The following is a 60948-nucleotide window of genomic DNA, read 5'->3' as shown; positions in this document are numbered from 1 at the left end:
AAGTCCTAGTGCTGTCTCCAGTAGTTAAAGCTCTGTGACAGACTGCACCAACAGGACTACCACCAAACACATTCATACAAAGGCAAGATGGATGCCCAAGATCTTGCTCCATTGAGAGCCAGTACTCAAACAGCTGGCTCTCGCTGCGTCCCAAAATGCGATCCCAAATCAGCGCGTTTATGAAAGTTGTTACTGCGGATGTAGCTACCTGAAGTAAACATGAAAACACCAACATGTACCCCCTGCACCAAATCATGTGTGCATAAAAACAGGGCCCATACAGTTCTGGGATTCAGTGACACGGGTCAAAGTGTGTGTGTGTTGGGGGTCACCCAGTGATGAAGGGACGACAGAAGGCACGTTTCCACCTGGGCACATGGACACGGGTCAGTCAGTACGGAGCACTTCCACCTCACAATGCTCTATAGATATACACACTTGCTGATAGGTTGGGGCTCCACCTTTTTTATTATATGCAGTGCAGAACTAACATTTGTGGGTAATGGAAACCTTTGTCATTCGTAATGTTGTCAACATATATGATTGTGTAATCAGTGTAGAACAGGGATCTCCAACCAGTCGCTCTCCAGCCCTTTCCAAAAAGGCTTTAGTTGCATGTACGCTTGAGGAGTCATGTTTTGGCTACATTCTCTTTTTATTCTGAACATGCTGAACGCAACATTTATGGAATTACTGTAGAGTTTCAAAAGTTTTTCTTGAAATGTGTTCAAAAACACCAGGGTGAACTCCACCTTAGTCATATAGCTCTTTGTTTTGTTAAAAGTAGCTCACTAGCTCTACTACATAAAGATAAAGACATAGAGCGGAGCAAAGCGCTTCAACAGCTCGTAAAAACTTAAAAAACGGATAATGCTAACCAGGAAACTAACATTAGCTTCATGCTACATATGCTAACATTAGCAATGAGTGCCGTTTTCATCTTCTACTGAACAATTTGCTTTGAAAAATCATCCAAATGTATCCTATTTTGACCTGACTTTATTTGTGTGTGATGAATATGTTTATAGTCAACCAGAAAACGACTAAAAAGAGGGAACAATTGTGATTCCTTTGAGAGGTTTTTGTCCCCCTCGGCTAGGCCACACCCCCTTGTATGACGTGTTGCTATACTACTATACTATAAGTGAAATAAAGATAATTTCCAAATTTTAGATGCCACCTTATCAATGTGCCTAGTCTCCCTTTGAGAACCAAAACAAAGCATAATAATCCGGTTAACTAAATTATGACAAATATTATAAATAACTGAGATATTCCCCACTTGTGTGACGCTGTATGGCACCTGTCCTAGACACAAATATGTTTTGGGCCTACCTGTGCTAATCTGTACTGACCCAGTACGTGCAGCAGCGCCCAGAGGAAAGGCCCATAGTGCACTTACAGAGGCGAGGGAAAGACCACAGCACGTTTTGTTGTCATCGTTACAAAAATGTCTGCCAAAGCTACAGTAATCACAGATCTAACTCTGAGCCCGTGTCCGCTTTGTCACAGTGTTCCACAGTCAGCTCAGTCTGACAGAGTCCATATCTCCAAACAGAGTGAGGGGCTGAGGGCGCCCCCTGGGGGAGATCACACCTCCACTGAGGTGATCTGGTTCATCTGAGCTCTCATGGCCTGAATGCTGTTGAGGATCTTCTTCTGATGTCCCGCCAGCGTTACGCCCACTCGGAGGATGTCCCTGTGAGAGAGCACAAGAACATTACCTCCAACACATAACCACACTAACCTCAACAAACATATAATAATAAGGCTCAAACACTGTACTTACAATAGTCACTTTACAATGACATAACTGTGCTGTTTTGGCCGGGAAACTATCATATTTTTACTCGTCTTGGAGCTTTGTTGGGCTGGTGAGATGGCTCATAGCGGGAGCTTGAAAATGTCCCATATTTTCAAATCCAAACTTGACAGGTATGCAATTATTAGCATTACTTCTGAAACACTATATCGATCTGCCAGTCTGCGCCATCTGTCCCTTTGACTGCCTCCAACCACTCACTAACCCGGCTCAAGTAACTTCCGAGATCAGACGAGGTCAGGAATTTGTATGGCTTATTCTGTACCTTCACCACTGCCCTCAGTAACTCAAGAAGAATGACCCTAAAGTAGGGAGGAAGGAAGGGGGGGGCTCAATCTGTAGGGTTGCTGAAAGTGTAATTAAGTAAGTGTAAAAGGGACCTACTCCGCGGTCATTTGTGAAACTGTGTTGAAACAGTTGAAGCCCTCATTGGCGAAGCTCTCCTTGTACTGGCCCATCTTGATGGCGTCCAACCACTCGTCCACAGAGGTGAAGGAGGAGAAGTCTGGAGTGGAGCGGTCCAGCAGGGGGAGATGGACACTAGAGAAGGGGGCACAGAGTGTCAGATTTCAGATTTCAGAGAGATAGAAGGACCCTGACAGACAGAGACAGAGATGGATAGAATGACCCTGACAGACAGAGACAGAGAGGGATAGAAAGACCCTGACAGACAGAGAGGGATAGAAAGACATTGAGGAAGAGGGATAGAGAGACATCGAGAGAGAGAGAGAGAGAGAGAGAGAGAGAGAGAGAGAGAGAGAGAGAGAGACATCGAGTCAGACATAGAGAAATTGAGAGACATCGAGAGAGAGAGAGACATTGAGAAAGAGGCCTCAGCCCTCCCCCCACCCTGAGCAGCACCGTAGCCCCTGCATGCAGTGCTCCGATCCAAGCCGTGAAAGCTGCAGGAAAACCAAACGCTCATGGTCCAGAGAGAGAGAGAGAAAGACATTGAGAGAGAGAAAGACATCGAGAGAAAGAACGACATCGAGAGAAAGATATCGAGAGAAAGACATCGAGAGAGAGAACGACATCGAGAGAAAAATATCGAGAGAAAGAACGACATCGAGAGAAAGATATCGAGAGAAAGACATCGAGAGAGAGAGAACGACATCGAGAGAAAAATATCGAGAGAAAGACATCGATCGAGAGAGAGAGAGAGAAAGACATTGAGAGAAAGAGAGAGAGAGACCGAGAGATACATCAAGAGAGAGAGGGAGAGAGAGATAAACATCGAGAGTCGAGAGAGAGAGAGAGACATCGAGAGAGACATCGATAGAGAGAGAGAGAGAGAGAGGGGGGAGAGAGAGACTGGAAGACATCGAGAGATGGACACTAGAGAAGGGGGGACAGAACGTCAGATTTCAGAGAGAGAGAGAAACCACTGATAGACAGAAACAGAGAGGGATAGAAAGACATCAAGAGAGAGATAGAAAGATATCGAGAGAGAGCGATAGAAAGACATTGAGTGAGAGGGATAGAAAGACATTCAGAGAGAGAGAGAGAGAGAGAGAAAGACATCGAGAGGTGGACACTAGAGAAGATGGGACAGAATGTCAGATTTTAGTGAGAGGGAGAGACACTCAGGGACAGAAACAGACAGGGATTTAAAGACATTGACAAAGAGGGATAGAAAGACATCAAGAGATGGATAGAAAGACATCAAGAGATGGATAGAAAGACATCAAGAGATGGATAGAAAGACATCGAGAAAGAGGAATAGAAAGACATTGAGAGAGAGTGATACAGACACAATAGAGAGGAATGAAAGACATCAAGAGAGAGGGATGAAAGACAGAGAGAGAGAGACAAAAAAGAGAGAGCGATAAAGACACTGTCAGAGAGAAATAATGTAGATTGATAAACAGATAGATGGATAGATATAGATAGATCAAAGGAGTACTAAGTAAATAGAGGCCATAAGCGCCACTGCAGGTGTCGTAGCATGTTGCAGTTTTTTACTCATTAATTGTCCGTAAGAGTGAATGCTACGCTGACAGAAAAGACAAAGGGACAGAGGGATATTGTACATCCAATTACACAATGAAGATAACATTTTTTCACTCAAACTTGGCTGTAAATACTATTTAAGTGGCGCTAGCCCGCAGTTAGCTTTACCCGTTAGCCTGTTAGCTTCTTCGTGATTCCATTAATGTGGATTGGTGGCTCCTACCCGGAGGCTGCGAAGTTGCAATTGTGGTTTTCTGGCCAGAGACACCAGGGGAGATGAAAGACCCCACAATCATCCCATTAACACTTATATTACCCCCAGAGGGACTACGGGAAGGACTGATTAAGGTAAACAAGTTACTTAGTTCTGCTTTAAAACAGATGGATTATAGTGTTGCTAAATGTAGACATGACCGACTGCAGAAACCCCAGATCAGAACAGTTAAAACAAAATCCTGTCCAAATCTTGCTCTGCACTGGGAGGTGGTGGTTATGTGGCATGTACCTGGAGGACAGTGGCGTCATGGCCTTCAGGGTGCCGGGGTTACGGATCATCTTATCCAGTGTGTTGACGATCTGGCTGAACTTGGGCCGGTTGTTGCGGTCTTTCTGCCAACAGTCCAGCATCAGCTGGTGTAATGCACTGGGACAGTCCATAGGAGGCGGTAACCTGTAGTCCTGCTCTATGGCATTGATCACCTACAGAGGCACAGGGGGAAATTACTGTCTTTCTACAAAGGAATGGTCTAACAGGGAAAGGACAGGGAAAGCTCTAAACACTGTAATAACATGAAAGAAGTTATGCCAGGGACGTGCACAGATAGATGGTGTTCAAGCACCTGCCCCTTTGCCCTGTGAACTTCTCATGACCAGTTTTTTTTCTCCCAAAAAATAACTATTATTTTGTTTATTGTTCTTAGATATTTGCCCTACTAAGCCAACATGTGCTGAAAATACAGTTTAGATGCTCAACAACTTCAAATCGCGCCTCTGCTCGAGGCACGGCAGCGCTGATGTGCTCCTGTCCCCGTGTTTCCCTGTTTGACAAGATGGAACAGCCCATCTCTGTAAATCAAGGGAGTAAAGTAAACTAAGTAAATTAGTTAACTTTATGAGCGAACCAGCGCAACATGATTGGATTATTAAGGGGAATAGAAACGAAAGTGCCCGCCTTGTTTTTTGCAGTGTTGGTTGTTAAAAATCTTTCTGAAAATAAATAAATAAAACTAGAAAGTTTGGAGTCTGTAGGAGCTCCTAAAGTGGAGATGCAAGAGTGAAATGAAAACATCCTCGCCTTATATGCTATGTGTGAATACCAAATGTATATTTTTGCAAGAATAAGCGTGGGGAAGACAAGGGAGCGCTGACATATTGTTGTGATTTTTTGGAAATCTCTGTCTCACTAGCGACAAGGTGACATAAAATAAGCATAGGATAGGCTGAGATTGCTCTACTTTAACCCTGACATGAAAACTAAGATGTTAAGGGAATACGTGTCTTGCCTTAAGAGCACCACTCCAGCTCTTCTATGAAATACTCACATCCTGATTGCTCATGTCCCAGTAGGGCCTCTCTCCGTAGGACATGACCTCCCACATGACGATGCCGTAGCTCCAGCAGTCACTGGACGAAGTGAACTTCCTGTACTGGATGGCCTCTGGGGCTGTCCATCGGATCGGGATCTTCCCTCCCTGCAAAACAGCATCAAAACTACTTATAACAGGGAGAGTAATATTCCCCTAAAGCTCCACTCTCTCCTTCTACGCTCTTTTGAACACCCACCAGGGCGCTTGTGTAGGTGGGGTCAGAGGTATCGTCCTCCACAAAGCGGGACAGGCCGAAGTCGGACACCTTGCAGACCAGGTTGGAGTTGACCAGGATGTTGCGCGCGGCCAGGTCCCGGTGCACGTAGTTCATCTCACACAGGTACTTCATCCCTGCAGAGATGCCCCGCAGCATGCCCACCAGCTGGATCACCGTGAACTGCCCGTCGTTTTGCTGAAAGACGGAACAGGTCAGTGCAATCATTTTGCCTTTTGTTTTATTTAAAATAAAAATCGTATTTCTGAGCATTTAAACTCATTTTCAGTCTCAGAGTGAAAGTCAGTATGTTTGAACGTTTTACAAATGTAATAGATAATTGAACGCCTGGGCCTGATATTGTAACTTCAGATAAGTAATATTAAATTAGTATATTTTGTCTAAAGTCCCTCCCTTTGCTGATCTGAGCAACTAATCCGAAGCCCTGGGCCGTCCTGTGAACCGGTCTGTCAGGTCCAATGAGAGAGAAGAGAAGGGGGAGGAGCTTGATTGTTTACTTTTTTTTTGTTTTACTTTCTGGTCTTCTATCTTGACCTGTTTTGGAGCTATAGTGAGAGGAGGAGAGGCTAAATGCTAACGCCGTCTGCGCTGTGATTGAAGGCACGGGTGAAGACCAGACAGGTCCTAAAGAACTCGTCAAAGCTAAGGTAAGAACATATCTCAGTATGTAAAAACGGTGGCCTAATCCTTTAAGGATTCCTTTAAGTCACGCCCATGCCTATATAATAATTATTACTCCCACAATGGTGTACTGTAAAGATGGCCGCTCACCCTGAGGAAGGAGTCCAGCGAGCCGTTTTCCATGAACTCCGTGATGATCATGACAGGGCTGCTCTTGGTGACCACTCCCTCCAGGTGGATGATGTTGGGGTGGTCGAACTGTCCCATGATGGAGGCCTCGCTCAGGAAGTCCCTCCTCTGCCTCTCCGTGTAGCCGGCTTTCAGCGTCTTCAGAGCCACCAGGATCTCCCTCTTCCCAGGCTGCCGCAGGTTCCCACTGCACACCTCCCCGAACTCTCCTGACCACAGCACCAACAGAATGGATCAAACGCTCACTAGCTACAGTATCCAGTAAAGTATGAGTAACATTTGTATACAGTGCTTTAGTCATTTCTATATGTGATAGTTTTAGTCCAGTTCAGTTTTAGTCGATGAAAACTCAAAAGGTTTTAGCTTAGTTTCAGTAAAAAAAGAAAAAAAAAAGAAAAAAGAAATAGTATTTCAACAAATCTAATTTAGGTCTATTGGAAATTGACAGGTCGTATCAAGCTTTTGACAAACAGAAGCGCTTTTCCCAAAAGCGGCTGCTCTGATCATGAGGTTGTTTATTAACGGCACATTTGTTCATCAACAGCGTTCATACGCCACAATATCTAAGTGGGGCGGGCTGCTCTGTCAATTTAATGTAGTGGAAACACTGCCTCACTTATTCTTCCTCATGCAGCCCCCTGGGTGGCCCAGGAGAAATCGGGGTGGCCCGGCTGCCCTCTAGACACACCACTGGTCCAGATTGACTTCTGATTGTGAACGTCTGACGAACAACTTTCAGACATTATTATCTTGTCAACAAGAAATTGCAATGTGTCATGTTTTATTCACCCAAGAGCCATTTTTACCTGGTCACCGTTACATCATCATCCTGTCAAGCCAGAACACACACTCTTCCTCTTCTTTACAAAGATGTGTTTTGAATCCCAGATGGCCGTGATTGACAGACAAATTAACCAATCAGAGAAAAGCCGGATATGAAGCAGGCAGCGTATTTAGTAAACAAGGAAGTTAGTGGCTTTATGAGGCATTGGACTTGTTCACATGTGAATGATTTATGTTGTTTTAGGCAGAAAAGCTTAAGGATACAGAAGTCATTTGAAACTGTTCATATTTTATTCACGAATGCGCAACGTCTGTTTCAATCAATGTGCTACATAACAGGACGAAAATACTTTCAATGGATGGAAAGAAGAAAATCTTTTTCAGTACATTTAAGAGAATATTTGACTACTGGCTAATTTGGTTCCTGTTATGATGACCTGCTTTGTGATTGGATCGATATAACGTTTGGAGATTTGATTGATTTGATGTTTGATTGGAACGCGTTTAATAAATTTCACTAGTAGCTGATTTTGTGTGCCTTGGATATCATTTTCTTTCTCAAGTGAAGTTTGGTTTGATACGTTTTGGGGTAAAGCTTCTCATTTGAATTGTGTTTTATTGAGCTACCGCATAGATCCCAGCATTCTTTTAAAACTTAAATGATTTGTTTCCCGAGTCTATGGCGGGACATTGATTTCCAGAGCCCAGAGCAGGTCTAGATGAAAAGAGTTCTCACCTGCTCCGATGACCTGCTCAATCTTGACACAGGAGATGTCGATCTCCTTGGCGAACTCCCGCACCGCCTCGTTAGGGTCCTCATACGTGAAGGGGTCGATGTAGATCTTCATTCCAGGGGACGCTTCATTAAAAACAAAGCAGAAGGGACAAACAGCACTGGCTATACTTGACAAGCAGCAGACAGGTCTGCATCAGGGGCAGAAGTAGTGAATAAACGTACAGTGGAGAAAAGAAGTGAGCACACCGTTTGGAATTTCTCACATTTCTGCATAAATTGGTCACTAAATGTGGTCTGATCAGAATCAGAATCACAATTAAACGGAGTCTGCTTAAACTAATACCACCCAAACATTCACATTTGGTCATATTTTTATTGGGCATAACCAATGGCCGCTGGCTGCTCTGCTTTATGACCACGACACTGGGAGCTGCCATTGCTCCGCCATTGCTGTAGTACCTCCGTATCGCCACTAGGCCCCCATTGAAAAGCATTAGAGTTTAGACACCTTAAAAACAACGCCTGGTTTCAATTTTTTCAACACTAGACTAGGCTAGATATTCCTCCTGAGATAACGCTGGGTTAATCACAATATATGAAACCAGGCTGGTTTTCGCAAAAATATTTTTTTTAATCTCGTACTTAATGAGGCTCGGACTGTTAGCATTGGAGCAGCGGGAGCTACACGTTACGCAAGGGCGGAGTCTACGGTGAAAATCCCACCCGTATGCCCTTTTTAGGAACATGCTTCGTCAGAGCTGGGGAGGGGGGAGTCTGTAAATCCGCCATGAATTCCCCCACGACCGTGGTCATTATGGTAAACGGGGAGGAGTGAGCATAAGACGTCCATTATTTTTACAGTCTATGGGCATAACAGGTAAACATTCATAGGAGAGGGAGGAATAAGTAAGTACACCCCCTGAATCTCACTGAACTGCAGCAGTTTAGTAAAGAGGAATGATCCAAGATTCATCCTGATCGTCGTAAGCGTCTGATCTGCAACGACAGAAAAGCAGTTACTGCTGCAAAAGAAGAGTCAGCAGATATTTAATACAGGGGTTCACTTACTTATTCACATGCTGTTGTGAATGTCTCAGGTTTTTCTGCAAAATATCTTAATAAACTTATATATAAACTCCTGCTCCAGACTCCACAGTGAGCATAGAATAAAGATGTTGATGTGCTGTTGCATTTTTCCTCCACACATGACGTTATGTGTTCCTCCCAAATTGTTCAAGTATCATCAATGGAAAAATCAAGTTATTTTGCAGAAAAACCTGAGACATTCACAACAGCATGTGAATAAGTAAGTGAACCCCTGTATTAAATATCTGCTGACTCTTCTTTTGCAGCAATAACTGCTTTTCTGTAGTTGCAGATTAGACGCTCACAACGATCAGGATGAATCTCGGATCATTCCTCTTTACTAAACTGCTGCAGTTCAGTCAGATTCATGTGGTGCACTTACTTATTCCACGCTCTCCAGTGAATGTTTACATGTTATGGCCAATAAAAATATGATCAAATGTAAATGTTTGGGTGGCATTAGTTCAGTCAGACACTGTTTAATCATTCCTGTGATTTTGATGAAGGTCAGACATCATTTAGTGACCAGTTTAGACAGAAATGTGAGAAATTCCAAATGCTGTACTTACTTTTCTCTCCGCTGTATGTAGAGTGAGCACTTACTGTGTCCGCTGGTGTAGTGCTGCAGTTTGTCTGTGTACTCCGACTCGGGACGCTCTGAGCTCCTCCTGCACCACAAACACAGTATTGAAAACACAAGTTTCTAATCCACCTACACGCCATTTATGCAGCTCATTATCAGCTCATTATCAGTGATAGTCAAAGTACTTCATTCCATTACTTAAAGCTGAGGTACCTCATTTTTTCCATTCAAAGTCATTTCTATCGCTCACAATCCTTTCTGCACAACTGTTAGAGAAAATCAATTATACGCACGCTTCATGCCCGTGTACACCAAACCCAAACAAATTATACTAATCTAGATTCTACTTCTATCTTTCATTGTGTAATAAACCCTTAGGCAAGACAAGGCAAAAATAAAAATAAATGTACTCTACAACATAAAAAAGCCAGGTACCCCATCTTTAAGTGAAATTACAGATCACCCCAGTCTGATATTCAAGCAAAAGTTTCTGAGTCAAGTTAGTACTTAAAAAAAAGATCTAAGAAACTAAAATGATCAATCATTACCGAGTATTGTGAATTATAACTTTGCAGCTTCACAAACATGCCGATCGCACTTGGTTGGATTAATCACATGTACGGCAAATCTGCCTCTGATTGTGAGTCAGTAGCATTGGTCATTAGTCTGCACAGCGCCCCCCACTGTTCTGGAGTGTGCATGACAAGTTGTACTGGGTATCGATTCGATTCACTTCACAAGGGTCCAATTCAATTCATGATTCACGAGAACCAATTTGACTTGGATATGGAAGATATTCGCAGAGGAACTAATGCTGCAAATAGTAGAAATTACTCTACTTGGTAAATTAGTAAAAATTTGAATATTTACACAAAGAATTGAAGTCCCCCTTTGTTGCCATGTGCGTAATGACAGCCAATCAGGTCGGCCTTTGAAAGTAAACATGACCACCACTAACACTCAGACTGAAGCTGTCCATGGCAAGGTTTTTGGAAATAAACCACTAAGTCTTTGTTTGGAAGATATGCGGGGCAAGGAAACATGCGTTTTAAATCCAGGGGGAGATATTTTTTGTTGTTGTTTTTTTGCCACGCTGTAACTTTGCTCCGCGGAGGGTGCGATGCAAAAAGAATTACGTTTCTATCTCAATTATTTATATTTATTATTTATAGTTCATACGGTGAAACACGACCTTAGGATCGATTTAAGGTTTTTCTGACTCAATATCATGGGAGACCGTTTGGAAACAACAGGAAGCCTGGCGAATGTAGTGAGTGAGTGAGTGAGTGAGTGAGTGGTTGCTGGTGGTTGGAGGGGCTGATGGCGCAGACTGGTTGCCTCACTTCTGTCAGTCTACCCCAGGGCAGAAAAACTGTTCAAACACCTGCTGGCCTCTGGGTGAGCGTATGCATTATTGTAGTATGTGGGGCATTAGTAACCTGCGGCAGACGATGATGATGACAGTGATGGCGATGATGAAGACCAGCCCAGACGCTGACGAGCCCACGATCAGAGGCAGCTTGTCCTGGAGACTGGAGTTGTACTCCTCTGTAACACACAAGACGACGACAAAAAGTCACAATCAGCTCAATTGGGCTTCATGACCCTGGATAAAACAGTACAACCACTCAGAGACGGAAGCATGAGTAAAGTAAAGACTGCTAGTGAGATGGCTGCTGTGGAAAACTCTCACAATAACTGAAATCTGATCTTCTGAAAATGATTGCTTAAAAACCTTCAAATGTGACCTTGGTAAATATGCCATGTGAATGAGTGAACTGTATAAAACATGATTCAAAGTAATAAGAGAAGCACCTTCTGTCATGGTCTGGAAGTACATTTTCCCGCTGAATCGTCCAAACCCAGCCACGGTGCGCGCTCGCACCTGGAACACGTAGATGGTCCCGGACTTGAGGCCTCGGATCAGGGCTGTGTTGGTCTGACTGCGGCTCACGGAGGAGTTCCACTCTGCCAGGTTCTGTCGGGAAGACATGCGGACATTTAGTCGATACTGCTATGGTTTTAGTTTCTGCTTTTACACAATGAAAACAACGCGATCATGGTTTCCCATAAAGCTGTAGAGCCAATGTTAAACTGGAGTCTAGTAGCGTCTTTCTGCTGCCCACACTACATGATTCGAACGCGAGTCCAGTCGTGACCCCCCCACACTACGCGACCCGACTCCGTGGGACTCCCTTCGACTGGACGCGACTGGAGAAGACTCGCCGCAACTGAGAATTAGAGCAAAATCGGGCATAAAAGTCGTGTAGTGTGTGCTGACCTTAAGAATTGAACCCCCCTGGCTGGTGCAAGTTTTGCTAAACGGCCATGGAAAGCAGACACCGAGACACCAAACCTTTTCCTACATCGGTCAACTGTGTTTGGAACAAACTTTATAACTTTTCTCACCCAATGGATATGAACCATTCAGCCAATTTCCATGTGCTCACACAGTTTCACTTTCGTTTGTACCGTGACATAACAAACGCAGCTGAACATGGTTCTTTTGGGACTCTTCCTTCCAGTGTTCTGCAGTTATGAAAATGGATAGGATTATTGAACCTGATGTTGATTTATTTGGATTTAACACTTTCTTCAGCCTTTACCAGTGAGTGAACATAAACAACATGGGCTACGAGGCGGACCTTTAATAACCGTGGTGAATGTAAAATTGGTTGATCTTGACATTGCTTCTGTTTACACGTCTTTGTGTGGCATTGGGACGGGAAAAGGTTAAGAAGCACCCATCCCACCCATGCGTGAGGTTTTCCGTAGACAAGAGTGTGTTACCTTCTCGTAGTACTGCAGCTCGTAGTCCAGGATGACCCCGTTGGGCTGGTCGGGCTGGGACCAGGACAGGGTGATGCTGGTGGGGGTGCGGCTCACCTGGTGGATGATGGACACGGCCGAGGGAGCTGCCACGACAGCACACGCACTTACAACACAGTCATAGATACACATGTGGCTGCACACTAGGCCCTGACACATGTGGACTTCTGAGGCCTGATATGAACGATATGTTTAGAGATATATTTTCCACTCAAAAAGCCTCAAGTACAAATGAAGTAAAGGTTTCAATAATAGAAACAAAACTTCCTTAAAATAATGTGTTGTATAATGTCCTATTTAGGGATGCACCGATACCACTTTTTCTACTTGCCGATACGAGTACGAGTACTTTGATTTAAGTACTTGCCGATACCGAATACAGATACAAGTACAAGGCATTTTCTTCAATATACTGACTTTTTCACAGCAGATTGGTTTGTATAGAGTTCATTTACTCATTTACATTTCCTTAAGTAAAGTAGGCTACACAGAAGTTGCATCAAAGTTGTACAGATGCCATTTTATTTTTTTTATTTTTCATTTCAACAATAGTATTGAGATGTTACTTATTACTGCAGCTAAAGAGTCTAATTTTCTCCTTTACTTCAGCTCCATGCGGATTTTCTCGTGTGTTTATAGAAACTTATCCAGTAGCCTCAGCATTTTGATTGTTTTGCTGCAGCTCATTATAAACGTGCTGTATCTCTTTTTTACTGGCTGGGTTAGTTTTTCAGATGAATAAACCCCTGGGCATAAAACGAGATTCGCCAGAGCTGTTAGCGGCTAGTTAGCAACATTAGCCTGTATGTTGTAAACACTGCAGACTCCACACTCCAGCACTAACAACATTAGCTCTGGTTAAATCCAGCACAGACTCTGATTTAGGGAGTGTCGTCAGTAATAAAGTCAGCTCTATGTGGAATATTGGATTTACACTAAACTATTCTCCAGTTTGTTTATTATTTTCTCTCCTCAGTGGAGCTGCGTCCTGTAGGAGCGCCAGCCACACGTCGAGTGGTATCGTTTTCTGATATCGAGACCTCATGAATGAGTATGAGTATGAGCACAAGCATGTGGTATCGGCCCGATACCCGAAACTGATATCGGTGCATCCCTAGTCCTATTGCACTTCTTTAGCTTTAGCTTTACGCCAAGTTGCTATTAGCTCTACGCACTTATACATTTTAGGCTCAATGTCACACTCTGTGCAGCAGAATTCAAGAAGAGCTCAGGTTTTATTGGCAAACATTGTTTTCCATTGTTAGTTTGTTTAGTGGTTAAAAAGTATGCATAAAAATGCAAACACTCACACCTCATTTAAAACTAAAAACATGTACAATAGGCCAGGATGAACGAGAGTGTGTTTGAGAGTACAATCCGGTGTAGTGTGTTCATTAACATGCACTGTCCCGACCCAAAAAACAATACATAAATAAATGCCCACTAATATATGTGGGCATTTATTTCATTCTCATTATGTTGGTGAAAGTTTTGACACCCCATTAATTGGCCCACCACTGTGTAAGTGCAGAGCAAGATGGCAGCTGCCCCGTGCACACATGTTGGAGATAAAGAGTGAACATACCGGCCTGGTTGGTGGTGATGTTGACCGCAGTGTAGTGAGGTGAGTAGGGGCTCTGCTCAGACACCCCGTTGACCGCCTGGATCTCGAAGGTGTACTGGGTGTGTGCCAGCAGCTCACTGATGTGCACGCGGCTGTCCGTCAGGCCCAGCTGCCGGGGCACGAACTGCACGTTGTCCCCGCAGCGGGTGCAGCCCGAGCGGCCGCTGCCACAGCTCTTACAGATGAGGTTATACACCACGTCGTCCCTGCCCCCAGCGTCCACCGGGGGGCTCCACTCCAGGCGCAGGGACGTCTCGTTCACGATGGAGATGACGCTCTGGGGGGCCGTGGGGATCGCTGACACAGGGGGCACAGGATATACATACTCAGGTATTTTGTATTTCTTAAATCACCAAACGTCATTTGTAATTTAGAAATATTTCAATCTTTGAGGTCAGAAGTACGCACTGGCAAAGTGGAGGCAGTAGGAAGTGTCTGTCTCAAAAGGGGAAAAAACAAGCTTTCGTTTTTAGCTAATGACTTTCAGCTTCATGTCGCAAATGTTAATATTTTAGAGTATTTCATGGATCTGTCAGAAAAACAAGACACTCGTTTGTCCCTAAGCTCGATAAAGGTTCATCGGGCAGCCCTATTATGGTCTCTGTCGCCTCTCCCCCATGTGTGGCCCCCGCCCCTATCATAAACGTCCCCGTGTGTCCCTCCGTACTGGTGCATCGGGTCCCGGGCCCCTCGGTGTCCATGCGGTAGAACCCGGGGCGGCAGACGCAGGTGGTGGCGCCCTCGCTGCTCGTCCTGCTGTTGAGAGGGCAGGGCAGGCAGCTGTTGTCCCCCTGCGCCGCTTTGAAGGAGCCCGACGGACACGCTGCGGAGACAACACAAAGGTTAGGTCAGACCTCAGTGCGTGTGGTGAGCGGGCCTCATTCCAGTGCCTCCAGCTGGTACAAAACACTGCTGCCAGAATAAAGAGTCACTGTATTTAGACAGGCCTTCCAGAACACCTAGTGCTGCTCTAGTTTGTTTGTGTGCAGGTGTTTTTATATTTTGTGCCATTTTATACCGAATGTTTTTTTTCTGTGTTTTTATGTAAAGCACTTTGGTCTGCCGAGTGCTATGGAAATAAACTTTGATTGATTGATTGATTGATAAACATGTGGTTGGCTTTACAGCTCGAATGGTGGATGATAAAAACCTCATATGCTTTACACTGGCTCAGGGAAACGGTTTCTGCAATACAAATGGAAAATAAGGAGACAGGGTTCAACGATACGAGAGCGAAGTGGCCCGACTTGGAAAAAGAAAGCGCCTTACCTCTGCACACCGTCCCGTTAACCGCTGCCTCGTGCCCCGCCTTGCACATGCAGCGCCCGATGGGCACCATCCACTCCCCGTCCCCGTTACAGTACAGCTTGATGGGCACGTCCACTTCCTCTCCGTTGGGCACGCACACGCCGCGGGCCGCCACCAGGGAGGAGCTCTCGGCCCCGGACAGCGTCTCCGAGAACACCGCCCCGTTCATCACCACGCGGGGGCACTTCCGGTAGAAGACGCGCACGGCGATCAGGGACATGCACGAGCCGTAGTCCTGGAAGGCCAGGTAGAAGCCTCTCTTGGAGACGGGCCCGAAGCTGCGCACCTCGCTGTTGATATTCATTATGCGCCCGCCCAAGTCCACCTGCGGGAGAGACGGCGCGGTTAATCCATTCTACAGATTTGATTTCACGTTTATTTGGTTGATGACATCCTATAATGCTAGAGCGGTCACATATATTTCAGTTCAGTTGATTAATAGTGAGACGGCCCATTTAAGTGTAGTAGAAGTAGTGAAGAATTTGGGGCCTGAAGAGCATGTGACTGCTTCATGATGGTGGATGTATGCTGAATTCTACCCACATTATTTTTGGCTAAACTCACATTTTCGCATGTTATATTTGCACTATTATTTCCTATTTTATCAGTTGTGTCATTATGGTTATTCAATGTGAATAGTAGCTAATATTCTTTTTAATACTCCACACACATATACGGCTAAAATAAAATGAACCTAAAGATCCATCCAGCCTTTGCATTCTAGCTGATGTACACTCTGCGATCACACCACTGATCCAGACAAAAGGAGTTTAAGTTGTGAGCTCCAGTACTTCATGTCCTATAGAGCACAGTTACCATGGAGATCCGCCATCTTTGCAGCTGTTAGCATAGATTTCCATTGACTAACATTAGCTAAAAACAGTATAAAAAGTGGAGAAAAAAGCCGTGGAACAACTCTGTTAGCTGCTGAGTTACTGCTGGTAAATCCATCTAACTCCCTGTGGTGTCCAAGTGTTTTAATGTGAACAATAACTCCAGTATTTTAACTTTGAAAATCTCCATTAGTTTACAATTGCTGCTAATCCCATAATGCTTAGTGATATGACATCACATTCCCGAACTCTATTCATTTCCTTTGGGGTTGAGCTAATATAATATTTGTTTGAATAATCCTATTTCAGTTATACGGAAGTGAGGAAAAAAAGAAAGAAAACACGCCCAAAAGGAGTAGGCTGAAGAAAAATAAATAATCCCAATTGTGTCTCATTCATCTCATGATGGTGTAGTTTGAGAAGCAGACATGATCATTTATCATTCACTTATTCCTACTCAAGCAATACATCCCATATTCTTAAGCATCCAATATTCCTAATGACCAGCACTTCTTAAAGGTGCATTGTGGACCTTTTAGTGACCCCGCACCAGTATGAGTGGTTAGCTTTACTTTCCAAGAGGCAGGTATGAAAGGTCCCTTGTGTCTGATGAAGGGCTCAGAATATGAGTGAATACACATTTGATTTATTTGGGAGCTTTACAAGATGTGCAGACCTTTCATGTTTGCCTCACCCTAAACCTTTTTGGTTCCAGTATGCTTTTATCGACTTTGGGTGTGCGTGTCCACTCTGTTGTGTGCCTTCACTTTCATAAACAAAGCCCTCTATGATGCTCCAATAGGTTTTCACTGCTGATGGACAAAACAATCAATTAAACATCAATTTCACACAAAAATCAAGATTTTTTCATCACATAAAAGTTCCATAATGCAACTTTAATAAATGATTATTTGTTATTTGTGTGTGTCTTAGGCAACAACAAAGATAATACAGTAGTATTATCATAGTACATAAACAGGCCTGTAGTTTGTAAAGAGATGTTTATCTCCTGCCTTGAAGGAGAGGAATCACTTTCGCTACTTTCATACCTTCAGGAAATTGTCCGGTTTGCAACGATAAGTTACAGATGTATGTTAACGGCTTAGAGATACTTTCAATTACACTTTTTAAAGTCTTCATATTTTCCGTCACAGGACTGAGAAACAATGTCATAGGATTTGTGTCTATCAGCTCACAATTATATGTCTCAACGTTTGCAGTTTTTGCAGCAAGGTTCAGGTTCAGTTTTATCCTCATCAATGAAATATTGTGGATGGTTGATCATGCTTGGTTTATCTAATTACACTATTTAAGAGTACCATCATTATTACCACATGTACACAAGTACACACAAACATGTATACATGAATGCACATGTTGTTATTTCAGGAAGTACATTTGTACCTGTGAGAAGCTCTCGTCTGCTGCGATGGTGTCCACCTTCACCCAGGGGTTCTCCATCCAGGCAGGGGACGTCCTGGTGGCCGTGTCCGACTCGGCCTCGTAGTAGAACAGGTTGAAAGTCTCCTTGCAGGACCCCGGGACGTTGGGGATGGAGCTGCAGTCGCGGACAGAGAACTTGATCTGGACATGGATCCTCTGGGCCCCGCTGCGCTGGATGAACTTGGTGCGGATCCAGTTGTTCTGAGAGCTCTCAAAAACGTTACAGACCTGGTACGTGCGGATGGTGTTCATGTTCTCGTCATAGCCGCTCACCTCCTCCCACTGGAAACAAAGGGCACGGGCCATTCAAAGGGGAAACAAAGGGTTTATGGTTTTGGAGTGTTATTTGTAGTCACCACACTTGTTAAACCTTGTATCTGGACTGTGCTGAACTTGGCCAAATAATCTCAGAATAAATAATTTGACATTTGTCAAATCTGTCAAATCGATCTGTGTTTGTGGGAAAGATACAAGAGCAGCAGAGATGCTCTTTGTGATATTAGAAGTAAACGAGAAATAAATGAGGATACAAACATGAGCGTGCCGTCTCACAGGAGCACCTAATTCACTGAGTTTGATCTTAAAGCACAAAGCCTGTGGTAGCCTCTGCTCTCCACTACGCTGCCGTGTGCTGGGCCCCGGGCAGCACAGAGCAGGACAAGAACAGACTGAACAAGCTGGTCAGGAGGGCCAGCTCTGGACTCTGTGGAGGAGGTGAGGGACAGGAGGGTGTTAGCCAAGCTCACATCCATCATGGACAAAACCTCCCACCCACTGCACGGGACTGTAGAGGATCTGAGCAGCTCTTTCAGTGGCAGACTGAGACACCCTTAGGTCCTTCATCCCCACTGGTGTCAGACTGAACAACAGGACTGTAAAGCAACATGTGCAATAACCCCTTTGCAAAATACATGCAATAATCTCTGTATCTACGTCACCTTATCTGCGTCACTTTATCAACCACTTGTAAACCTGCACTGCTAACACTGACAGTTTTTACTGACAGTCTGTTTATTTTTTATTTGATTTACTGTTTATACTTTTTGCCCCCTTAAAGTTTTTTGGTAGTCAGTCAATTTACTATTTAATTGTTCACACATTTCCTGTCTATTTTGTACACCCTGAGTGTTTCTGAGAGCTGAATGTAACAAGTGAGTTTCTCCATTGTGAGGCCTATCTAATCTTATAAGAACAGCAGCTCCACACATGCCTGGTCAGCCCTCTGACCGCTCAGCTGTGAGGATGTCACTGAGCAGACTTTTGGCCTGGTTAAGCTGTGGTTTAGTCTTGCTCTCGCCCTTATATTGCCCGTGTTAGCATTTACTTAGGCTATATCCACACGAAGACAAAACACTTAAAATTTCAGAAACTTTCTTTGTAAGCACAAGCTTAGTAAATGTGTGCGTCCACATGGGTCGACTCAGGTCTGTGAAAATGGAATGTCGCGATGCCTCTGCCAGGTCTGTGTGAGGCGCTGTGACGCTTACACAGATACTAAGACAAGATGTAGAGGGCGAATGTGCAGTAAACCTTTGTGGAATATAAACAGTGAAAATGAAACTGATTGAAGGATCTACAGAAGAGACGAGGAGGAGAGTTTATTCTTCAGACGTAACGGGACTAAAGCAGAAAAATCTGTCAGTGACTTTTACTGTCCAAAAACACAGACTGACTCATGTTTTTCTACGTGTCACCTGTGGCTTGTGGACGGCAGTGGAGCAAAGAGGAGCAGAGTCAAACCATCATAGATCCATGAGTAAAACCTCATGGTCATCATGGATAACAGACCACTCTGGAGCTGTGATGTCATCGTTTTAGTAAAAGTTGCAGAGACGCTGAACCAACGGCGCCACGTAAACAGTGTTTTGAGATCTTTCCACTCTGGGACCTAGTTTGGAAAACGTTTGTTTACAGACCCTCAAAACGCCGGGCTCATATGGACGATACACTGGACTGATAAAAGTCCTCACTTTGACTTCATATGGACAGGACCTTTGTCCTGGTTTAGCTCTAAGCAGTCCTAGTTTTTTTTTGTGGTCAATGACCTCCAAAAATATGTTCAGCCCCGGGGCTTCTTTAAATCCGGCCCTGGGGATGGCAGAAAGAGCATTTGAAGCCTTTAGCTTGGCAAGACCTGAGTGATATCCCTCTGTATTGTCTTAAACAGAGGGATATCAGTCTGGGACCCACGCCATGGTGGCAGTCATGTGTTGTTTGCGAGCTGCGTCACACGGGACGTGGGAGCGAGAGAGCTTTTTTCCAATCAGTGATAAATGACCAAAAACACATTGACAGTAGTTTTGTTTGTAGTTTTTGTTTAGTTTAGTTTTAATCCTGTGCAAATATTAACACATAACCTATTAACACCCCATCAGCGGCAGACGCCCGTCCTTCACTGATTGGTTTACTCCACTTCCTGTTTGCTTGTGTATGCACCGCTGTGGAAATGAGTCACAAAGTTTGGAATGCGACGTGGGCCAGTTTAAATAATAAAACTCCTGGGCCGAAATGATGCTGTGGGGCTACGTTTGTGCTACAGCGAGGCCTCTTCTTGTTTGTTGGCAACGCTTTACATTAATTTCACCTATCTGCCCCACAGCAACATTTTAACAACTCATCATGCTGTAATGGATTTAACTAGAGTTAGATGCTTTCTAAATATTTCCTATCAAGAAATGTGTTTGTATTCTCAATGCCAGTGCCCAACTCAGCTCACGGAATGATCGCCAAAACATGTCAGAGTTTTGTTGAATAGATTTTACAGGTTCAACAAGCGAACCAACCTATGGAAAGACGCCTTATATTGAGCAGTCATCCATGTTGGAAAAAGGCTGAAGAAGGAGTTAAATATAGCTGCCATCGCGCAGCAGCTAACAGCTCCCTCTGAATCTCAGTCTTAAGGGCCTAACCCCCGGCTTTTAGGCACTCGTACATCTCCTCCTCTTCTCCCCACCGGCTCTCTGCACACTATACAACTGATATGAATATTTTACTGATCACTTGTACCCAGCTACACAGCCTGGAGTTCCTGTTAGCTTAAATCAAGACTGCAGAGGCAAGTTCAGTCACATATTCCGGGACATGTGTATGCATTCACAAAGCATGTTGATTACCAAGCATTATCAGTAAAGCGCTTTACATTTTAGTGGTGAATTTTCCAATCATAATTCCACAACAGATCACACAAACAAAGAGGTCTCTCATCTGACACATTTTTCGTTTTGCTGACAAAACCTAAAAGAACGTGTGGGGACTTTAAAAAGTGCATGAGCTCCATTTTAATCGTGACTTTTCACATTTAGTTCTAAATCTTTCACATGGCTTTTGTCCTTTTTGTCTTGTTTCACCCATTTAATAAAATTAACCTAAAAAAACGAGTGCTGTCCCATAGAGTAAATAGGATCAGGTGTCATTAAACGATAGTATGATACAGAAAAAAAGTTTAGGTACTACTGGTGTCGAAAAAATAAAAGTATCCAAAGCCGATAATGAAAAAATATTACATCTTTGTTGAGCAAGTTTTGATGCTGTTGGGTCCAGGGACAGGATTAAAGCAAGTGTTATTGTTCTGTTTCTGGTTCTAGACAACAAATATTTTGGCATACGTATAAAAAAAAAAAACTATGGTTCAGGTATCAGTATCAAATAACCAAGTGCCGGTTCCTAAGTAAAGGTTGTGTGTTCTTGTGTAGTGTGACAGACTCACCCCCTGACCAGGGTGGATGGTCCAGCCCAGCTCTGCGGTCGCTGTGGTGGAGTCCATCAGAACTTCTGCAGAAGACAGGAAGACTCAATGTCAAAGGTTTACAAGCACCACGGTTGAAGCTGCATTCATCTTTTGGGGATTTGTATTACACTTGAAAACCCTTTAAATCTTAACCAAGAGCTGCAGTAGACCACTATGACTCTAAGCTGCTTATGTTGCCACAGGTGCCTTGAAACGTGGCTGCCAATTTGTGCCAAAGGCCTCTCCAACCACAGACACTACACTCACACAACATGCAGAGCAACATGGCAGCCGGTATGAGAACGTTTACCTCAAAGTGATAGGACTGCAAAGTGAAGATAGTCTAAACTTACAGACTAACACTTGTACATGTATTTTAAGCCATTTCATTTGTTGCTGAACTTCACCTTAACAAGGGCTTAATAACTATGTAGGTGTTTGGACATGCAGTTTCAGACGATAAGAATCTAAACATCAAACAAACAAAACACCTTACCAAACAACTAAGCATACATCATCATTTTATTTACAGAATGATGATTTTATTATTTTTCATATTAATACAGAAATACACATTTCATACTGTATTGATTGTATCAGAAGGAAAATATAGGAGGATCTTGAGGCTTATTCCCTGGAAAACGTAAACAAATCATTTGCCACTGCCTCCAGCCTGCCATAGTATTAGGTTCTGATGTGGACTAATACTACGGCAGATTATCACTTACATAAATAGACTGTGTGTTTTACTTTTATTATTATTATTTTTTTTACATCAAATCTCAAAAGAACCACACAAGCTTTTCACCAAGCCTTGAATTTGATCTGAATGTGGCTTGTGGGAGAGGGATGGGTGGTGATCAGAGAGTTTGATGGCTTGGGTTTGCAGCATAGCTTCTGTCAGTCTACCCCATGGTTATGGTGGTTTGACGTGATCATTTGTGCCATTTCAGTGCAGCAACCAGGAAAAGTCACCTTAGACGTTTGAAATATGACCATTAGGGACACTTAATGAGCAACATGTACTATCCACATTAGTAGCTGTGCACCAGTGACCTCGCGATCATCTTGGTAAAATGGCTAAGGGAGATCCATGGCTGCTTTGTTCAAGGGTCATTGAGTGCCTGTCACCTCACATGTGCATGAAAGCCGACTGCTGTTTCATCTAAAATGCATGTGTCTGTCGCTGACTGAGCCGCTGCAGGCTACACCGGGAACAAGGACACTCGGCTAGGAGCGAGGAGTAAGAGCTGCGAGCCAACCGTGTCAGCCTTCTTTAGCGGCGACTGCTTTGGCATCGCGACTAAAGCCACCGCAGGCATCGGTGACTCACGTGACAGAGCAGCAACAGCCTACAAAAACATTTCCAAACCGTGAACCCACACACAACACGGCTAGCCATGGTTTGTTTTGAGCAAATTCATCAACATGCTCACTACATTGATCTTGGTTTAATGCAAACAGGAAATATTAGCAAGAAATCAGGTCAAAACATGTGTTGCTTTCAATCTTAGGCAACTCTTTCAACCATAGAATATCAATCGTAGCAGAGATTTGTACACTAGTCTAGTTAAAGAGGGGGTATTATGCTTTTTTCAGCCACATAGCACCAGTCTATAGCACACTACAATGATGACGAAACCTTCTGTTGGTCTGTCAATGCAGTAAATTAGAATAACTGCCTTGTATATAATTGCTCTTTCAAAATGGCGTTGGCAAATGACTTGAAATAGGCCTCTGTCTCTTTAAGAACCTCTGACCCTTTCCGACACGCCCCCTCCACACGCTGTCTGTGGCATCACAACAACATTCCGCTCGTTGTACGATCGGTGCATTTTATTTTTTATTGTTGGAAAGGAGCTACTGTTTATCACTTTGTGAACAATGGCCACACAGGATATTATTTGGAGACGAACCTTCCACACCGGACACTTGGAAGGGGCTCTTGCCTGAAAAATAACTGCTGTTTGGAGGCTATCTCTTTGCATCTGCCATGCCCTATGGATCTCTAACTATACCCCCATGGACGACACCAGGATCTGCAGGAGCCCATACGATTCAAAGACGGACATTATCTGTGCAGGTGGACAATGGTTTTTCGAGGTTACCCGTTAGCTTGTTATAATCGACTACAGCTCATTGTTGATGAAAAGTCTGCAATAAACCACAAATGTGTAAAGCCAGGCTCATTGTGCGATCATCGTAAAGGCTGCTTCGAGTAGTTGCCTGCTTTATTGACTTTATTTGTGCTTAATATGCTGCCTGTTTTCAATGAATGTTGTGAAGGTGAAGGTTGTTAGCTTGTCGCGGCTAATAGTGCCTTAGCTCCGGGAGAAAACCACTCGGCTACGACTCACTGTAGATGAAATGTGAGCAATAAACTACACAATCAACAAGCCAGGCTCTGTGTGTCATCATCATAAAGGCTGCTTCAAGCAGTTGCCTGTTTTAGTGACGTTTTCAATGCATAATATGCTGCTTGTATTCAGTGAATTTTCCCGTTAGCTTATCGCGGCTAGCTTGTTAGCTCCGGGAGAAAACCACTCGGCTACGACTCACAGTAGATGAAATGTGAGCAATAAACTACGAAATCAACAAGCCCGGCTCAGTGTGTGATCATCATGAAGGCTGCTTCAAGCAGTTGCCTGTTTTAGTGACGTTTTCAATGCATAATATGCTGCTTGTATTCAGTGAATTTTCCCGTTAGCTTATCGCGGCTAGCTTGTTAGCTCGGGGAGAAAACCACTCGGCTATGACCCATTGTAGATGAAATGTGAGCAATAAACTTCCAAATCAACAAGCCTGGCTCCGTGTGTGATCATTGTTAAACGGTTCTTTATGTGTGTGGTGGTTTTATTGACTTTATGTGTGCATATTTCTCGTTTTCACGTGATGACTCGAGGTTTAGCTTAGCATTAGCTTTCTCCGGAGGCTCTGTGCATCATCAAGGCCCAGCGCAGAACCAGCCGCTGAAATAAGTGTTCTTGTCACCGGTTTTAATCCTGGGTGTTTAGGTAACAGAAACACTGATGTGTGTCTTTGTAAAAGTCTGCTGTGGCTCCGGTTCACAACACACGAAGCTAATCCTCCATGATGACGCTGTTTACATCTTAGGGCTAGACACTGCGGGGAGGGGGTTCTGCTGAGGAGCAGTGGTTGGTTACTCGGCTGGTGACGAAAGGTCGGAGGCGTATCCTGGAGGTCGAGGGCGTTTCCTGAAGGAATCAGGCGTTTTATCCCTAAAATGGCCGCCATCAGAGTTTCTACAGATTACTCGAAAATACGTGAATGTGCCAAGGCAACACTTCAGGCATGGTTTTAATGAGGGAATGACTTAATAACATGATGTAAAGCTTGAAAAAGTCGATTTTGCATAATACCCCCCCTTTAAAACCGGTCTATTTACATGTATTAAATCAACATGTCAGCAGAATAGCATCAATGTTAATATGTCGGGAACAGCATAATGGGGCAGGTAAAGGAGGCAGGTATAAGAACAATAAACATTCAACGAGGCAACATACAATAAACAAAGAAGCCTCAAGAAAAGTCAAGAGGTTAAAGGGATATTTCAGGATGTTTGACATAGGGCCTCATTTCCTAGTTATCCAGAGTGTTGCTGATTTGTGGAGATATTTTTTTGGTAATTCATGCAGTTCTTATATTTGAAGAGTTTCGTGGTGCTAGGCTAGTGCAAGGCTAGCGCATCAGCTACCCTGCATTAAAAAGTCTGACCCGCTCCACAGTGCACCTGAGGCAAATCACTTATAACACCAGACTAACCATATAAATGTCTGTGTCGATAGAGTAATTTTAACCATTTTGCATTTAAAATCTTATATTTGAGCAGCATCAGCTTCATGGGTGTATAAGCCAAGCGGCTGAGTGGTCTGCTAGAAAATAGTCACTCAAAATGCGATCATTCATGTGATGCTAGGTCAGTTATATTCCAAACATTATTCTATCGACACAGACATTCATATGGTTAGTCTGGTGTTATAAGTGATTTGCCTCAGGTGCACTGTGGAGCGGGTCACACTGTTTTTAATGCAGTGTAGCTGATACCATAATGCGCTAGCCTTGCACTAGCCTAGCGCCACAAAATATATATCTCCAGATATCAGCAACACTCTGGATAACTAGGAAATGAGGCCCTATGTCAAAAATCCTGAAATATCCCTTTAATCTACAGATCCGGCCACTTGCATTTATTTCTTTGAATTGTCTTGGTATTAACTTGAATAGTAAAAACTGTAAACATGAAGTGCAGTCGGAAGGAAGGAATTGAGTTCGGGAAATTCCAGTTACCATGGAGATCGGCCATCTTTGCAGCTGTTAGCATACATTTCCTTTGACTAACATTAGCTAAAAACAGTATAAAAAGTGGAGAAAAGAATCTGTGGAACAACTCCGTTAGCTGCTGAGTTACTGCTGGTAAATACATCCACATACACACTGTGGTGTCCAAGTGTTTTAATGTGAACAATAACTACAGTATTTTAACTATTACAATCTCCATTAGTTTACAATTGCTGCTAATCCCATAATGCTATACAAACATAGAAGGCAATATTTCTATAGTACCTTTCACAGACATGGACACAGAGATTCTGTACATTGCTACGTAGCCATGAACACAAACCATGACAACCCCATGCCTGCCCAAATGTAGACAGTAAAGAGACCAGAAACCAGACCTGGCAAGAGCAACATTGATGATACAGAGTGATTATTAGCTCTGTAGGCTACCATCAATACGGAAAAGCTAGCTCCATTTAGTGGAGCAGTTGCTGTCACTAACGGCTAAAAACAACACAAAACTACTAAACTGATTTGTTTTTTTGTTTGAAGTGTCTCGTTCAAAATCTTTGTGCTATTTTAATTTTGCGTTAGCCGTTAGCTTCGAGATACAAACATCTATAGTGGTGAACAGTTTCCTCCAGAGAAGCCTTTGCTCCTGATGTGATGTTTTTAACATGATGCTCGTGACTGTCCATCACAAACTCACTGCCGGCCTTGTTATCTGAGATAGTTATTTATTTGGACAAGACTCTGCTGCCAACTCGTTTCTGCCGATTCAAATAGATCAGTAGGTGCCGCACAAGATGGATTCTCGTGTCCAGGGTTGCCAGAGCTAAGAAGCCAAACCCATAAAAAATATCTTGAAAATAACCCAAAATCAGAGGACATAGAAAACAGACAGTTTATTCACCCCCCGGAAAGGCTTAAAAAACCTCCCAATTTCAAGGTTTAATCGCGGACCTGGCAACCCTGCTCATGTCATTGTGAAGAAAGAGTCCAGAGAATTCAGCTTGCAAGAAAGGTTAGCAACTATCTACTGTGGTGTTTGCTAACCTTGGCCATTTACACAACACAACTGTGACTCAGACACTACTTTGTAACCACTTTTAATAAATTATTATTATGGTACTTTTTTGCAGCTAATGAATGAAATAATGTTTTCTTCTCCAGTGCCATAGAAATACCTTTTATCACTTGAAGGCCGTATTTGGAGCAGGGACAAAAGACCTTGTTATCCCTAAATCAAATCAATTAGCCTCTGTGAAGAACTATGTTACACTGTATGAACACAAGTCATTTTCTGCATTATATTCCGCTATATGCCTATATCCCTTAGTGAAATCTGTTGTCATATCTGGATCATACATATGTCGGAGGCCTGTCGTGTCCATAATCCCATCTGCCCGTCACCACTCCTCCTGGGCCTTCCTCTGTATGTTTGAGAGAAAGTAGGCCACAGAGGATGGTGGCCCTCCCCACACGCATAATCTGTGCACGCTGGATTAAACCCACTGGGACACACCAGCCACTAGATCACAATCTGCGAGCTCTATAGGAAGAAGCCTCACTAATATTTCATAAGAATGGGCCTTTATTTAGCTGGCTCACACCGCAACATCGACAAAAACGGCCACAACAGTGTTCAAACGTTCTCTCAGGGCAACGCAGCCCCGGCAAACCTCAACAAAGGAAGACGTAGCTAATATTATGGCTAACCTCCATTTTGCTAGCATCCATTTCAACAAGCATTTCAAAAGAGCACGGGATCGCTGTTATATAATGAAGGTTCATAGCTAAACATCCTACCACTGAAATATACAAAGAAATGCGGCTGCTCAAAGAAACCTTTCAGAATTGTATAGCATGTTTGATGTTTCATCAGTCGTAAATTGTAAGTGATTAAGATCTTCTCACTAACCACATATACCTGATGTCACAATCTGGTTAGAAATTATTGATGAGTGTACGGATAGTTTATGATTTTGTATTTTAGATAATGCGTGAAAGTGGCACAATACAACACTGCATAAATCAGGGGGTTTTATCCTTTTTTCAGGTTAAGGTCCCAGAGAGACTGGAGCACTGGACTAATATGGTCATATTTCCTGGTTCTTGTCAGGACTCGAGCAACAGCGTTCATAACCCTTTGTCTTTGTCCCATGTTCATCTGTAACAGTGACAGAGAGTATCTACAGACCTATGTTCACCTGTATCAGTGACAGAGAGTATCTACAGACCCATGTTCACCTGTATCAGTGACAGAGAGTATCTACAGACCCATGTTCACCTGTATCAGTGACAGAGAGTATCTACAGGCCCATGTTCACCTGTATCAGTGGCAGAGAGTATCTACAGACCCATGTTCACCTGTATCAGTGACAGAGAGTATCTACAGGCCCATGCTCACCTGTATCAATGACAGAGAGTATCTACAGGCCCATGTTCACCTGTATCAGTGACAGAGAGTATCTACAGGCCCATGTTCACCTGTATCAATGACAGAGAGTATTTACAGGCCCATGTTCACCAGCGGTCAGTGACATGTAGATCTGAGTATCATCTGCATAGTTCTGGTACGACACATTGTTGCTGTTTATTAGCATGTACAAGTTGAATAAGAGGGGTCCCAAAATTGACCCCTGGGGGACTGTACGTCCTGTCCTCGACATAGGATTTGAACCAGTTTAGAGCAGTACCAGAGATTCCCAAGCCTGGTTCACACAGCAGGATAATTAGGCCAATTCTCCCCTTCCGACAATCTTAAGGACGCCCCGAATATAATCTGATCAGATATCCCTGCCGCGTGGTGGCGTGCGTCTGCTTGGGATGACGTTGGGACCGCTCTGATCTCAAATTGGTTGCCGCAGCCTGTTGACTGTGACGTGTAGCCAAACAGAAAGCGAGGTGACGAGGTGGCGCCACACCCTCTTCATCGTCCACTGTGTTTGTTTACTCTGAAGTCACGTGTGATCTCCATAAGTTTTGTGACTACTAACACAGATAATGCTCTTTTTGTATTGGGCAATCAAAGAACGGATTTGGATGAGGATCTAAAATAAATCTCACATGTGACTGCCTTTAGTCGACATCTCCATGGAGACGAGCTGGAGACGTCCTGCTCTCAGTAAAGTTTACAGTCAGGTCTGAGGAGAGGCGAGCCGCTCACACAAAATGACTTAAGGACATCTGACCTTTGACATTTTTGAAGCATGACCTATCTCTCTCTCGCAGTGCCACATCATGTGACGTAGGTGACCATGGAATGCCAGTCTCAACATTTTAATGCTGTCCAGTCCTGTCCAGGCAGCGATACCCAGGAGGAAAGTTGTTCTCTGCCGCCCTCTGTCTCACTTCCCATTGATTTTACCTGTGAGGAAAACCCATTCCAACCCTTCCTTCCTTATAGGAACCAGGAAGTCTAGTTGTTGAAATTCTCTTCAGGATTTCTTTGTCACATTTTCCGAGTTGATGTGTCTTTGTGCGTGCCCTCAGTCATGCAAAATGACCAAAGATGGTGTCAGCATTTGGCCTCTCCCATTGTATTGGGGGTGACGTTGGAAGCTACCACGCACTTTCACACGAGACCAGTGCTTCACTGAGTCAAATGCCTTGGTATAATCACTAAAACATAAATATATATATTGTTTCATCTTTCTGATAACATTAGCCGCGTAAAAATTGCATTTCTTGTACCACTATCCTGTACAAAACCGCATTGCAATTTTGATCCATCTTTTGAGGATTTGGTCCTGCTCAACAATGACTTCACCTTCCTTTGACTTTATGCTTTCAGCTGAGGTACATGGCTTCTTCCTACATACTTCCTTTATATTTATGTGCATTTCCCTAGGACATAAATGCTTTTGTTTCTCTTTTTCCTCGCATCTTTTGTTGATGCCTCTTTCTTTCTTTTGCCTCTTCACACATTTTTTGATAACTTTGTCCACCTCCTTGTATCCATTGCCATTTTTGCCATCATATCTAAGATATCTTGTGTCATCCATTACTGTTTGTTTTGTTTCTTGTTTTGTGGAATTACTTCCTTGGCGCTTTCCACAATGGCTTATTGGAAAATGTTCTTGACTGAGTTTCTGGATCTTTTATTGATGATGATGAAATCAGATTGGTTCCTTGTTCTGTGTGCTGGGCTTTTTGAAGTGTACTTCCTTCTTGGTGGTTGTTTAAACCAAGTATTTGTAGTCATGAGATCTTTTCACCACTCCTCAGGTGCACTGTTGAGCGGGTCAGACTGTTTTTAATGCAGGCTAGCTGATACCATAGAAATGCACTAGCCTTGCACTAGCCTAGCGCCACGTAACTCTTCAAACATAAGAACTGCATGAATTACAACAAAAAAATGTCTCCAGAAATCAACAATACTCTGGATAACTAGGAAATGAGGCCCTATGTCAAAAATCCTGAAATATCCCTTTAAAGCTCTCCAAAGAACCATTTTTGAAACTTTTCTCTTGCTCGTTACAGGTTTTGTTAATATGTCAGCTGTCAAATCCTCTGATGGACTGTACACAATATTGATCTGTCCATCTTTTAAAGCTTCTCGAAGAAATACTACAATACTTTACATCAATATGCTTTGACCTCTGTCTGTTCACTGGATTTTTGGTCAGAGCAATTGCTCCTTGATTGTCTCCAGATATGGTGGTACAAGAGTACATTTTATTGTCCATCCCCTTTAACAGTTGGGTTAAGTACAAGCTTTCCTGTGTAGTGGCTGTGAGCCTTATGTACTCGGCTTCACAAGTCGATAAAGCCACAGTTGGTTGCTTCCTTGTTTTCCAAGATATCGCTGGACCTTGTTTTGTAAGAGCAAAACAATACGCTGTTGTACTACGTCTGTCTTCTACCGAAGATGCCCAGTCAGAGTCGCTCAATGCCACAAGATTTAGTTCTTCACTGCTTTTCTTAAAACTAACTCATAGTTATTTGTGCCTTTAAGATATCTGAGGACATGCTTTGCAGTCACTAAATCTTCCCTTTTTGGTTGTGCTAAAGTTTGTGAAAGTTTACTTACAACCCAGCTTATATCTGGTTGTGTGCAAGTTATGGCGTATATAAGACTGCCCACAATTTCCTGGTACTCTCTGGGATTTACAGTCTCATGTTTGTCATTTTCTTCACTATTGGTAGTGTCCGTTTTCAGGGGTAGACCTGGGTCTGCACTCAGACATGCCAAAACGTTCTAGCATTCTTTCAATATACTTTATCTGGTTCATTGTGATTTCATTCTCTCTTTGTTCAAACTGTATCCCGAGAAAGTAGGATATTCTCCCCAAGTCTTTCATGTTAAATTTCGATCTCATTGTTTCTTAAAATGCGTTAAGTAGTTCAAGGTTACTAGCAGCGATGATTAAATCATCAACCCAAATGGTTGATGATTAAAGTTTCATTCTCAACACATTTCCTGTACACACAATGGTCTGAGGGGTTTCTGTCATTTTGTTCGAGGTAATCTTTTAAGAGTTTGTACCAGTTACGACCAGATTGTTTCAAGCCATAAGGAGATTTCTTTAACTTGTACACCAATTTTTCTTGTGACCCTGTTTGTTCAAAACCTTCAGGTTGGTCCGTGAATATTTCTTCCTCTATGGGGGCATGTAAATATGCCGTCTTGACGTCCATTTGATGAACAACAAGATCGTTCTGAGCCGCTTTCTGCATAAGAGCATGTACAGATGTAATGTTAGCTGTTGGTGTAAATGTTTCATGGTAGTCTATTCCTTCTGTTTGGCTATATCCTTTGTTACAAATCTAGCTTTAGACATTTTTCCATGGTCGTTTCTTTAAGTGCGTACACTCATTTTCCACCTACATTGGTTCTACCTTCAGGTAGTGTAGTTAGTTCAAATGTCTCATTTTGTTTTAGGGAGGTCATCTCTTCTGCCATAGCTTGTTCCCACTTGGATGCCTCTGGTGACATCAAGGCTTCTCTATAGGTTTGGGGATCCCAAACCTATAATAATAATCAACACCCATAGAGGTTACATTTGGTTCATCCATACAGAGGTATTTTGGAGGTTTTGTTTCCCTTTTTGGATAACGTTCCTGTTGACCTTCTTGCTCAGTTTGTGTTGATTCTACTGTGTCATATTTTGTTTCATCTGTCTCTCCCTCAAAGTCCTGTATTTTCATCCTCAGTAGCTTTTTCATTTTGTTCACTGGGTAATTTGTAGTTGTACATTTGTATTTTTGAGTCACACTCTGCAGTCTGTGTTTGTTGTTCAGTCTGTTCAGCTGTGCTCTGTTTGATAAACTTTACCAGTCTATGCTTTGACACTTTTCCTGTGTGAGGGTTATAAACCAGGTATGCTGGGCTATTTTTACTATAACCCACAAATATCGCTTTTTCACACCTGGGGTCAAGCTTCTAGTGATCGTGAATGTAAACGTAACACTCAGATCCAAATATCCATAATTTTGATAGATCTGGTCTTTTACCTGTCAACATCTGATAGGGTGTACTTTTAGTTCTGTTGTTGAAGCACCTGTTGCGAATGTGAGCAGCATTTTGAATGGCATAAGGCCAGAGTGCTTTAGGTAGTCTCTTTTCCAACAACAGGCACCTACCCATTTCAAAAAGAGTTCTCCATTGTCTCTCAGCTGTGCCATTCTGATGAGGGGAATATGGCGCCGATGTTTCGTGTTTTATACCTTTTTCCTTTGAAAGTGTCTGAAAGGAGCTGCTTGTGAATTCAGTTCCATTATTATCTGATCTAATGCACTTAACATCACCGTAAGGTGCACTGTCTGTGAGAAACTTTTCTGTTGCCAATGTGGCTTCATTTTTGTGTTTGAGAAAATAGATTGACACCGCCCCTGAAAAATCATCTGTGAATGATATAGCATACCTATGGCCACTTTGGCTAGTTGGCTCAATGGGGCCTGTCAAATCTGTATGTACCAATTCAAGGGGCTTAGTGGCTTTTGGGTCACTTTTTCTGTTTCTGCGGTTTGTGAATTTCCCTTCACTACATACTTCACATTCTAGTTTTGTATTTCCTGAGATTTTCATCCACAACTTCAGGTAATTTTAGCACATCACTCACATTCACTCTTTGTGGATGATGTTCATTGTGTCCTTGAAGATCACCTGGGCTCCATTTGCTGTTGCTGCCTTCACTGAGAGTATGCTCTGGGTTCCATGAAGTGTTTTCTTGGGTCAAAGGTCTTGTCAAAGTGCGTAAACTTACTTTTCTCTGTTATAATGTGTGAGGTAGCTCCACAATCAACCATTCATCTTTCATCCATTATGTCAGTTGGTTAAAGTCTGTGGCTGACTCTAAACACAAAGGTTTGTTCTTCTTTTTTGTGTTTATTTTTCCTTCTGTATGTCCCGTCACTGTGCGTAGAACTTCTGTGATAAGTACGCCACTTTGTTCCCATATCCGTAACATGTGACTGTTTTAAGGTCAACTTTCATCACATTGTCTGCTTTCGGGTTATTTTTATCTTCGAATCTCTCAGTCTCTTCATAGCTTCGTAGGTTACTCTTAAACTGCGTGAATGTTATGTCTTCTTTGCTTTGAGTGTGAATGGCGAAAGGTTTGTACGTTTCTGGAAGTCCCTTTAAAATCATAACGATAATGAGGCCATCGCTAATGACTTCTTTTGCATTTTTCAAGGAAGTTACTGCTTTCTCTGCACGAATAATGTAGTCCGTCATTGGTTCAGCTGGTCTCTTTTGCAGGGATGTAGGTTACAACGCGATGATCCTGGGTTTACCTTGACTGGCGTAGTGATCTCGTAAAATCTTCAGGGCTTTTCTGCCATCATCAGCTGCATCCCGCATGATCAGGGATAGGCTTTTATCGTCGAGGAATTGTATAAGTTCTGCATAGCAATCAGCATTTTTGATGGCATTGGGATTGGTGGTTGAAAGTATAGTATCCTTCATGCCCATGATACGTAAATGGCCGAGTAATTTTATTAACCAAAAGGTTCATAGTCATCTCCGCTAAACACCAACCTTTGCCACCGTCCGCTAGTATCGCGCCTGGGCCCATAACTATAATAACATATAACGCCTGCTGCTTTCACGAAAAGGAAGTGATTCAAATTGAAAAAATTGTCAACAATGTCAACCAGCAAACATGCTAGTCTGTGACAAAGACGGAAGTTCAGAGAATGTTTGGTGAAAGTGTCTGAACTTTAAATCTCTAAGAACCTTCATGGGCCGGCATTGAGCGCAGAAAGGGATGATATGCAGGAAACAAAAGACAAAATGTTTGGGTTTGTGCGAATGCTAATCGGAGCAACTGCTGCCTCTAGACACAAGTGTTGAGTCGCATTTAGGTCAAAGCCTCGTTAGAAATCATCACTGAATGAACTGACCTTTGGAGATGCTACTTTAGATATGAATTAGCGTATTAAAGTGGCATCTGAGCTAAATGCTAAATCATTTTCCATTGCATTTTTACTTTTTTGGCAGTCAGAAACACAACCAATGGCCACTAAACATCATCTTCTAAAGTGTTAGGAAACCTTTTTAATATTAATGTCATGAAACGGAAATGTACTTAAAGGAACAGGCCACCGTTTTTACATACTAAGATATGTTCTTACATGAGCTTAGACGAGTTGATGCTTCACTGTCTGGTCTTTGTGCGTGCGCTCAGTCACGCAAAACGACCAAAGATGTTGTTAGCATTTGGCCTGTCCCAGTATTCCTATAGCTCCAAACGGGGGTGAAGTTGGAAGCGACCAAGCTCTTCCAAGCGCACACACAAAGACCAGACAAGTACGTATCAACACGTCCAAGCTCAGGTAAGGACCTATCCCTGTTCCGTTAATACAGGCCTGGCTTCTCCATTCATTTGCATGGGGATATAACACTCAATTAAAACAGGCCTGAGAAGCATTGGCAAACACATGAAGTACGCATTTGCAGGAACAGGCACAGATAGGTAAAGGCGTTTCTATGATTTATATGGGTCGAGCATAAAGCGTTGTTTATCTAGTCCACAACCTGGGGACTTAGAAGGGAGTACTTGGAATTAGGTTAATAAAGATCAAACTGAGCACTTTTTGAATATCACCGTACATTAATAGGCCCATATTATTTTACTGGAAAGATATCTAAAAGTGAATATGTTGTAAAAGTTGATCGCTTCCCTGCGAGACGTAAAAGGTTGTAAATCACTGATTTAGCAGCTGATAAATGGTGTGTAACAGTGAAACCATCTGTGCGTACTAATTAGGTTTTTAGGTTATGGATTTAACACACTCTATTAACAAGACCGTCAGTCTGCTGCTAAGTATGGCACTAACTCTCTGTGTGGCTCTCAGTGGTCCAGTGATTATCCATTGTAGTAGAGATTTTCAAAGATGGTCAAGTGAACTGGGTTGAGTTGATCATCAGAAGCTTCTTCTTAGAGTCAAAACGTCAGATTGGTAAAACAAAACACAAACTAAAGGTCTATAGCCAGTCCTGGGGGAGGGGTCAGGACAGCCATAGCTCTTCACCAGCCCAGCTCAAGCACGAGTATAATCAAATCAAGTTTTTGTCATGAAACCCAATTTCACAACAAGAATGCACCAAACAGTGAAACAAACAGTGAAACAAATAACCAATATGATGTCCAAGCAAATGCAGTGTCCAAATGAGCGGTCAGGAGCAGATGGAAACGTGCAGAGACCCAGGGCTGATGGGAGTCCCTCTGCAGAAAGGGCTGAAAGTAGGTAGTTATGACAATCCTAACCTCTTCCCTCAGGAGCGGGCAGAGTTAAAGGGACTAGATGCAAGCTGGGCACTTTTATACTCACTACTGCCACCTCAGGTCTTACGCGTAACTGCAGTGTCTATAGTAAACATGTGCAGTGTTTTTGAGTGACAGCAGGGACGTGCACAGATAGAGCCCAGGTGGTGCTCAAGCACCTGCCCCTTTGCCCTGTGCCCTTCTCACGCCCTGTTTTCTTTCTCCCCAATATTAAGTATTATTTCTTTTATTGTTCTTAGATATTTGCCTTACTAAGCCAACATGTGCTGGAATTACAGTTTTAATGCTCAACAACTTCAAAATGCGCTTCTTTCCTCCTCTGCCTCTCGAGCCGCGGCAGCTCTAACGGGCTCCTGATCACAGAAGGGCAGCTGTGCTGTCCCCGTGTTTAAACAAAGTCAATTCGATAACTTTATGAACGAGCCAGCGCGACATGACTGGATTCATAAGTTGAATGGAAACGAAAGGGCCGACAGGGCGAGGACGTCAGCGCCGCGCGTGTCGAGACCGTCCGGACAAAGTCAGCGATAAGAAGTCGGTAACATTAGCGGTTCTGTTTGGTCGCGCTATAAAATGTTCTGAAAATGAGCTGTATTATTCAGACTAAGTCAGGGCTGAGCGTAGACCATGTTTAAACTCTGTATAGCCCCTTTAAGCGGAGACACTACAGGTAAAACTCTTTTTTTGTGTGTGCAATTAACAGGTTTTGGCAGTTTTAGGCATATTGGTCTCTTCACATAGAGATGACGCATAGACACAAAACAATAATCATGACAATAACATGTTTAATTATTGCACTGGTTCAATGTTTTGTGTTTTCAACTGTCAATGTTGATTTTTTACATTTCAACCTGCATTGAGTTGCCCTGTGTACGAAATGCACGGTATAAATAAAGTTGCCTTGCCTTGCCGATGAGCAAGGCCAAATTTAATTTTTACACATTTTTCTACTAAAAGCAGCTTATTTTAAATCCAAAATCCCCTCTGAAAAAGTCTGTAACATAATATGTCAACAAAAACAATACATTTACACCTGGCTTAATCATTTTATACGAAAACATAAAATTACAGAAAACTTGCAATGCAATTTTTCCTCACATTTATGTCAAAAGTTTCAAATTGATATCCCTAAATTTAAAACGTTTCCCTGTTCGTCTGCAGCGATCGCATTAAATAGACCTCTAGGTTCAGTCTGACATTTTGATAATGAGAATAAGAAGAACCCAAAATCTATACTATTACTCCTGTTTTACCACGGCATTCATGCTGCCACTGAACATCAGCGTTTTAATGTTGTGTATTATATTCTGGTAGAATTGTATTTGTTGTGCTAGTTCCACAACAGAAAGGTAGAAGCATCTCAAACTGAAGAGTGCGTTGCAGATGCTCCTGCCCCTGACAGAAGTGGGTCATGAATGTCCCTCAAAAATCTCCTGCCTCACTCCCAGCCAGGCGGACTACCAAGTGGGTCAGACACAGCCGCTACATTTCACACATATGTTGCAGATGTAGACTAAAATTTAAGATGGACAGGGGCCAGATGACATATCAATATTTAAGAAATTTACTTTTTGCAAATTTCTTTGCTGCCTCATTATTATTGAAGCCCAATGTAAAAAAAAGTGTGTTGTCTGAGATGTGATTAGGTCCATTTAGAACTAATCTTTATTGTCATTTTCAAGCCCTACATTTACATTCAATAATAATAATAATAATAATAATAATAATAATAATAATAATAATAATAATAATAATAATAATAATAATGTTGTTTATAGAGATTTTATCAGTCTTTCCCAGACACCAGCTTCTCCTCCCCCATCACACTGTGGCCACAACTGCCCTGAGGCAAAAGTGTGGCTGTCAATATAGTGTTCTGTGTGGTTACTAAAAATAGATATGTGACATCACGCCGGCGCCGCAGTGTAGTCTGGGAACAGGGTAGGGACAAATGTTCTCCCTTTGTTCATTTGCCCTGTTTCATGTGAATAGGCTCAGAAATTATCCGAAGTTGAGACAAATAAATAAATAAAAATGAAAACATAAAATTTGGAAATTTTTCCTTATATTGATCAATATACATTTTCAGTTCAAAGGCTTTGGAATCGAACCCAGGACCACCTTCTTTATCTGTTTGAATCAGCCACTGATTCCAGACAGGACTAAATATCATTGTTGCGTTTTGAACCACGTTTTAATGTCATCCCCTTATCAACAACAGACCTGGAGCTGTGTTTTTCTTCATTCATGCATGTTTGATGACGTCAACTCACTGATCCATGTAAAAAAGCACAACATAAGCCACTGAAACCAGGAAGTGCCTCAGTAGAGCTGCTTGATTTTGAAAGAACATGTTTTTTTAATTCTACGTTCCAGGCAGATGGTCAATTTTCAACATCCCACTTGGAACTCTGCCCTGGAACTCTGCCCGAATTCATAGTTACAACTCGGAAATGTCCAGACTGCTCCAAGTTCAAGTACGAGATGAAGACAGTAATGGAGCGCCCCCCAGTGGAGGAGTGCAGCTAATGATAAAACTTTAACAAAACCACTGCACCAGTGAAGTGAACATTACTTTTGGTCATAGCCTTCAGTATAGTATGTACGTATGTATGTATGTAGCATGTTTTAAAGGAACAGGCCACCGTTTTTACATACTGAGACATGTTCTTACTTGAGTTTAGACGAGTTCATGTGTACCTGCCTGGTCTTCATGCATGCCCTCAGCCACGTAAACACAGCACAGAGGGTGTTAGCATTTAGCCTCTAAATATATATATATAAAAAATAAAAAAAAGATAGAAGCTACCAAGCATTTTCCCTATTTAAATATGGTTGCATGAAGTGTTAAACTATAACGTAAAATTACACAAAATTAAACAATGTGGATTTTCTAAGCGGATAAAAAGGGGAACTATATTGTAAGGCGTAATAATACCAGGAGTAGTTCGACAACCGTGCAGTAATATCTTCACTTCACTGTGCGGACGCCGAACTAGCGTGAAGACCAGACAGGTACAAATGAACTCGTCTAAGCTAAGGTAAGAAGAGTATGTAAAAACGGTGGCCTGTTCCTTTAAATGACATGTTTGTGGAAAAACATTTATGTAGCATTAGCATCTTATGAGCTAACTGTTGTAGCATTAGCCGTATGTGTTTATTCAGCTGGCGTAATACCAGTTTCCTGGAATGCACCATTTTGACCTCAAAGACACAACGTCTGCAACCACAGAAATAAAAGGAGAAGCGGCGTTCGATAACGTATGCGGAGAGTTAGCAAGTCAGCTAGACTTTTCAGAGTCTGTTCGCCTGATCAATGATTTTTTTTTCCTATAGAGCTTATGCGTGTGATGTCATGAGAATATTGAGTGGATATCTCTACTTCTATTTAGATTTAAATAGAAATAGAATCTGCATAGCCTCTATAGCCGTTAGCTTTAGCCACCAAACATTGCAAATTATGAACAATCCAGATGTTTTCAGCTGTTGTCAACCCATCCACCACATTTAGGTCAGAGCCTCAAGAGAAATCCTTAATGAATGTACAGACCTCCGGAGATTTTACTTAAGACTCAAATTAGCGTCTAAAAGTATCGCTAACTCAAATGCAGTTTCTGCTTTTTGTGATGCCAGATACACACTCAATGGTCACTAAACAGCATGTTAAAGGCCCTAGACCTGATTGTTTTAGCGGAATGAAATTTGTTTAGTCCTCCTTTATTGTAAACTGTGGAAATAATATTGTGCATCGGATTGAAAGCATTTGTATCAATTTCTTGAACTTAAAGGTTAGATATCTAGCATTTCTATGACAGTGATCTTGAGAAGGGACGTACTCACACACGACACACGACAGCCATCAAACTGTCAGCGCAGCCACCAACCAGCGGCCACTCCTAATATTTACACCGGCTAGGTCACATCATATCATATCATATCAACACATCGTCTGCGTTCAGACCCTTCTCACTTGTTTAGATTACAAACATTACAAAAAAAGAGGCAACCATTTTAAAATCAAGATTCTGACCCCTGCCATCCTCACTCGTGACCTGAATCCTTAAAGGAATAGGCCACCGTTTCTACATACTGAGATATGCTCTTACCTCACTTTAGCCGAGTTAATATATCCCCGTCTGGTCTTTGTCCGTGCGCTCTGTCACGCAAACGGAGCACATACGCAGCCTCTCCCACATGTCACATAGCTCCAAAAAAGCTCACGATAGAAGCTACCAAGCTCTTCCACGTGTTCCCTAATTAAATAAAGTTAAAGAGGGGGTATTATGCTTTTTTCAGCCACATAGCACCAGTCTATAGCACACTACAATCATGACGAAACCTTCTGTTGGTCTGTCAATGCAGTAAATTAGAATAACTACCTTGTATAAAATTGCTCTTTCAAAATGGCGGTAGCGGATGACTTGAAATAGGCCTCTGTCTCTTTAAGAACCTCTGACCCTTTCCGACACGCCCCCTCCACACGCTGTCTGTGGCATCACAACAACACTGCGCTCGTTGTCTCAAGTATTGAAACTACGATCGGTGCATTTTAATTTTTATTGTTGGAAAGGAGCTACTGTTTATCACTTTGTGAACAATGGCCACACAGGATATTATTTGGAGACGAACCTTCCACACCGGACGCTTGGAAGGGGCTCTTGCCTGACAAATAACTGCTGTTTGGAGGCTATCTCTTTGCATCTGCCATGCCCTATGGATCTCTAACTATACCCCCATGGACGACACCAGGATCTGCAGGAGCCCATACGATTCAAAAGACGGACATTATCTCCGCAGGTGGACAATGGTTTTTCGAGGTTACCCGTTAGCTTGTTATAATCGACTACAGCTCATTGTTGATGAAAAGTCTGCAATAAACCATAAATGTGTAAAGCCAGGCTCATTGTGTAATAATCGTAAAGGCTGCTTCGAGTAGTTGCTGCTTTATTGACGTTATTTGTGCACAGTATGCTGCCTGTTTTCAATGAATGTTGTGAAGGTGAAGGTTGTTAGCCTGTCGCGGCTAATAGTGCCTTAGCTCCGGGAGAAAACCACTCGGCCACGACTCACTGTAGATGAAATGTGAGCAATAAACTACAAACTCAACAAGCCAGGCTCCGTGTGTGATCACCATAAAGGCTGCTTCAAGCAGTTGCCTGTTTTAGTGACGTTTTCAATGCATAATATGCTGCTTGTATTCAGTGAATTTTCCCGTTAGCTTGTCGCGGCTAGCTTGTTAGCTCCGGGAGAAAGCCACTCGTCTATGACCCATTGTAGATGAAATGTGAGCAATAAACTTCCAAATCAACAAGCCAGGCTCCGTGTGTGATCATTGTTAAACGGTTCTTTATGTGTGTGGTGGTTTTATTGACTTTATTTGTGCATATTTCTCGTTTTCACGTGATGACTCGAGGTTTAGCTTAGCATTAGCTTTCTCCGGAGGCTCTGTGCATCATCAAGGCCCAGCGCAGAACCAGACACTGAAATAAGCGTTCTTGTCACCGGTTTTAATCCTGGGTGTTTCGGTAACAGAAACACTGATGTGTGTTTTTGTAAAAGTCTGCTGTGGCTCCGGTTCACAACACATGAAGCTAATCCTCCATGATGACTCTGTTTACATCTTAGGGCTAGACACTGCGGGGAGGGGGTTCTGCTGAGGGGCAGTGGTTGGTTACTCGGCTGGTGACGAAAGGTCGGAGGCGTATCCTGGAGGTCGAGGGCGTTTCCTGAAGGAATCAGGCGTTTTATCCCTAAAATGGCCGCCATCAGAGTTTCTACAGATTACTCGAAAATACGTGAATGTGCCCAGGCAACACTTCAGGCATGGTTTTAATGAGGGAATGACTTAATAACATGATGTAAAGCTTGAAAAAGTCATTTTTGCATAATACCCCCCCTTTAAGTGAAGTGTTTTCATGCGAAGTATACTTACACAGAAATGTAACGTGTCGATTTTATAAGCAGATAAAAAGGGGGACTATATTGTGAGGCGTAATGATACGAGGAGCAAAACGTCCGCGCAGTAACTCCTAAAGGTTATTGACGGAAGTCCCCCTTTTTATTTGCTTATAAAATCGACATGCTACATTTCTGTGTAAATATACTTCGCATGAAAACACTTCACGTAACTTTATTTAAATAGGGAACACGTGGAAGAGCTTGGTAGCTTCTATCGTGAGCTATTTTGGAGCTATGTGACATGTGGGAGAGGCTGCGTATGTGCTCCGTTTGCGTGACAGAGCGCACGGACAAAGACCAGACAGGGATATATTAACTCGGCTAAAGTGAGGTAAGAGCATATCTCAGTATGTAAAAACGGTGGCCTATTCCTTTAAGGAAACACGACCAAACCGTTTGAACACACTGGAGGCAGAAGGAAGAATCTAGAGCAGATGAGGGGGCCACTTTGGAAACAGTGGTGTTTTTCCCCCTTAAAGGGATATTTCAGGATTTTAACATAGGGCGTCATTTCCTAGTTATCCAGAGTTTTGCTAATTTCTGGAGATATTTTTTTTGTAATTTATGCAGTTCTTCTGTTTGAAGAGTTTCGTGGCACTAGGCAAATGCAAGGCTAGCGCATTTTTACGATATCAGCTAGACTGCATTAAAAACAGTGTGACCCGCTCCACAGTGCACCTGAGGCAAATCACTTATAACACCAGACTAACCATATAAATGTCTGTGTCCATAGAGTCATTTTAACCATTTTGCATCTAAAATAACTTATATTTGAGCAGCATCAGCTTCTTGGTTGTATAAGCTATGCAGCGGCGGAGTGATCTGCTTGAAAATAGTCCCTCAAAATCTTTCAAGATCTTTCATGTGATGCAAGGTCAGTTATATTCCAAAAAATACTCTATGGACACAGACATTTATATGGTTAGTCTGGTGTTATAAGTGATTTGCCTCAGGTGCTCTGTGGAGCGGGTCAGACTGTTTTTAATGCAGGCTAGCTGATATCGTAGAAATGTGCTAGCTTTGCATTAGCCTAGCGCCACGTTACTCTTCAAACAGAAGAACTGCATAAATTACAAAAAAGAATATCTCCAGATATCAGCAACACTCTGGATAACTAGGAAATGAGGCCCTATGTCAAAAATCCTGAAATATACCTTTAATAGGCAATGTATATCAGAACTGGTCATGTTTAGAGGGCTGGACTGAGGGGCTAGGCAGGCCGAATCCAGCCTTAGTTTGCCCATGCCTGATCTAGAGCCGTGATGTTAACTGATACTTTCACCTTAGTGCCAGAATTGATTTAAAAAAACTGAACAAAACATATGTAGGGTGAATATGGGTAAAGTGGGACACTTTTTGAAAATTCAGTTTCCACCTCATTTTTTGTTTGGAATTAAATGCCAAAGTCTTCAATGTTATATATTTTTTAAAAAGCTTTAGATGTCTATTTTACACCAGTGGAGGAAAAAAAGTCAAATGTTTAACACAGAAGCTATAATTTTGCCTCAAACACAGGTTGGTCCAATGAGAAATTTTTCGAGGTGCTATTGGTAAAGTGGGACACTTGTAATTGGTAAAGTGGGACACTATTAACATGGTAATTTTTGTATTCAAAATAATTAATATTATTGTAGCAACTACTTTTATGAATATGTGAAGAGGTTATGAATAATAATAACCATTCTAATGGTTATTCTAACTGGTGTGTGAGACACATGACCATGATGGACATGTGTCTGATGTGCAGCCTGTGCTGTTGGTGCGAAGGAGCTGTCAGACATGTTACAGTGTGGAATAACTAACCGGGACCTTTGGTATACACTAAAAACAAAAGTGACAGAACAATGGAAGTATAATACAGTAAAGTGCCTTCATCAGATTTGTTTTTGTTTATAAATGAGTGAGGAATAATCTGAAGGACATGCCCAAAAAAACACATGTTAATCTGTGAACTCAGGCCGCCTTTAAATGGTGAAGTATACAGGAACAAGCATGTTTTAAAGATTTGAAAAGAAATATATATATATAGCCGGTATTAAAAAAAAAAAAATCTACAATTAAAGAACTTAGAAACCTCAAATAACAACTTAATGTTGAAATGTTGCTAAACGGCAATCAACAGTTCGTAGTGAACAAGAGCTACAGTTAAAACTTCAATCAGAAATGTGATCATCAGAAAACTTAATCAAAACAACAAATATAGAGTTAAATTGATCTAATTTGAAGATGTGTGAATACAAGAAACACCTAATACCCAGGATTTTCCACAAAAATATACTGTCCCACTTTGCCAATATGAGGCTGTCCCACTTTACCAATAGCACATTGGTAAAGTGGGACAGTGATAAAATCTGTTATAAAAATAAAAGTATAAAGAATAAATATGTGATTTTGAGATGTTTTGTTTGCAGATGCATTCCATTATATAATGTATCAACAAAATCTGCATGTCTGTTAGTTTTAAAAAGTTATAACCTTAAGATCATAAATCCATAAATGCTATGTCATTGGACATACCTTCGCCTTTTTACTACTTGGTGGTAGATTACGGTTTGCCACCACATATGAAGTGAATTAATATCCACAAAACCATTATTTTCTTATCCTGCACATTCTAATTATTCAGTGTGTATGTATTTTTAGTAATAAAATATGACACATTAAAAAATAATCATGATTAAAGTTAAGTGTCCCACTTTACCCATTGTCCCACTTTACCCATATTCACCCTACTTTGACTTTGAGCCAATCTTTTTCACCTAAAAAAGATTTGTATTACTGCTATTGTAAGACAAAGGTTCTCTTCCTTTACCATGCTTATTTTATGGAGTTTTGCCAGAGCCAGAGATTTCCAGGAAGTAACAACAACATCTCACTGCAACGAGCGGATTCCCACACATATTCAATCACAAATATTGACATATTTTGAATCCAAATATGGTCATTTCCTTTGTGGGAGAAATATACACAGGGCGCATGTGCAGACAAAGGGACTAAACTTTAGGGCCGTTTTCATCATTTGACCTTTAGTCGCTCCATAAGACTCCACACTTCACAGACTCCACACAAAAACATTTTTTTTTACACAAGATTTTTCACACGGATTTTTACACATCTATTTCCTAACAGATTGATTGAGCTTTGAGCACATAAGACAAGCCTCTATGTATGTGTTTGGTCCAAACTCATTCCTAACTTTTCTAACATATTTGTAATATCCTGATTCTTCACAGAGTTTATTGGAACATTTCAGAACTTGCCTGGTCATGGCGATGTGAAAACAGTAAGCGACCTCCCTCTCTCCTGGTACAGCCCCATTTTTTTTTTACCTTTTTCTACGAACTGCATTTGTGTTTTCTGTTCCTCATTGTTTTACTGGATACTTTTGTACATCTTTGCTGTGTTTTTGTGGAGGTTTGGTGGATTTGTTTATTTCGAGAGTCTAAAATGGTCCTGAAGAAAGCAGCTTTTTAAAGGTAAGCTTTGAGAACAACAAATTTCTTCTTCTGAAACACTGAAGAGGCACCAAGAGCCCCCCCTGCAGCACAGGGGAGGCATCACAAGAGGAGCTACAGGAAACAAAAAGAGGACAAACAAACAAGGAGATGGTGAAAGACTGTTGTGGCGCGGAGGGAGCTGTGCAGGAGGAAGAGGAAGGAGGAGCTGGAGCTGACCAGTGCAGGACACCACGCTCTGAAACAGGGACAAACCCAGGAGGCGCTGCACCGTTTCAGAGGGTCAGAGGAGACTGAGAGCAGCTAACCAGGTTTCTTGGTCATGGTCATGCAGGTCAGGTTGACACACAGTGGCAGCGGCTCAGGACTGACACTGAACACGATTTTGTTGTACGCTTGTACAATGACAATAAAGCACTCACTCACTTACTCACTTACTTTCACTGATAGTTCATGAAACTGATACAAATGCTTTGTAATTGGATGGACAGTGTTTTTCCCCTTTTTCACCTGCAGCTCCTTGCCTTAATCCAAATGGTTATTTTCAGCTTGTTCATTTGCCTTATCATTAGTTGCTGACGAAGCCACTTGAGACAGGAGGTGAAATATCCTCAACACTAAAACAACCCAGTACAGACGATAGTTTATGAGAAAGAAACTTTGACTGCTTGGCAGAGCTGTCCACTTCGGATGCTCTCAAAAACCAACCCTGACAATGTTACTTAAACAAGTGGATCTAAACTGAAACAGAGCTACACCTGGGTAAACCTTCCCCAAAAATCATTTGGAATCAAGAGTGAACGGTGTTATATAGGGGAGAGTGGAGCCAGAGGCAATTTGCCCCTCGTGTCGGGGTAAAAAGCCGCCTCTGGTCCATAAGAAACATAACAAACTAGAACATTTCTTTTTCGAGACAGAATTGCATAGTCCACAGATGGTGCAAATGAAAAGAGGAATATGGATTATCATCTGGGAAACACTCAAATGTGGTTCGGCTGACCCCCTCTCTAGGGGTGCAATGAGCCACAAAGACACTTTTCTTTTTCAGACCAACATTTTTAAAGCCATATTTTCCAGACGAGTTTTGAAGATGCAAACAAGTAGTAAACATCCCAAAATGTGTGTGAACAGTAAAATGGTGTCTGTCTGTGATACAGTTTTCACAATAACCACCAAAGTAAAAAGTGTCTCACTGTACCCCACTCTCCCCTATGCATGTGTGGGATTACCAAACGCGTTCCATAATCGTATGCCTTTTGTTAATCTGCCAATGGATGTTTTGAAAAAGTAATTCGTCGCCTCTCCTGCCTCCATCTCCAGACAAAAAAGTGGGCTGCCATGACACGCTCTCGGTTCTCCCTCATACTGCGTTCCCCTTTGGCCAAACCCAGACGCACAGACAGTAAAACAAAACTAAACAAAACAAAAAAAACAGGGCAGGGCACACGCAGCGTCCCCAGGCACTTCTGAGCCTTGAACACCCCCCTCACCCCCACAACTGTCAATCCACGCGCATATCAGGCGACCCAAAAGTGAAAGCGGCGCCTTAAACGGAGCTGCACTCGCGCCACGACGGTCCCCGTGCGTAAAAGCGACGCTCGCCTCCCCAACTCCCGAGAAAAGCGGACAAAAGCGCCCGTCCGGACTTTGCAGTTCAGGGTAAAGTGTCCCCCCAGCCACCTGCTTCAGTGATGGAGCGGTACTGTCTCCTCTCCAGTCCAGACCCCGACCCCCCCTCTCCCTCTCCACCGCGGATTCACTCGTTTTGTTTCGTCCAAAAGCGTTACCTTCCAGCGCGTAAACGGTCGGTACCATCCACAGCAGAAGCAGCGCGTCCATCACGGAGAGAAGGATAATCCAGGGCAGGAGGGGAGTCTTCATGATGCCGCGGCCATGGACAGCTCTCTCCGTCACAGGCTCACAGCGCGCATCACAGCGCGCATCACAGGGCGCATCAGCCGCGGGACCGGAGAGGGCAGTGCGGAGTGAGGGCGACAGGGGGCGCCAAACGGAGCCCTGGGAACGGAGTACATTCCGTGTACTCGAGTAACTTATAGCCTCTATCTATTTGAGTAATGAGCAGAGGTGGGTAGAGTGACCAAAATATGTACTCAAGTAAGAGTAACGTTACTTTAAAATCATTTTACTCAAAAAGGAATAGAAAGTAGGGCACTCAAATATTTTCTCAAGTAAGAGTAAAAAAAAGCACTTGAAGTAAATGTTACTTCAGTACTGCGAGTACTGATTCATGTAAAAAAAAAAAGGACGGAAGGCTGCATTTAGACTTTAGGACATTTCTCCTGGACCCAAGGAGCTGGACACGACCAGGCTGTTTTGGATCAGAGACAGGAGGTCTAAGACAGAAATGTATACATTTCACATTTTACTTTCACATGACCCAGACCGTTCATCCACAGTGAGAGTAGGTATTTTCACACTAAATGCAGGGACACTATTCTGTCTCTGGACACAGCAGCTCTTACAGAGCGGGCACAGGTATTTTGGGTTAAAATGATTTGTTGTGTTTCTTTCTCCTCATTGTCCCTGATCTGCACCGTCGTTGTTTTTTGGTCACATCAGTCCATTCAGGACCTCCCTCACACTTGACATTATTGTTTCTTTAGTAACATACTGTACACACAGTGTCCCACGTTACCTGAAGGTCTTCTGACCAGAACAAACTTCTTCTTTCTTTTTTAACACTACAGTTATTATCATCATCATATTGTAATCATCTCTTTTGTGCACGTCTGTGTGTGTCAGTTTCAGAGGCGGGTCGTACTCGGTTACAGTTACTTTTTGAAGTGATTGCACTTTTTAGGGTAATTTTACCACATGATACTTTTTACTTCTACTTGAGTAATATCATAATGAAGTATCTGACCTCGTAACTCTTTCAGCAGCAAAAGCTTCATGTGACACATAAAACAGATGTAGTTTGTGTTTCATGGAGCTGCTACAAATAAAAATCAATCAATCAATCAAACTTTATTTATAAAGCGATTTTCATATCGAAAGGTATCACAAAGTGCTTTACAGATTATTATATATTAGGATTAAATAAATAGATAAATCAGTTAAAAGCTAAGCTAAAAAGGTGGGTCTTGAGCCTGCTCTTAAAAACATTTTCGTTCTCTGCAGCCCTGAGCTCCTCCTCAGGTGGTTCCAGAGGCGAGGGCCGTAATATTGAGTCTTTTTGTTGACTTTAGGAATAACTAGGAGACCCCTGCCGGTTTAAAAACCATTAAAAGAACTTTAAAATCGATCCTGAAACACACGGGGAGCCAATGCAGCGATTCTAAAACCGGTGTAATGTGGTCCCGCCTCCTGGTCTTCGTCAGGACACGAGCTGCTGAATTTTGTAAAAGTTGTAAACCTGAGATCCTCTTTTTGGGAAGACCAGAAAGCAGGGCATTACAGTAGTCGATACGACTGGTGATAAAAGCATGCATTAGCGTCTCCGTGTTGGCCCGAGAGAGAATGGGGCGGACTCTGGCTATGTTCTTTAGATGGTAAAAACCTATCTTTGTGATATTTTTAATGTGTCGAATAAACGCCAGCTCAGAGTCAAAGATCACACCCAGGTTCTTCACCTGTGAGGAAGGATTAATAGACAGTGACTGTAGTTTGGGTAAAAGTCTCTCTCTGGGCCTCAGGACCGATGACTAAAATTTCAGTTTTGTCCTGGTTAAGCTGGAGAAAGTTTTATGCCATCCAAAATTTTATATCTAAAATGCAGTTAAAAAGTGCATCTATTGGCCTGGTGTCATCAGGAGACATGGAGATGTATAACTGTGTATCATCAGCATAACTGTGAAAATTGACTCCATGTCTCCTGATGACATCACCAAGAGGGAGCATATACAGGTTAAAAAGCACTGGGCCTAAAATCGAACCCTGGGGCACACCACATGGGATTTTATGGACCTTAGAGGAGCAGGTATCCACACTTTCCATAAATGTCCTGTCTGTGAGGTAGGAAGTAAACCATTTGTGTACAGCACCAGAGAGGCCAGTGTTTTAAACGAGTTAAAAGAATAGTGTGGTCGACTGTATCAAAGGCAGCGCTCAAATCCAGGAGAACCAACACTGTGACCTTCTGTGAGTCATTTAAAATCTTTAAGAGGGCGGTCTCTGTGCTGTGGTTTACCCTAAAGCCAGACTGGAATTTCTCAAGGACATTATGTGCAGTAATAAAATCATTAAGTTGGATAAAGACAAGTTTTTTTGTAAGATTTTGCTTAAAAATTGGATACTGGTCTGAAATCGTTAAAATCATTACAGTCCAAATTGCTCTTCTTCAACAGGGGCCTCACCACCGCCCCTTTAAACGCAGCAGGGAAGACCCCCGTCTGAAGAGAGCAATTCATCATGTGTAAAAGCTTGTCTCTAAAAGATCCATAAAAGAGACCACGCTCTGCGGGTGGTCTCTTTTTTGCTCCATGCTCGGGTCCTCTACCGTCGGCCTGGGAGCTTGAGGGTATTGCATAGTATTTTCTGGACCGAGATGTCTGATGTATTTCCTGGGATCTGCTGGAGCCACTCCTCCAGTTTGGGGGTCACTGCCCCAAGTGCCCCAATAACCACGGGCATCACTGATGCCTTCACCCTCCAGGTTTTCTCCAGCTCTTCTCTGAGCCCCTGGTATTTTTCTAGTTTCTCGTGTTCCTTTTTCCTGATGTTGAAGTCGCTTGGTATTGCCGACAGACCGATAGAACGACCACATCACTGCTGACGCCGCACCGATCCGTCTATCGATCTCACACTGCATCCGTCCCTCACTCGTGAACAAGACCCCGAGATACTTGAACTCCCCCACTTGAGGTAAGGACTCTCCACTAACGCCTCACAGCTAGAAGGTCCGGGGGTTCGATTCCCACCTGGACGGGGCCTTTCTGTGTGGAGTTTGCATGTTCTCCCCGTGTCTGTGTAGGTTTCCTCCGGGTACTCTAGTTTCCCCTACCACTAAAAACATGTACAATAGATTCCATCTGGGGCCAGGACTTCCCTGAAAAAGAGATTCTTAATCTCAGTGGGTCTATCCTGATTAAATAAAGGTCAATAAAAAATAAAATAAAAATAAATCCCCGTCCAGGTGGGAATCGAACCCGGGACCTTCACGCCATGAAGCACAAGTACTAACTGTGCCACTGTGGCACCCATCAAACTTTAAAACTAATCTTTTCAAAGATTAGTTAATAAAAAACAAGCTAAATAAGTAAACAAATTAATAAAATAGAATGCTGTCTATTAAAGTTGAAATGTTATTGAGCGGATGTAAACTCTCTTAACACACTCTAAATGCTACAAACGAGTTCTGGCCAAAACTCAAAATGTCCCAGTTTGAAGAGGAAAAATCAGGTGCCCCAGCTTTTAGGACACTTGACCCTATTAGACGCCTGACCTGCCAAAGCCATATGGTTTAAGTAACTGGGCACTGTGGCCTCTCACTCCTCGGACGAAGGGTTAATCGTTAATGTCAAAATGTCCCTCACACCCTCCCGTCCCGTCCCCAGCACCCGGGCCGAGTGTCTGTCCAGAGCGTGAGGAGGAGACGGAGGAGGAGGAGGAGAAAACGGAGGGAGCGCGCCGCAGCTGGGAAATAGAGCAGAAGAATGCGCGTGTGGCCCACATGAACAACAGATTAGCGCCGCCCCGGGGCCCGTTGCCATGGAGACGCCGGCCCGGGAGACGGACGGACGGCGGCAGATTGTAGGTCAGACGCCATCGTGCCGTCCAATCAGAGCCGAGGGGTCAGCGAGTGTAGCCCGGGCCCGGGATGGTGGCTCTCTCTGTCTCCGTGTGCGGCTCCCTCACCCTGCCTCACCCTGCCTCACCCTGCCTCACCCCTCCATCCCCCACATCGCACCCACACGCACGCGCACGCCACGCAGGGATCAGCGCCGCTCGGTGATAGCGTGCCAGTGCAGGATGCAGCGCTCTAACGTGACTTGGTGGAGCACAGCGGGGCGTCGGAGGAGGAGGGCACTAGGGCAGGACTCCTCACAGCTTCAGCGACGGCGTGGACACTTCCAACACATGCCCCGAACCTCCGTGAGCCCCCGTGGGCCCCGCGTGGACCTCAAAGGGAAAGCAGCCAAATGATTGGAGAAGTAACAGGCCAACTGTCACTTGTACTTTTGTCCTGCTGTGGTTGACTTACAAGAGCACAATGCGAACACAATAAGGCCATTGTGTTTTAGCAGCTTAACATGACAAGAAGACAGATATATAAATCATTCTTCAATTAAGCAACATAAAAGCCACGAAGAGCGACAAAAATGTGACAAAAAAGCTCTATATTATTCATCATCATCTTTTCATTTGATTTATTTATTCCATTCAAAGTGACATTAACATATATACAACAAAACTGCTAAGTCAGTGAAGCTTGAATGAAAAGCAGCCGAGAGAAGAGCATCTTTGGTAACTTCACGATCACTAAACTTTCGCAGAGAGATCTATGAAAGATACTGATACTGTATTAACTTATCTCCTATCAGAAAGAGAGAGTCCAGGCCCTACAGGGACCCTATTGAACATGTTTTTGTAGTGCACCCTGTTCAAATCATCAGGAGGATCATGCAAATCCCACAGACAGGCCTGGTCCGGAGAGCGTTTACATTCCACCTCTGACGGTGACTCTTCCTGAAGTAACTATTGGTGATAATAATGACAATATGACAGGATGTGAAACAGCCACTCTGTCAGGCAGACTCAAACATTTCACTAAACCATGACTCTGAGGAAAGTATAACGCTGTGTCCAGGCCGCACGCTTTTCGGGCGTCAAAAACGCGGCCAAAGCCCCTGGACGCTTCTGCTTATGGAAGTCAGACGCTTGTCACAATGTCACCGAGGGTCCAGATGCTCTGGAGGCGCGTCAGCTCAGAGTGTGTACTGAAAGATAGTCGCATCTTGGAAGAATAACAGCTGGTTTGGGTCTAACTCCCTTTTTGCTGCTGCCATGTGGATCTTTAACTATACCCTCATGGTCTACGCCAGGATCCCCCCAATCGTTAGGCGTATATCCAACCCACACGCGGAGGGACATTATTTGGGCCGGTGGCAAGGGGCTAGGCTAGGTTATCCCGGTTAGCTTGCTACCATCGCCCACAGGCAGGGGCGGACTGGGACTGAAAAACAGCCCTGGACTCTGACCAGCCTGGCCCAAATTAGCGTAATTGTGCACTTCCACAAATACATATTTTAACCTCTTACCATCCGCCTTAACATTAACGAGTGCATTTTCCCCAGTTCAGCTTTTTATTATTATTTTTTTGATTGGTATCATCAGCAAAAAGAACGGGAAAGGTGGTCGTAGAAACAGAAGCAACATCATTAATATAAATAATAAATAATAATGGTCCCAAAATTGAACCTTGTGGCACACCATACTCCACGAGTTCCTTTTAGATTCAAGTTTTTTTATGCTGGGCTTGACCCAAATCTAAAAGCTTCTCGACTGGAGATCAACAATGTAACGCCTCATTTGAAAGCTAAGACCTACAAAAATTTTGCAGGTGGTACTATGAGTGATTTTGTGAAGAAGATACTCGCTAATGGCCTGGGGCTGCGCGGTGACAAGTTTGAAATTGAAAGATGCCACCGTAGTTTGAGACCTCGCCTGGACCCCGGACAGCCTCCTCGGATTATTCTGGTGAGATTCCTTCGTTACTCTGCACGACAGAAAGTTCTGGCCGCCGCAAAACAGAAAAAAGGCATAATGTGGGAGAATCGTCACATTTCATTCTATGAGGACTTGACTTCCGAGCGCTCTGCGCAATGGAAGCTATTCTCCCCGGTAATGAAAACGCTGTGGCAACTTCAAATGAAGCACACACTTGCACATCCAGCAACGCTACTATTTACATGGAAAGATGAACGGAAGAGCTTTGACGACGTGGAGGAGGCAGAGAAATTTATACGTGGCAACATCCAAGGCGAGATGGAGTGATCGATCAGCAGGTTTAAAGGGAGAGTTGATAACAAGTTTTTTCAGAAGACGGGGGCGGGATTGCTGGGGCATCACCTGGACAGCCGGAGGAGCGGAGCTTGCTGTCTGCGGGACCCACACGGACCAGAGATAACTTTAACTTTGCCTGGAGGGCTTTTGCACTGTCATGTTTGTTTTTAGGACAGTGCTAGTTTTGTTTTCTGTTTGTTCCAGTAATGGTTTTCAAAGTGAGGTACTCTTATTTACATTTTGGTTCACACACAGCTGTCAGTAGGCCTATTTGTTTAATTGTTGTAGACTGGAAGATATAGGGCTTATATATAACTTGCCATGGTGTAATAATGGGCAATAGAGATGTTAATATTGTATCATGGAACATAAATGGATGCAGCACGCCAATCAAGAGGAAAAAAATACTTAGTTATCTTAAGTCTCATAACACTGATGTTGCATATATTCAAGAAACACACTTTGAGAATGAAAATGAAGCCTTGAAGCTAAAAAGAGATTGGGTTGGAAAAGTATTTCATAATTCAGTATCAAGTAAAAGCCGTGGTGTTGTGATACTTGTTAATAAAAGGCTCAAATTTTGTTTTATTACAGCAATTTAAGGACAAAACTGGACGATACTTATGCCTCCAGACACTTATTAATGGTGTTCAGGTCATTTTGTGCAACATTTATGCTCCAAACAGGGATGAATTTTATATACATGAGATTAATAAGATGTTGGGAAGCATGCAGGGACATGTTTTACTAGGTGGAGATTTTAATAATGTTTCCGATGAATATATTGATAGGAGTGCCAATAATATAACTTCAATCACTAAAACAGGATTGGCATTAAGTTCTCTAAAAGAAGATGTTGGGTTAGTGGACATCTGGAGACTTGTACATCCTTTGGAAAGGGAGTACACCTTTTATTCTCACCGTCACAAAACGTATTCCCGAATAGACTATTTTCTGATCTCTAATTCATGCCTGGACTTGGTATCGAACTGTAAAATAGGTGTTATTGCCTTAACGGATCATGCACCTGTGGAACTACATATAAATTTAAAGGTTGAGAAAAACTGTAAAGGAAGATGGAGACTAAATTCAAGCATATTGCAGGATGAACAATTTGTGTCTACATTGAAGGAAGACATCAAATATTTTCTAGAAATAAATGTTGGGTCTACTAACAGGTTGGCTACAGTGTGGGATGCTCTGAAAGCATTTGTTCGTGGTAAATGTTTAGCTTTTAGCTCTAAAAAAGTTAAAGAAAATAAGGCAAAGATCCACATTTTGGAGAAACAAATAGGTACTTTGGAAAAACAAATAGCAGGGCAATTTGATAACGATAAATTTAAAAAGATTTGTCAGCTTAAATTTAATCTCCATGAAATCTATAACAAGAAGGCAGAGTATGCTCTTTTCCGGCTCAAAACGAACTTCTATGAGAACGGGGAAAAAACAGGAAGGTTATTGGCAAGACAACTTAAAAAAATAAATAATCAGAATGTAATTACTGCAATAAAAAGGATGATGCATTGGTTACATCTTCCTCAGATATTAACATGGCTTCCAAAAAGTTTTATCAAGACTTGTATACATCTGAAAACAGGGTTAGTAAGAATGAAATTGATGCATTTTTTGACAAAATGACAATACCAAAGATCACACAAAATGATAAGGATAGGTTGGAAACTCCTTTAACAGAGGTTGAAGTAAATAAAGCCATTGGTGCAATGAAGACTGGAAAGTCACCTGGGATAGATGGCTTTCCAGCCGAATTCTACCAAAAATTTATAGATATACTCTGCTAATTTCTGACTGAAGTATTTCATGAAGCGTTTGAATATGGATCACTTCCTGAAAGTTTTAACCAGGCAGTAATATCTCTAATTCCAAAAGGCGATAAAGATTTAACTGACCCAGTCAATTATAGACCAATAAGTTTAATAAATGTCGACTGTAAAATATTATCCAAGGTATTGGCAACAAGATTAGAGTCTGTATTGCCACAAATTATGCATAAAGATCAAGTAGGTTTCATCAAGAACAGATCTGCGTCTGATAACATAAGAAGATTATTGCATCTCTTATGGATGAATAGAAACAATGTAAATCCTGTGTTAGCTGTATCTTTGGATGCCCAGAAAGCTTTCGACAGGGTAGAATGGAGTTTTTTGTTCACTGCCCTGGCGAAATTCGGTTTAGGTGAGAAATTTAACAGATGGATTAGAACCTTGTATTCGGGACCAACGGCAGCTGTATTAACAAATGGGGTACTATCTCAATTTTTTAATATTTCCAGATCAACTCGCCAAGGGTGTAGTTTAAGTCCACTGTTGTTCACCATTTTTTTTTAGAGCCATTGGCAATTCAAATGAGAGAAAACGCAAGAATTAAAGGTGTATTTGCTGGGGGCAGGGAACACAAATTGTTCTTGTACGCAGATGACATTTTGGTATTGAGTCAAGACCCCACTAATTCTATCACAATCTTACTTGAAGTTATTGATAACTATTCGTTGTTCTCTGGATACAAAATTAATTGGCATAAATCTGAGGCGATGCCTGTCTCACAAGCTTGTACTCAGAGTTTATTAACTGGTTTCAATTTTAGGTGGTTGGATAAAGGAATGAAATATCTTGGAATTGAATTGAACCCAAATATAGATGATATTATGGCTGTCAATATGGGGAAAATGCTCAACAAGATTAAGACTAATTTGGATAAATGGAGCAAGTTAAATTTAACATTATGGGGGAAAGTAAACACAGTGAAAATGGTCATAGCTCCTCTTATCAGTTATTATACTGGAATGTTGCCTATGTGCATACCACGACCTATACTAATAAGTTACAATAACATGAAAAAGCACTTTCTTTGGAATGGTGGTAAACCTCGTATTAATATTTATCGGCTCTGCCAACCAAGAAAAGAAGGGGGGTTAGCCCTGCCCAATATAGAACATTACAGTATTTCTTTTGAAATGGCTAGATTGGCCAAACATTGGGCAGGGAAAACCAACCTAGACTGGATTTTAATAGAACGAGAGCTTGCCTCTCCATTCACACCAATTGATATTTTATCACAAAAGTCGCAAAAGTCAAAAGAAGTGTATAAATTGCAAAATCCTATCTTGAAATTCTCTAAAATGGTATGGTTTGTGGTACATAAAAAATTCCATGCTTGTTACATATGTGAAAAAGTACGCCCCCTTGTGGCATAACCCAAAAATTAAAATTAATAAACAGACTATTTACTGGGCACAATGGCTAAGAAAAGGAATTAGAACTGATCTACTGGAGGGGGACACATTCATTTCATATGATGATGTCAAAAGTAAATTTAACTTGGAGGGTTATGGCCACTTTTGGAAGTATTTGCAAATCAGAGATTGTTTAAAAGGAAATGTAAAGTTAATAAATGGGAAAAACCCTATAAAGACCTTTCTGCTACTACCTCCACTATTATGTAAGGCCTCAAAATGGTATAAGATCTGCCCCTGGGTTAAAAACAATACAAGTAAAAGTCTAAAAGTAATATGGGAAAGAGATTTAAATTGTACAATGGATGAAGATGCATGGGATTCAATTTTGTCTAATAGTGGGTTACACATTAGAGAAGCTAGGGGCAAGTTTACTCAATACAAAATTCTTAATAGATATTATTATACTCCTTCAAGGCTTTATAAAATGGGTATTGGCAGAAACGATCTTTGTTGGAAATGCCAAATAGCTAAAGGTACTTTGATGCATGCCCTTTGGGAATGTCCGGTGATCTCTCTTTTTTGGAGCAGCGTTTTAAGTTACATGCAAGGTTGGTTATCCTGCAATCTACCCAAATCACCTAGACTGTGTCTGCTTGGAGATAAAAGAGAGGTGCCAATGTTAAACAAACATACATTTCGAGTGTTAAATACTGCTTTGGTAACATGTTCCCGACTCATTTTGAAATTTTGGAAGGACTCTCATGCCCCAACACTTAGAATGTGGAAAGAAAGAATGACTGAAAATGTTGCGTGCGAAAAGATGCTGGGAAGACTTCACTGTACGAATGAAACCATGAAGGAACAATGGGACAATTTCTGCACCTACATGTCTACAATATAATTTGGACATCAGCTGATTACAAAGATTAGGATGTCGCTTTGTTCTGCACTGCCTTGATACATTGCGCCTGGCTGGGTTTGGTTGGGTGCGGTGTGTCGGAGGTGGGGTGGAGTGTCACCAAAATTAATAATGTACCTCACTGTTTTTTTTGTTTTTTTTGTTTGTTTGTGTGTTTGTTTGTTATAAAAGACAAAACTGAATAAATATTTGAATTAAAAAAACAACGCCTTCATTTTAAGACGGTTTTTGTGGGAAAATAGTGTGGGGAAACCTTCGTGAGACTTCGGACTATTCCGATTTGGCCCGAAGGGCACTGGCTTTGAATTACATTAACGTGAATATTCTGAAATGTATTATCGTGTAATAGGTACGCATTTGGTGCGACTGGGTTGAATAATTATACCAACGTGCTGCTGACACGACCCAGCCTCAAATTATTTGTGAATGTTAAGTGGTTCTTATTGGTTCATAAAGGGCTGCCTCATTCACTCCCAACTGCAGCCATGAAAAGAACAGCATGTTTTTGCTCTATACTTACTAAGTAAATAAGTACTTACTAAGTAAGTACTTAAGTACTTTTTTTGTAGTAATACTACAAAAAAAAAGAAAACTGTTTTGAGTTTTCAGTTGAATTTGTTGAAATACTTTATGTAGGTCACACTTAATATGAAATTTGACAATGAACAGGAATATTCCTTTACCCAAGCGCACTTTCAGTACAATTTTGAACCATTAGCAAATATCATGATAAGATCATTAATTGCAATTATTTTGGCCAAGAAAATTGCCCGAAAAATTCATTATTGTCCCATCACTACATACAGTGCAACAGGACAAAATACTTGGGTCACTTCATTACAGAGCGCCTGTGTGATGATGATGATATGATGAATAAATGTCACATGTGCTCTGACAGTGTGAAATGAATCACACCTCTGCACCGCTCCTCTGTGGTGTAAATATAAAAACGCTACAGAAGCTCAAAGTGTCAGATAATGATGCTTTCAGGACGCTGTTAAACAAGCCCAGGTCTGCTGCTCTGCCAGGCTCGTGTCAACAGCTTTCAGGCACTGAGGAGAATGTTGTATTTTAAATTCTTTTGTCACTTCAACGACACTGTGAACTCTTTGGTGGCTCTGGTGAACCCCAGGTCCTGTGATGCACAGTACCAGTCTCCTCTATGGAAACATTGGTATTAAAGTCTTTTATAATCTTGTATGTATTTTTTTTTAATGTGAATTTTGTCTTTGGGTGGTTGTATGTTTGTATGTACTATATGTGTTGGACCTAGAGTCTGAATAAAGAATGATGATGATGACTGCGTCTAAACCAGATTTAGAGAAACGTAATCAAGGTCATGACTCCAGTCATGACTAGAACCAATAAATAGCACCATATTAGTCCAGTGCTCCGGTCTCTGCACTGGCTTCAGTCGCTCAGAGAACAGACTTTAGAACAGCCCTGATTGTTTATGTTCTACAGCACCAAAGCACATTCCTGTAGTATTGTTACAGCCACATGAGCTATCTGAAGTCTGAACCTCAGGGAGAGGTCTGTCCCAGAGTCAGGACTAAACACAGAGAACCTCAGAGAGAGGTCTGTCCCAGAGTCAGGACTAAACACAGAGAACCTCAGGGAGAGGTCTGTCCCAGAGTCAGGACTAAACACAGAGAACCTCAGAGAGAGGTCTGTCCCAGAGTCAGGACTAAACACAGAGAACCTCAGGGAGAGGTCTGTCCCAGAGTCAGGACTAAACACAGAGAGAACCTCAGAGAGAGGTCTGTCCCAGAGTCAGGACTAAACACAGAGAACCTCAGGTAGAGTTTCCTTCTCGATGTTCAGGTTTGTTGTGTCTTTTTTGTGTCTGTGATGAGGTTGTTTTGTTTCACTCGTGTTACTGTAAAACTCTTTGTGATTTTCAAGTGTGAAAAGCGATTATTTTATGTATTTTAATTTATTTCATGAGCTTTTATGGCACATTGTTTTTGTTCTGTAAAGCGCTGTGAACTACTTGGTGTAGAAATCATCTTTAAGTCATCTTTACAAATGACTTCTTTTAATAATTTGCCTTTAATTACCACATCCTGAGTGACACAGAAAAGGACAGGTGTATTTCTCATCTACGTCCAGTAGGTGGCAGTAAAAGCTCACAACAGGGATTTCCCCTGAGCCAAGTTCATAAGTGTGACTGACGGAGTTCGTTGTTAAAGTCATATATTAGTTGTATTCAGTTACTTTAAACCATTTTTTCTGAAGTAGTAGTACAACATAATCATCTGAAGAATTATTATATAAGAAGTAGTTGAAAAGTATGTGAAAAGTACTGCTTTTATCGGCCAGTTCTGAGTAACTGTTTGAGTGTAAAAGTCTGATAACTCAGCGTAGCAGTTTGAAAAATATGATATAACTACTTTACAAGTAGTTTATTAAAAAGTTATTGTAGTTCATGTACTTAAAGTCACTATACCTGACTTTTTGTTGTTGTGGAACACATGTTGTTGTTGTCCTCCTTTAGTATATTTTAAAGTCAGACATTTCGGGGGAAACACTGTGCATCTAATTACAAAGCATTGTGGAAATAACAAAAAGTATTTTTACCTCCGGCCCAGCAGGGACCGGACTTTATTTAATCATATTCATACTAATGATTTAAGTACATTTGTTGAGGAAGAAAAAGAGAGAACACATTGTGATGTAGCAACGTGTTTTTTGGAGCGATTGTATTCAGACACCAGTGTACGCAGACACTAAAGGCAAGGACGGTGTCTTGCCCAAGGACACGACAACAGTGTGTACATTCAGAAAGTGGGATTCGAACCCCTTCCACTAGGGTTGGGCGATGTCCCCTTAATTGGCCATTGACGATGTTTACAGTGAACCATCGTGATGGACGATGAAATCGTCCATTTCTCAATATAAGCATTTTTTTTAAAGACATTTCCATAGCCTATATATATGCTGCATATTACTATGTATGTTAGGAAAATGTGAGAGTGCAGGATAAATGGATCTAAACAAACATGATCTGAACAGAGTCACGGAACACGACTTTTGCAAAAGAAATGTGTTAAAACTCGTGCGTAAAGTCTGAGGAGAGAACGACTTATTCAGAGCGTGAACTCCTCCTCAATACCAAGGCTCTTATCACATTAATACAAATAAATCGGAGCGTATTATTTGCATTTGCTCAATTTTAACGTAATGTTAAGAAACAGTGGGTGAACGGGACAATAATTAGAAGTTTGCGTCGTAGCTACATTTTTGAAGCCTCGTACCTCCTGCACCGCCTCTTTCTCTCCTCTCTCCTTCCTCTCTCGGTTCTTCGTCAGAATAATCCACACCCATGCACGCTCTGCTAGCTCCGATGTGAGAGCCATCTCGTCAATTTAAAATGGTTCAAGTTTCCGTCCGAAGCAAAGCAAAGTAAAACCAGGAGCTGCAGAGAGAGAGAGAGAGAGAGAGACAGAGACAGAGACAGAGACAGAGACAGAGAGAGAGAGGGACATCACGATGGTGGCTCTCCATCGTGATGTTGCTCATCCATCGGCACAACCCTACCTTCCACAACCTTCCGATCATGAGACGACCCGCTGATGGCCATAACGTAGAACTACCTTTTTCCAAAGCCTGTCTGCCAAACAAAATGCATTGGGAAAATATATACAGTATATTAAAACAAAATGACATGTATTTGCTTAAATGTAGTACTTTAAATCAGTATATAACCTGCAGTCATTGCTACATGTTTCTTATGTCATTCTAGCTGTAAAATAATAATAAAATTGAATGAGTACATTATTATTATTATGAAGCACCATGATGTCCCGGGCTTAGGCTACATCACAGGATGGTCACAAACATCTGTGTCCACTCTGAAGCCGTCCCCTCTCTGTATAAGCAGGTGAGTCAGATGTGGGACCAGACTCTGATATGATGACTTTTATTTGATTATGACATGTATTTTCCCAGTGAGCTCTCTGTGACCTCAGTGTCATGGATGATGTTTAAAACTCAACAAATCCAAAACAACAACATGATACAGAGACAAGAACTGAAGGAACAAAGACTCAAAGAAACCAGGGCTG

General features: G+C 42.3%; 1 protein-coding gene across 2 annotated transcripts; it reads right to left on the bottom strand.

The window, feature by feature from the left end:
* Positions 1-1149: 1149 nt before the first annotated feature.
* On the bottom strand, positions 1150-46755 carry LOC306964103 (ephrin type-B receptor 2-like). Of its 2 annotated transcripts, none has more exons than XM_079558000.1 (17): positions 46592-46755; positions 21335-21399; positions 17590-17910; positions 15314-15677; positions 14712-14867; positions 14006-14341; positions 12382-12506; positions 11407-11569; positions 11031-11139; positions 9612-9676; positions 7923-8045; positions 6365-6612; positions 5555-5770; positions 5314-5463; positions 4278-4471; positions 2207-2362; positions 1150-1699 (listed from the first exon to the last, which is right to left on the bottom strand). In XM_079558000.1, exons 1-17 carry the CDS (start codon positions 46683-46685, stop codon positions 1591-1593), a joined length of 2994 nt encoding a protein of 997 aa, XP_079414126.1. In that variant the 5' UTR covers positions 46686-46755; the 3' UTR covers positions 1150-1590. The 2 variants fall into 2 exon arrangements, with proteins under 2 accessions (XP_079414126.1, XP_079414125.1); XM_079557999.1 differs by having other exon boundaries at positions 7923-8048; positions 46592-46754.
* Between the last annotated feature and the right edge of the window lie 14193 nt (positions 46756-60948).

Source organism: Gobius niger (genome assembly GCF_951799975.1).
Source record: "Gobius niger genome assembly, chromosome: 6".
NCBI lineage: Eukaryota > Metazoa > Chordata > Actinopteri > Gobiiformes > Gobiidae > Gobius > Gobius niger.
The sequence above is the reverse complement of the archived record's forward strand: the minus strand, read 5'-3'. Positions and strand labels throughout refer to the sequence as shown.

Coding starts and splice junctions, on each gene's coding strand:
- LOC306964103 (XM_079557999.1), bottom strand. CDS start 46,685: ATGAAGACTCCCCTCCTGCCCTGGATTATCCTTCTCTCCGTGATGGAC. Junction 15,678..17,589: donor CAGACGAGAGCTTCTCACAG/GTACAAATGTAC, acceptor TCTCTCCCGCAG/GTGGACTTGGGCGGGCGCAT. Junction 14,868..15,313: donor TAACGGGACGGTGTGCAGAG/GTAAGGCGCTTT, acceptor TTGTCTCCGCAG/CGTGTCCGTCGGGCTCCTTC.